The sequence below is a fragment of the Rosa rugosa genome, chromosome 2 (assembly GCF_958449725.1).
Source record: "Rosa rugosa chromosome 2, drRosRugo1.1, whole genome shotgun sequence".
In the NCBI taxonomy this organism is placed as follows: domain Eukaryota; kingdom Viridiplantae; phylum Streptophyta; class Magnoliopsida; order Rosales; family Rosaceae; genus Rosa; species Rosa rugosa.
The window spans coordinates 11260592-11329750 of NC_084821.1; the positions used below are offsets into that span (position 1 = coordinate 11260592).

The 69159-nt window shown below is 37.8% G+C and overlaps 7 protein-coding genes, 1 long non-coding RNA gene and 18 other non-coding genes across 26 annotated transcripts in view; 4 read left to right on the forward strand and 22 right to left on the reverse strand.

The window, feature by feature from the left end:
• The window catches only part of LOC133730336 (BAHD acyltransferase At5g47980-like), a 1323-nt gene extending 251 nt beyond the window's left edge, over positions 1-1072 (reverse strand). Inside the window, exon 1 of the mRNA XM_062157950.1 lies at positions 1-1072. This exon is cut by the window's left edge and continues 251 nt beyond it. Within this exon, the coding sequence (XP_062013934.1) occupies positions 1-1072 (1072 nt within the window).
• Positions 1073-6343: 5271 nt separating this feature from the next.
• Positions 6344-7444, reverse strand: LOC133730337 (uncharacterized mitochondrial protein AtMg00810-like). Its single transcript, XM_062157951.1, has one exon. It carries the CDS (start codon positions 7442-7444, stop codon positions 6344-6346), a length of 1101 nt encoding a protein of 366 aa, XP_062013935.1.
• A 5933-nt stretch (positions 7445-13377) lies between these two features.
• LOC133730338 (uncharacterized) lies at positions 13378-17155 on the forward strand. The gene is made up of 8 exons (XM_062157952.1): positions 13378-14139; positions 14218-14313; positions 14595-15526; positions 15626-15716; positions 15868-15951; positions 16311-16580; positions 16671-16921; positions 17020-17155. Exons 1-8 carry the CDS (start codon positions 13378-13380, stop codon positions 17153-17155), a joined length of 2622 nt encoding a protein of 873 aa, XP_062013936.1.
• Positions 17156-18477: 1322 nt separating this feature from the next.
• LOC133730339 (uncharacterized) lies at positions 18478-21185 on the reverse strand. Its single transcript, XM_062157953.1, has 5 exons — positions 20987-21185; positions 19221-20290; positions 19065-19118; positions 18607-18994; positions 18478-18508 (listed from the first exon to the last, which is right to left on the reverse strand). Exons 1-5 carry the CDS (start codon positions 21025-21027, stop codon positions 18478-18480), a joined length of 1584 nt encoding a protein of 527 aa, XP_062013937.1. The 5' UTR covers positions 21028-21185.
• A 1292-nt stretch (positions 21186-22477) lies between these two features.
• LOC133731498 (internal alternative NAD(P)H-ubiquinone oxidoreductase A1, mitochondrial-like) lies at positions 22478-31095 on the forward strand. Its single transcript, XM_062158869.1, has 8 exons — positions 22478-23042; positions 23687-23900; positions 23995-24155; positions 29301-29366; positions 29618-29781; positions 29950-30064; positions 30373-30552; positions 30646-31095. Exons 1-8 carry the CDS (start codon positions 22599-22601, stop codon positions 30796-30798), a joined length of 1497 nt encoding a protein of 498 aa, XP_062014853.1. The 5' UTR covers positions 22478-22598; the 3' UTR covers positions 30799-31095.
• On the reverse strand, positions 24280-24351 carry TRNAQ-UUG (transfer RNA glutamine (anticodon UUG)). The gene has a single exon. It is a non-coding gene; the product is annotated as a tRNA-Gln (tRNA).
• Positions 24860-24931, reverse strand: TRNAQ-UUG (transfer RNA glutamine (anticodon UUG)). The gene has a single exon. It is a non-coding gene; the product is annotated as a tRNA-Gln (tRNA).
• On the reverse strand, positions 25447-25518 carry TRNAQ-UUG (transfer RNA glutamine (anticodon UUG)). Its single transcript has one exon. It is a non-coding gene; the product is annotated as a tRNA-Gln (tRNA).
• On the reverse strand, positions 26027-26098 carry TRNAQ-UUG (transfer RNA glutamine (anticodon UUG)). The gene has a single exon. It is a non-coding gene; the product is annotated as a tRNA-Gln (tRNA).
• Positions 26614-26685, reverse strand: TRNAQ-UUG (transfer RNA glutamine (anticodon UUG)). The gene has a single exon. It is a non-coding gene; the product is annotated as a tRNA-Gln (tRNA).
• Positions 27194-27265, reverse strand: TRNAQ-UUG (transfer RNA glutamine (anticodon UUG)). The gene has a single exon. It is a non-coding gene; the product is annotated as a tRNA-Gln (tRNA).
• Positions 27781-27852, reverse strand: TRNAQ-UUG (transfer RNA glutamine (anticodon UUG)). Its single transcript has one exon. It is a non-coding gene; the product is annotated as a tRNA-Gln (tRNA).
• TRNAQ-UUG (transfer RNA glutamine (anticodon UUG)) lies at positions 28332-28403 on the reverse strand. Its single transcript has one exon. It is a non-coding gene; the product is annotated as a tRNA-Gln (tRNA).
• Positions 29074-29145, reverse strand: TRNAQ-UUG (transfer RNA glutamine (anticodon UUG)). Its single transcript has one exon. It is a non-coding gene; the product is annotated as a tRNA-Gln (tRNA).
• Positions 31096-31852: 757 nt separating the features above from the next.
• Positions 31853-31924, reverse strand: TRNAQ-UUG (transfer RNA glutamine (anticodon UUG)). Its single transcript has one exon. It is a non-coding gene; the product is annotated as a tRNA-Gln (tRNA).
• Positions 31925-32645: 721 nt separating this feature from the next.
• TRNAQ-UUG (transfer RNA glutamine (anticodon UUG)) lies at positions 32646-32717 on the reverse strand. Its single transcript has one exon. It is a non-coding gene; the product is annotated as a tRNA-Gln (tRNA).
• A 566-nt stretch (positions 32718-33283) lies between these two features.
• On the forward strand, positions 33284-39936 carry LOC133731499 (uncharacterized). Its single transcript, XR_009856688.1, has 2 exons — positions 33284-33460; positions 37659-39936. It is a non-coding gene; the product is annotated as an uncharacterized LOC133731499 (long non-coding RNA).
• TRNAQ-CUG (transfer RNA glutamine (anticodon CUG)) lies at positions 33970-34041 on the reverse strand. Its single transcript has one exon. It is a non-coding gene; the product is annotated as a tRNA-Gln (tRNA).
• Positions 34490-34561, reverse strand: TRNAQ-CUG (transfer RNA glutamine (anticodon CUG)). The gene has a single exon. It is a non-coding gene; the product is annotated as a tRNA-Gln (tRNA).
• On the reverse strand, positions 34974-35045 carry TRNAQ-CUG (transfer RNA glutamine (anticodon CUG)). Its single transcript has one exon. It is a non-coding gene; the product is annotated as a tRNA-Gln (tRNA).
• Positions 35241-35312, reverse strand: TRNAQ-CUG (transfer RNA glutamine (anticodon CUG)). The gene has a single exon. It is a non-coding gene; the product is annotated as a tRNA-Gln (tRNA).
• On the reverse strand, positions 35986-36057 carry TRNAQ-UUG (transfer RNA glutamine (anticodon UUG)). Its single transcript has one exon. It is a non-coding gene; the product is annotated as a tRNA-Gln (tRNA).
• Positions 36754-36825, reverse strand: TRNAQ-UUG (transfer RNA glutamine (anticodon UUG)). Its single transcript has one exon. It is a non-coding gene; the product is annotated as a tRNA-Gln (tRNA).
• Positions 38473-38544, reverse strand: TRNAQ-UUG (transfer RNA glutamine (anticodon UUG)). The gene has a single exon. It is a non-coding gene; the product is annotated as a tRNA-Gln (tRNA).
• A 719-nt stretch (positions 39937-40655) lies between the features above and the next one.
• Positions 40656-42396, reverse strand: LOC133731764 (selT-like protein). The gene is made up of 5 exons (XM_062159170.1): positions 42072-42396; positions 41928-41998; positions 41117-41432; positions 40876-41010; positions 40656-40781 (listed from the first exon to the last, which is right to left on the reverse strand). Exons 1-4 carry the CDS (start codon positions 42345-42347, stop codon positions 40897-40899), a joined length of 777 nt encoding a protein of 258 aa, XP_062015154.1. The 5' UTR covers positions 42348-42396; the 3' UTR covers positions 40656-40781; positions 40876-40896.
• A 900-nt stretch (positions 42397-43296) lies between these two features.
• On the forward strand, positions 43297-48166 carry LOC133732337 (U-box domain-containing protein 44-like). Its single transcript, XM_062159867.1, has 5 exons — positions 43297-43839; positions 43920-44705; positions 44977-45283; positions 45514-45978; positions 46821-48166. The coding sequence occupies exons 1-5, from the start codon at positions 43402-43404 to the stop codon at positions 47918-47920; spliced, it is 3096 nt and encodes a 1031-aa protein (XP_062015851.1). The 5' UTR covers positions 43297-43401; the 3' UTR covers positions 47921-48166.
• Positions 48167-69159: the final 20993 nt, after the last annotated feature.

A 69159-nucleotide genomic window follows, 5' to 3' on the forward strand; every position in this document is an offset into this window, starting at 1 on the left:
TACCCATTAAATCTTCATGCTCTTTGAAATGTTGGCAGATATCATCTCCGCTAACTTCATTATCATAATTCACTTTAAATTTCTCAATGCCTTCCCGTAGTATAGCAACCAAGCTTTGAAGAGTTGCCTCACTTTCTTGTGTCTTTGTTGGGACATATCCTAAAAGATTTCCCATTAAAGTGGGATGCCCCAATACTTTCCGCATGTTTGCTGCTAGAAACAGCATTGATGGCCTTGTAACACCCAAGTTTGATCTTGATACGTCCATTGCACATTTCCAAATAAGCGCTGACACTACTTCAACACGAGTTGGATTTGGAACGATGGCAGTAGCGGCTTTAAACTTGAGACGTAGAATATTTGAGGCATCAAAAACAAATCTTCTTTTTACACAATCTTCATAAACATATTCCCCAGAAGTTTGGAATGACTTGATGGATAAATCTTGTGGTGAGTAAACAGATGCTGAAACACCAAATTCTGCAGTTGGAAGAGCTACTACATCAGTGCCAAGGCCCATTGCAGCCCAGCTACGGATAAATGTTTCGAGTGTGAAGCCGTCTGCGATCTTATGTGAAATGCAAACCCCAATTGCAATTCCGCCACATTTGAAGAAGTTGGCTTGGACTAGTAGGAGATAGCCTGTGCTTTCAAATGTTGATTCTATGCCATTTGGAAGTAATTGATTTAGCATCCCAGCATGGGGCTTTTCCAAAACCTTTGATATGGGACAGTTGACATGGGTTTGGATAAAAGCCACACCATGGTCATTGCAACAGATCGAAAGAATATTGTTGTGGCTAAATATTCTTCCTGCGAACGGATAGAAGCGGTTGAGGGTTTCAGATAATGAAGTTTTCAGAAGCTTGGATCTTTCGGTAATCAAAGAGTAGTGGTGGTCAACCTTATTGCCCTTATGATTAGTAGTACTATTGTTGGGATAGAAGAGAAGCAGGGGGACATACAAGTCTGGCAAAAACTGATCAAAAACAGAGAGGTTGGAAGTTGTAAGGTGGTGAGGAGTAGGAGAAGATGATGTAACTATTTCCTTATCGATCACTTCAACCCTCATTTTTGAACACATGTTGCTCCACACATATGAGTTTCATAATGAAAAATTCATCTATATAAAGGCATATGATGGTGCAAGAAGTCAATTTTTTTTTTAATTAAAAATAGGACTAATTTCAGTTTACCCCCCTGAGGTTAGGGGTCGTCATCATATTAGTCCCTCTAGTTTCAATTTAATCATGTTAGTCCATGTACTCTCAAATTTCATCATCCGTGTCCAATTTCTACTATTCTGTCCAATTTGAACCGTTAAGTCTGACTTTTGAGGGCTAAAATGGTCATTTCAAGACAAAAAAAAAAAACTAAAAAAAAAAAGATTTTTTTTTGCATTTTTTTTTTTTTTGCATTTTTTTTATTTTCTTGTTTTTTTTTCTTTTTCTTCGCTTATTATTTTTATAATTTTGTCTTCAACCTATACACCACAAGTTATAATAGGTTTATAAAAAAAAAAAAAAAACTCTAGGTAGTTAAAAAGCCGCTCGCTGGTCTACGATATTTGTGATATATCTCCGATAAAGCGAAGAATTTTAGGATATATCTGTAAAATATAATAGGTTTATAAAGTGAAGAATTTTAAGATATCCTCAATAAAGTGAAGAAATATCTATAAAATATGATTAAAAAAATAAATACAGATATTTCTTCACTTTATTGGGGATATATCCTAAAATTCTTCGCTTTATCGGAGATGTTCCACAAATATCGTAGACCAGCGAGCGAAGAATTTTAGGATATATCCCCAATAAAGTGAAGAAATATCTGTATTTATTTTTTTAATCATATTTTACAAATATTTTTTCACTTTATTGGGGATATATCCTATTATTCTTCACTTTATAAACCTATTATATTTTATAGATATATTTTACAAATATATCCTAAAATTTTTCACTTTATCAGATATATATCACAAATATCGTAGACCAGCGAGCGACTTTTTAACCACCTAGAGTATTTTTTTTATTTTTTTTTATAAACCTATTATAACTTGTGGTGTATAGGTTGAAGAAAAAATTTATAAAAATAAAAAATAAAAAAATAAAAAAGAAACACCTAGAGTATTTTTTGTTTTTGTTTTTATAAACCTATTATAACTTGTGGTATATCTCCGATAAAGCGAAGAATTTTAGGATATATCCCCAATAAAGTGAAGAAATATCTGTATTTATTTTTTTAATCATATTTTACAGATATTTCTTCACTTTGTTGGGGATATATCCTATTATTCTTCACTTTATAAACCTATTATATTTTATAAATATATTTTACAGATATATCCTAAAATTTTTCGCTTTATCGGAGATATATCACAAATATCGTAGACCAGCGAGCGGCTTTTTAACCACCTAGAATATTTTTTGTTTTGTTTTTATAAACCTATTATAACTTGTGGTGTATAGGTTGAAGACAAAATTATAAAATAATAATAATAATAATAATAAGCGAAGAAAAAGAAAAAAAAAACAAGAAAATAAAAAAAATGCAAAAAAAAAAAAAAACAGAAAAAAAAAGAAAAAAAGAAAAAAAAATCTTTTTTTTTATAGTTTTTTTTTTGTCTTGAAATGACCATTTTAGCCCTCAAAAGTCAGACTTAACGATCCAAATTGGACGGAATAGTAGAAATTGGACACGGATGATGAAATTTGAGAGTACATTGACTAACATGATTAAATTGAAACTAGAGGGACTAACATGATGACGACCCCTAACCTCAGGGGGGTAAACTGAATTTAGTAAAAAAAAAATCAGTTTTTGTCAAAATTTTTAGATTTTAATGTGTTCGGTAAATAAATAAAAAGTAGCTTTAATTGAAAATTATATGATACTGACAATAGATTTTAGAAGTAACCCAAATGTTACTTTTAGAAGCTGATTTTGATCAAAACACGCTCTGAAATTGATTTATGTACTGACAACATTTTTAAAAGCATATATTGTTTACCAAATAGGAAACTGTTTTAATTCATAGCTGATTATTCTCACAACACAATAGCAGCAGTTTTTTTTTTAAAGTCACAGCAATCCCAAACTAGTCTTAGGTTGATACCCAATAGTGTGTATTAAAATTAGACAGAAACAACAACTTGATATACCCTAAGTAATAGTTTTGAAAGCGCAAATTGCCGAATGACTCTAATTTGGGTATTGTTTATGACTTTTTCTCTTCTTTTAGCTCCTCATTTTTACTTAATTATATTTAGTTACTGAATGCAGGGATATGTACCACGTTAGTTTTCTAGTCTTCTGATTTTATCGTTTGGATTCGGTGCAGTTAGCTTAAGAAGAATCAAGTTTATATACATATTTTTTTTTTTAGTAGAAGTTGATTGGTATTCAAGAATCAACAGCCAATTGGCCATAACTTACAAAACTTACATAAGCATTCCGGCAAGAAAATCCAGTAAAACTTATCCAAGCTAAACAAACTAAATAAAATCACTGGGAAGCTCACATTTAAGCAAGCTTGTCCAAGCACAAGAAAGCTTCGCCTCCTACGGAAAGAATAATTCAACTAACCCTCACTTGCCAGGCACGCAATTGTGGTACAAGCAAGAAACTAGAAACATCATAGGAGACTCAGCTCATAGAAACTTAATCACACTCAAACAGGCTTAAGACCCCAATCAAAGCAATTAAACAATAGCTAGCATCTCCGGCCCAACAACCACCCCAGAATTCGGCCCTTTCGATGCGTCAACCCACCTCGGTCTGTTTCCACCGCGCGGCTCGACATCGCTACAGCCAGCGCAGCTTGCACCTCCGCCTCCAATCTGCCATCACATGTACCCCCTCCATGACGGAAAAAGCCACAAGTCGAACATAGCCCATGACATTTTTCAAACTGGAGTTCCACTAACACCGAGACCGTCGGAGAGAATTCAAAAGTCCGTGCGCCCAAATCCTCTGCCGAATGTCCTGTACCAGATCCTTTAAATCGAATCCTTCCGCTGCACCGTCCCCTGATCAACCAGAACGAAAGAACCCAACGCCAACGCTCGTCCAATTAGGGTTAAGGCCTTCTCGTTGAGCATAGTAATGCGTAACCCTTTCACCGCCACCCAAACCTCCAAGAGATGCAATGGAGCCGCCTCTATAGCTGAAACATCGTCATAATCTGCCAGCAGCAACATAGAGTTATTGTAGAACCATGGACCGCCGGAGAGAATCCGATTCTTCACCTCCCTATCCTTGAATTGGAAGACGAAGATATCCTCCTCCTCCTGCCGGATCAGAACTCTCTCCTTTAACCCCCAAATGTTGGAGATCGCCGCCGAGAACGATGGGATCACCACTGTCTTCTTGGATGAAAGCCGACCACAAAGGTAGAAAAATGAATCATGGATTGCATCCTCTCCTCCAACAAGGCTCACAATGGCCTCCTCAGAAAGTGCAGGAAAAGCCATCGTGTTCTCCTCTGCCATCACATCGCAACTCGATCAATGGTACGGCTAGGGCTGAGAAACCCTAGCAGAGCAAAGCCGACTCTTTTTTTATAGACTTACTCAATCATATTGCATTACTGAAGAGCCAAATTAGCACTCCATTAGGTACTAATAATTCATCTAAAGGGGTCTTTATTGAGACTTCATAATAAGTTACAAAGAAAAAAAAAAACACATGATGAAAGAGAAATCAAGTCATTCTTCATTGACTAAAAACTTAAATACACAGGATGAATTCCAGAATCGTGATCAGTTGAGTCCGCTGGAGAAGAAAATCTACGAATACTTCTAATGATTCGACCAATAGAATGGACTCTACGGCTTATTGTAGGAGAGAGGCGCTCCGTCGTCATAATTGAAAATGCTTATGCACATTCGCCGAACAGCTCTGCAACAATGCCTACCCTTATCATTATGTTTCACGAAATCTTCAAAATCCTTGTTAACACATAAACAGTCACTTGGTATGGACCTGCTTTTATACTAATTGTTTCTTGAAACTTGGGTAGAATCTTTAAAAGCCAATCGGATTTTGAAGGTGAGGTATCCGAGTAAATCCATGCGATATGATCTTGTACAATTTTAGTCCATCTTTTTCAATGTATATTATGCCTTGTACAGAATTAAATTACAATTATGAATTAAAATTTGATATCTTTCTTTCTATAGAGCTCCAATCAGATACTTTTTCATTTCCATTCCATGATTAGCAGAAAGATCAGGATCCTAACCTTTTGAGTTATTCTTCATTTTGTCGATCAAAATTCAAATCTTAACCCTTTTAATCTTATTTTATAAATAATTCCAACCGTTTTTGCTTTTTATTAAAAAAATATGTGCAAGTTCTAGCACCAACCGCAGAGAAAAACTTCTAGTTAGAAACTAGCTAGCTAGTTTGCAATTTCAGATTGAACATGTTTTGCATTCCAAATGATCATAAGACTCGATCGCATGATCAGTTTGAACTCGATCATGCATGTGTTATGTTATTCATTTGCTCTTAATTTCACGAGATTACATGTTAAAAAGACATTCTCTAATCTCTACTATGGCTATGTCCCGTTACATGAACTGTGTTGTATGTTTAATTATCAAAATGGTTGTATTCTAGAGCAAAATTTGTTAGCATATTGCATTTTGTATTATGCTTCAAAGATTATTCAACTAATTAATTTACTTTTCTTTAGACAAGATATTGGAGTGAGTTAATTTTAATTTCTTTAAGTGATATCAAATGGATAGTGTCAAAGTTAAGAAGAAAAAAAGAGAGTAAGAAGAGTAACTTGCTGCATAAACTATTAGATGGTGACTAATTTCACGAGATTACAAAGACATTCGCAATGGCTATGTCCCGTTACATGAATCGTGTGTTGTATGTTTATCAAAATGGTTGTTATTCTAGAGCAAAATTTGTTAGCATTTTGTATTATGCTTCAAAGATTATTTAACTAATTTACTTTTCTATAGACAAGATATTGGAGTGATATCAAAGGGATAGTGTTGAAGTCAAGAAGAAAAATAAGAGTAAGAAGAGTAACCCGCTGCATAAACTATTAGCTGGTGAGGAATGTATGGGTTATGACCTATAGTGAAAAAAAATGCTCTCTTCTAATTTTATTTATTTATTTTAGATATGAAACATTTTTAATACAGAAAGGCTTCTATGTGTAGAAATTGTATTTCATTGATTTGAACAATTACATTCCGTATAATATATAGGAGTATGTATTGTCAGTTTTACATGAAGCAATAATGCTGAATTAACATATTAATAACAATATCAAAACTGATGGAAGAAATCAAAACTGATGCAGAACGTTATAGCCAAATTATTGGCTATTCAATGGAGAAGATTGATTGTCTTTAACAGCCCCCCTCAAACTTGGTCCTTCTGGATGGACAAGTTTGCAAGAGAAAAGAAGATGGCGAGACTTGTGAAACGGCTTTGTGAGTAAGTCAGCTGGCAGGTCTTTAGAAGGAATGAAGCAAACTCGGTGACTGCCTTGAGCTCCCTTTTCACGAACATAGTGGTAATCAAGCTCAATATGCTTGGTGCGGGCATGGAACACAGGATTGGAAGCCATATAGGTGGTGCTTAGATTATCACAATGTAACAAAATTGGAAATTGAATCCGGGCACCAAGTTCATACAATAAATAACCCAACCATGTTGTTTCTGCACTAGCATGGGCAAGAGACCTATACTCGGACTCAGCACTAGAGCGAGCGATTGTGGGTTGCTTTTTAGAACACCAAGAGATGAGGTTGGAACCAAGATACACAAGATATCCAGATGTGGAGCGACGAGAATCAGGACAACCAGCCCAGTCAACATCAGAGTAAGCCGAAAGAAGAACCGGTTGACGTTGGGGAGTAAACAACAAACCATGACTAAGAGAGCCTTTGATGTAATGGAGAATGCGTTTGACAGCAATAAGATGAGGTTCACGTGGTTGACTCATAAACTGGGATACCAAGTTAACTGCAAAGGCTATATCTGGGCGAGTGATGGTGAGGTACTGTAAGGAACCAACAAGCTCACGGTATACCGTATGATTTGCTAGCACAACCCCATTGGTAGAAGTAAGAACAAACTTGGCAGACATGGGTGTACTCACAGGCTTGCTGAACAAGAGATCATGTTTGGAGAGAAGATCATGAGCATATTTAATATGGTTAAAGTGCAGGCCATGAGAGTGAGTAGTAACCTGCAACCCCAGAAAATAATGAAGAGGACCGAGATCCTTGATGTCAAAACCGCGCCCAAGAACATCAATAAAACTTTGGAGGAGACGATCATTGCTGCCCGTAACAACAATATCATCAACGTAGAGCAGAAAATAAATTGTGTGCAGCCCATGACTATAAATAAACAAAGAAGAGTCAGCAATACTCTGAATGAACCCAACAGATAAAAGAAATGTACTCATGCGATGAAACCAGGCACGGGGTGCCTATTTCAAGCCGTAAAGGGCTTTGTTGAGTTTGTAGACATGAGTGGGCCGGGACGGATCAACAAAACCAGGTGGTTGAACCATATATACTTCCTCCTTTAGAATGCCATGAAGAAAGGCATTCTTGACATCCAATTGACGAAGGGACCAACCCCGAGACACAGCAAGAGTAATCACAGTACGAATAGTAGCAGGTTTAATTACGGGACTAAAAGTTTCATCATAATCAATACCTTGCTGTTGATGGAAGCCTTTGGCAAAGAGTCGAACCTTGTAACGTTCAACCGAGCCATCTGACTTCCGCTTCACCCGAAACACCCATTTACAACCTACTGTATTGTGTGTGGGGGAGGAAGGCACCAGAGTCCATGTGTTGTTATTCAACAGGGCATTGATTTCCTCTGTCATGGCTGCACGCCATTCCGGTTTCTGAGAAGCTTGAGAGTAGCAAGTGGGTTCAACTGTATCAACCAAGGTTAGGAGAGCTCGAGGAATGGGATAGCGGACAGTACCATCAGTGCGTTCCCGGGGTTGAACAGTGCCATCTCGAAGGCGGGTAACCATGGGGTGGGATGGAGGAGCGGCAGCCGGTGGAGGAGGTGCGACCAACGGTGGACTGGCAGCGCAGTCCGGAGGAGCGACTAGCTGCTGAGAAGATTGAATGTGGGATAGAGCAGCATCGTGGGACGCGGCGATCTGAGGAGGGGGTGAGGCCAAAGGAGGCGATCTGAGGGGGGAAGGCGCGGTGGCAGGCGCGGCTGGAACAGAGGGCTGAGACGCGGTCGTTGGTGGAGGAACAGAGCGACAGCGTGTGTATTGAAGCAGAGGAGTGACGCAGGTTGGAGTCGGCGACGGTGGTTGTGAGACGTCGGAATGGCCAGCGGTGGGTGGCAAGTGTAGGTGGCAAACCAGTGATGGTGGAGATGGTGGTACCTGGGACGAAGAGATCGAAGTTTGGGGTTGTGCGATCATTGTTGAAGGAGGGAGGGATGACGCGACTGATGTGGACGATGCATCTGATGTGGAGAGAGTGGGCCCTGTTGGGCCTGGGTCAGATGGGGATGACAATGGGCTCGACAGTTGGGCCTGCGGAGGGAGTGGACTGGTTAATGAGACAAAATCCAGTGGATCAGAATGGGAATGTACTTGTAACGCTTTGAAAGGAATAAATGATTTTCGTAAATAAAACATGACGGGAGACATATACAAGACCAGTGGTGGGATTAAGACACTGATAGCCCTTATGATTAGGACTATAACCAAGAAAGAGACACTCGACACTTCGACTAGAGATTTTGTTGGAGACATAGGGACCTAAATGAGGAAAACAAGAGCAACCAAAAACACGAAGGGAAGAATACGGGGGAGGAGTACCATATAGCCGATGATGAGGTGTATTCCAAGCAAGAACAGGGGTGGGAAGAAGATTAATGAGATAGACAGAGGTCAAGGCAGCTTCAACCCATAAGTTTTGAGGAACACCAGAAGTGAGAAGAAGTGTGCGGGTCATGGTGCCAATGTGGCGATGTTTGCGTTCAGCGAGGCCATTTTGTTGTGGTGTATGGGGACACGAAAACCGTTGTTGGATACCCAATGATTGACAAAAATGAGAAAAAGCATGATTTACATATTCAGTGCCATTGTCACTTTGAAGGAATTTTATGGAACCATTAAAGAGATTACGAATCAAGGCAACCAAATTTTGAAAGTGTGTAAGAACCTCATTTTTGCGGCGCATTGGATAAATCCAAGTATAACGTGAGAATTCATCGGTGAAAAGAACATAGTATTTAAAACTACTAACAGACAAAATGGGAGACATCCAAACATCACTATGAATAATATGAAAAAGAGTGGTAGCGGATACATTATTGGAAGGGAAAGGCAACTGATGTGATTTGCTAAGGGCACGTACAATCACGACAAAAATTACAAAAAGTAGATTGAGTGCCAAGAGTGGACTTTAACAAAGCTAAAACTGGAGATGAGGGGTGGCCCAGACGATTATGCCAGAGAGAGGAATGAATGGTGGCGAGAGCATGAGGTGTGGTGGGGACGGAGGACAAAAGAAGCGGATAAAGGCCATCTTTACAGGAAACAATAGACAGCCAGTTCGTAAGCAGCAGATTTGATAGAAGTTAGGAGCAAAAAGAAAGTAGACAAGATTATCTTGAGTGAAACGTGCGACAGACAATAGATTTTTATGAATGTAGAAATTGATACCATGTAGAAATTGTATTTCATTGATTTGAACAATTTCTACATGGCAACTGATACCATGTAGAAATTGTATTTCATTGATTTGAACAATTACATTTCGTACAATATATAGGAGTATGTATTGTCAGTTTTACATGAAGCAATAATGCTGAATTAACTATATTAATAACAATATCAAAACTGATGGAAGAAATCAAAACTGATGCAAAACGTTATAGCCAAATTATTGGCTATTCAATGGAGAAGATTGATTGTTTTTAGGATTAATTTCAGTTTAGTACCCTGTGGTTTGGGGGTAACATCATGTCAGTCCCTGCTCTTTCAGTTTGATCAGCAACACCCCTGTGCTTTCAATTTCAATCAGCCGTGCCCAAATTTTACTGTTCCGTCCAAATTTTACTTTGTCAATCCAGTCAAAGTTAACGTTCAAATTGGACGGAACAGTAAAATTTGGGCACGGCTGATTGAAATTGAAAGCACAGGGGTGTTGCTGATCAAATTGAAAGAGCATGGACTGACATGATGTTACCCCCAAACCACAGGGTACTAAACTGAAATTTATCCTTGTTTTTAACACTATAAGCTTTCTAAGATGTTTATGGTTTTTATCTGTACCACAATTGCGTGTTGGTAAGTGAGATTAGTTGTTGATTTGTTCTTAGCAGGCGAGGTTATTCTTGTTTGACTAGGCTTAATTTTAAAGTGAGCATCCCTTAGACTTAAATGTGTAGCATTTGCTTATGTAGGGTCTGCGAAATTTCTTTGATCTAGTCGCTCTCAACCAAGGTTTCTCGTTGAAAACTTTTTTCGACAAAATCTACCAAGCCTACCGTGGTTGACGTTATGGCAAGTCTGATTGGTGCCTTTCAATTCTCATATTCCGCGCGAGTGGATCTTGTAGCGGCTGGGGAGGCTGCCGGCGTTCCAAGACAATCATTCATACATGGTAGGTCATCTGTTAACTTTGAAATCCAAATTCCCTGGCTTCAAGGGTACCATTCCGACTATTTGGAGGGTGCAATTTGCCTCTCTCTCTATATTAGTGACATGGGGGATCCACTAGGTTGTAGCAAGGCTTAGGGCTGCTGGTTTGGGGTAGCATTTTGGGATTTCGATCCCTTCAAACTTCATGATGGTGCTGGAGGCCCTTTGGCTATTGTTACAACTCCAACTGTGGAAGAAAAAGTGGTTGAGTTGGTGTAGGATTCATCGGTGGTCATGCCCAGGTTGTTGGCTGGCACAAAACGTCATGCTGAGGATGATATCTATAGGTCTGGTAAGCGCTATCTCGCTTTACCAGCACCTGCATTGCAGGTATAGGAGGAATCGACTCTAGCTTTGAAGTAGAAGAATGGATAACTCCTTATGTTTCCACAGAAGGAGAATCCTAGGCGTCCGAAAAGAAGCAAAAACAAGACCAAAGTGGCTCGTGAGCTCGAGAAAGATATGAAGGTTAAGTGAGCTAAGATATGGAAGAGTGTCCCAAAGCTGTTGTGGAACCAATTGTGGATGCATGTAGAGGAACCAACTGAAGTTGAAGATGAGCCCAATGATTTAGAGGAGCTGCAAATGCAACCAATATGGAGGAGGTGAGTACTCCGGAAGAAGATGTGGAGGGTGAGCTATCATCCTCTACTCCATCTATTATTCAAAAATCGTAAGGTCACAAAATGACTAGTATCTCTGTTGAACCATTTAGTCTGCTATAGAGTATGTCTTTTTGTTCGAATGAAGATGTGTGGACTTTCAGAAAAGGCAAGTGTACTAGGGTATCCTTTGTACTGAATTTATTGGGGCTGAGACCAGTTACCCATTTTTAACCTAATATTTGCCCAATCACTCCACCTTTAACTGTTTGTGCCCACTTACCCAATTCTACTGTGTCATGACTCATCTAGGCTCCGGATGAAATTGTTATTACGGTAGTGCCACTACACTAAAACCGCACGACTCGTCAGTTACCCATCTCTATCAAGCGTCAATCTGGGTCAAATCTCTTCCTCCCTCCGTAACCGATTCGTTTTCTCTCTCTGCCTCACTCCCTCTTTCACTATCTCTCCCTCTCTCTCTCTCTCTCCCTCCGTAACCGATTCTGACCGTTCTACGGCGACGACGCTTCAAGGTCCGGCAATTTTTTTCCCTTCTTCGGCTTCGAAGATATCTAAACAGGTAAAAACACAATTTCCGACTCCGTTTTCCAGTTTTTACATGTTTTCTGAAGAACCTATTACAAAATCTTACGTTTAAAGTAATTTGAAGTTTCATTTTGGTTACATTTCTGTGAAATTTCTCGAACGACTTTGCAAGTTCCAGAATCGGTGAAAATATAGGGTGTCTGGTATCGTCACTGAGAAAATCTGATACGAATGTTGCTTGTCGATTCATTTAGAGAAAATGAGGTGTTATTGAACGCCTATTCTGGGGTCATAACCATAAAAGTTGTAACATTAGTGCCCCCCAGTAGACTTTGTATTGGGGGCGAACGATGACTGCTTTATTTATTGACGGACTGAAACTGATATTCCACAGTAAATGTAGTGTTAAACTGCAGTAGTCGATAAAGGAAACAAAATTGTGTGGTTTGTGTCAGTCTACTGGGGGGCAGTAGAGATATTATTGACCATCATAATGTTGGTTTTTAGACATTAACTGTTGCTTTGAGTGTGAATAAATTCTATAAACAGCGAAATATAGGAACCGGTGTAATGTTTGATGGAAAGTGTGAGGTTTGTGTCAGTCTAGTGGGGGGCAGTAGACAGATATTGGGGTGCAGTATGTGAATACTTGAATCTGTTGCAATTTCTGGTGGTTTAGTGGGGGCAGTAGACTCATTACTTCCCCCCCAATTCTGTCTTCCTCAGAAGACAGTCATCATCTCTTGTTGATTCTAAAACAAATATTGTGTTTCTTTGTGATGATGTGCAATACACTGTGAATACTTGAATCTGTTGCAATTTCTGGTGGTTTAGTGGGGGGCAGTAGACACATTACTTCCCTCCAATAATGTCTTCCTCAGAAGACAGTCATCATCTCTTGTTGATTATAGAATGATCATTGTGTTTTGTTTTTCTTTGTGATGATGTGCAATACACTGTGAATCTTTCAATCTGGTGAAATTTCTGATGGTGTAGTGGGGGGCAGTAAACACATTACTACTCCCCAATAATGTCTGCATACGGGGTCAGAACCCTTTTCTTTACTATTTTAGAATGATCATGTTGGTTTTGTTTTGGTGTAGAATGGGTAGACCAAGATTCACCATAATGAGTGACTCAGAAGAAGATGACAGGAGTTCAGAGAGTTCAGATAACTGCACTGATACAACGTTTAACCAAACCCTGCAAAAAAAATTTGACGACATCAGAAAGAGGAAGCGACAACAGGCAGAACATCATTCTGATCAAGAATCTGCTGAAGAAGAAGTGAATGAAGATTCAGGACGACAATCAGAAGAAGAATCCGAATCAGAAGGTGAACAGACAACGAAGAGGTTCGTAATCAAAACAAGACAACAACCAAAAAGGAAACCTGTTCAAGAGGAAGAGGATTCAGAAGAAGAAAAAACAAAGAGGAAGAAGGCCAAGAAGAAAAAGAAAGCTGAAATCAAGAAGGAAGAGCAGAAAAGTGAGACCCAAAAAGCAAAGATTGAATGGAAGCAACAGAAGTGCACGCTCAGTGCATTCTGGAGAATGGTCAATGCACACAAGGATAGAATACCAGACAAGACAAAGGAGATTTTGAAGGGTACAGACTTTGGAGAAATGATGGAACCGTTCTGGCAGGACAAGATAACCGAGATCCAGCTACACAAGCATGAAGCGGACCTGGAGATACTCATGAGGCACTTCGACCGCACAGACAACAAGTGGAAGTTTGGGGATGTTGTTATGGAAATAACGGAGGAGGATATCACGACTTTATTTCACCTCCCGGCCGAAGGAGAAGTGTTCAATGTGAACAGGAGGGTGGTGAGGGAAGAGATGGAAGACTCTCCAATTTTTGGCAGCCCTTTAAAGACGCATGCTGTCCTCAGAACAAAGGTGGAATCGTATTTGGTAACTGAGTTGACAAAGCCGGCAAAAGAGAAAGATGCCAGGAAGATAGCCGTGCTAATGATCACATATCTATTCAGCACATTCTTTTTCACCCGAACCGGTGCTCAGATCACATGGGATATGGTCGCCGTATGTGAACGGATTGAGAAGATAAACATGTACAACTGGCCAAGATTAATTCTGAACTTCTTGATGGAAGGGCTACAAAAGTATAGGAGGAACAGTCCATCTGTTTTGAATGGATGCCTTCTTCTCATATATTACTGGTTCCTTGAGAAGACCAGGGCAAAGACCTGGATACTTGGAAAGCAGAATGAAACTCCACGATTCATCCGATGGTCGATAAAGGAAATATTTAGCCTGGAACAGCTGTACAGGAACGAGAACTTAGCCGTGGTAAGCAAATTACAAAAACATTACATCTATGTTCTTTCCAATGTTTACTACACATTACTGACTTGTTAAATGTAACAGGATCTGATAAAAGCTGGACCGTGGCAAGGGAAAATTGGACTGGAAGACCTCGAGATGGGTGATGAGGTGCAGGACACACCAAGCTTTGACAACTGGGTGAGTGGCTCAACTGAGCTTGTCTGTTGCCAGAAATTGGGTTGCAATAGATACATTATTGGGACCCAGTAATTTGTTGACACATGTTCAATTATACCTTAAACTAAGCCTATGACCTGAATAACTGATGTTTGTTTGTTAATGTTTAAAAATTGGCTTGTTTAAAATGAAATATGAGCTTCTATGGTAGTCTACTGGGGGGCAATAATATTATTACTGGCCCCCAGTAAACACATTATGGGGGACCAATAACTTACAGGTTTTGGTTCAAATTTTGGCAGGTGCCCCAGGCAAGCCAAACGGAAGAGGAACAAAATGAAAGGCTGACGGGGAATATCAAGGAACTAATCAGGGAGATGGAAGCAGCAATTGGTGAGTCAAAGCCCACCAAAGAAATGGAGGCAAAGCTAGGAAGGCTTGCCAAAGCAAACGAGGAACTGAATGCACAGAACAAAGATCTATGGGTCAAACTAAAGGTTGCCGATGAGAGGATTAAAGAGCTGGAAATTGAAAAGAGGGCAAAAAATAACCTCATCAGGGCGTTGTACATCCGGCTTGAAAAGGAGAAAGGAGAGGTCCCCCCACCACAAAAACAACTTGAGATAGTTCCTTTCATGCCGAAAGTGGTCCCCCAAGATGAAGTTGAGGATGAAAATCCAAACTTTGGACAAAGCGTAGGAGAGGAGACCCATTATGCAGCCAGTGTGGGAAAGTCGACGGACACGGTGACGTCAGCGTTTCCTATTGCAGAGGAAATACCTGGACAACAAGATGAAAGCCGTTTACAACCGGGGCAACAAGTACATGGGAATGAAGAGGAAGATGAACAGCTCGATAACATCATAAGGATTATTGCTGAGAAGGAAGCGATGGGAGTAATGGGAAAGGAAAAACCGAGGGAAGGGACCCCAGCCAAACAGGAACCACAGAAGAAAACTCCGGAGATACATTCTATAGTGAAGAACGTGAAGACATACCGGAGGGCTGCCAAGAAGGCTAGAGAGGAGGAGTGGGAGTACGACACTCCGGAAGAAGCAAAAATTACGAAGAGAGCTGCACCTAAGAAAGCAGGAATCATGCAGCAAGCCCAGAGAAAAATGTTGAACAATATCAAGATAAAGGGTGTTAAATGCGATAAGCCAACATGGAGGACACTGGACCCGGCAGTGGCAAGGCACTATAGAGACTTCTTCAACGTTGCTGTGAAAGACACGTAAGTACACAGCCTGGTTTAAAATGGGTACAACAATTCAATTTCTGTTTATCATATTGATAAAATCCGCATTGGAATCAAATGGTTTTGTTTGAATAGGACCGAGTACTGGACCAGCATTGATCTTCTACGCCGGATCACCAAGCACGACCTAAGAGTAATCATCCAAGAGGGGGACATCGAAACTGATGTAAGTCTTTCAATGAAAGGCTCCATTTAATGATTTACTGCCCCCCAGGACAATGATTACTGCCCCCCAGTAAAATACGTATTTCACTCAATTTTCCTTACTATTGTTCACCTTTAATGTTCTGATGAAAGATCCAATGACCCAATTGCAGGTGATCAGCGTTTATATGGAGTTGTTGAAGTCTGATGCAGAAAAGCTAAATGCGCAAGTGGGATTCCTCACAGTCGACGCAGGGGTAAGTAGCCTAAACCAAACACATTGAATTCTGTGTTTTTTGGAAAGCAACATTGTGTATTAGTCTAAATTATGGCATACAATTTGTGTTTATTGGGGGGAAGTAATCATTCTACTGGGGGGCAGTAGAGTGATCATTCCCCAATTTTTGGCACTGAATATATATCATTTTGTGTTTTGAAGATGTTCTGTTTATTTCTTTCGTATTGGATGTAAATCAAGTGGTATATGTCGGTCTATTGGGGGCCAGTAGGCACATTTTTGCCCCCCAGTAATGTGTTTTATTGTAGTCAGGAAAGGATTATTACCCAAAATTTTTTAGTTTGACCTTGAATTAACTTGGTTACGTTCTGTATGCAGTACTATGCTATAAAGTATGAACAGACCAAAGAACAAGATGAGGACACTAGACCTTTTGAGTGTGGTGTCGAGACAATGATTTATGAACCCCTGTGGTCAGTCTTCCGTTTCAAAAAGGTGCTAGTACCAATTCACCACACAACAAGCATGCACTACACATTGCTGGTAATTGACAATGAAACAAGGAGGTTCACACATATGAATTCATTGAGGCCACCAATCAATGAATTCACCAATGAGGAGAAGTACCAACTGAATGCAGCAAGAGTGGTATGTAGTAATTCCACAAATGCAGATTTATGTTTTCCATACTGTTATCATGCTTTTGTTGAACTAAAATTCCATGTCTGCAAAAAACAGGTAAAGCACATACAGAAATTCATACATGTTGTGAACTTGACTAAGATGAGAATACGGGGCGAAAGCCAAGATCCAAATATCACTCGAGAAAAATGCAAAGGCGAAGATGATAAGGAAAACCTGATTATTGTTGAAGAAGCAATGACCGAGGAGGAAAAACAAACCAGAAACTGGATCTTACAGAATAACGTTGTGGAGACAGACTATGAACTCTTTGAAGACTTTGACTGCCCGCAACAGAACACATCATCGTAAGTAAATTAAAGCAACCTATTTGTCATAATAGTTGTGTAAGATTTGTCGTTGCTGCCTACATTCATAAACATAAATTATTTTTACTTTTTTACAGTGGTGATTGCGGGCCCTTTATGCTCCATTACATGGAGAGCATAGTAAATGGCATAGAACCAACCAAGGAAGGCGGGGACAACATGAGGAAGAGATTGCTTGAGAGGTTCATGCACCTACTATTGGGCAGAAAGTGAGGAGCGAGATAAGATATAACATATTTAGAAATGTAGATTTTGTATCCGAAGAGTAGGGATTGTAAAGTTCTCGTACTAGCCTTATCTTGAAACTATGGTGAAATGAACTGCATTATTGGGCTGACTTCAATTAGAAGCATGCACATTACACAAAATGATCCAAAGTAGACATGTTACTACCTCCCAGTAATTTGTTGTTTGTAGGTCAGAATACTATTGGACCCCACTAATATCCCCAGTAGATGTATTGAAGTCACTCAGTTGACTTTTAAATTTGTTGGCAACATTTGAACAGGGTTTCAAATAAGTAGATGTCATTTAAAAGATGACATTACTGGGGGGCAGGAATTTGTTTATTGCCCCCCCCCCCCCCCAGAAACCTACTGTAAGCACTAAAAACAGCTAAACCTGTTGGAAAATTGACTTAAACTATCTAAAAGCAACTGCAAAGAAGCCAAACGTATAATTCTGTATTCCGAAAAGAATAATGCTTGTTTGAGCCTGAATATACAAGGAGTCCTTGAATTGATGTGTTTACTGGGGGGCACTAATATGTTTACTGGCCCCCAGAAACCACCTGTAAGCATTAAACCTGTTGGAAAATTTAAATTCAGCTGTGTAAAAAATCTTTTAATCATCCCAACTGTAAGAATCTGACATATTAAAAGAAAAATGATTATTAGTGCCTGAATATACACAATTACTGGCCCCCAATAAACCAATTACTGCCCCCCAGTAGACAAATTCAAAACGTAACGACTCTTTACAGAAACATATACTACTACTGAACGAGAGGTTCAGTGCAGCTCAACTTGTTATGAGTGCCCATTTTGCCACAACGACCACAACGAATCAGCTTCTTTTCAGCCTCTCCAACCGACTTGAACCGCTTCACCCTAGGCCTCCCGGGGGGCCTCTTCGAAAGGGGAGGTAATATACATTCAGAAGCAGATTCTGAAGAAGACATATCAACATTGGTTATCGGACAGATAGGAAAACTGTAGCTCTTCTTGAACATATCAACCTGAAAGTACTTATCAATATAATCATATACATTTACAGAAGCAGCCTGTAATGCAGCAAGGCCGTGAGGACAAGGAAAACAATTAATCTGCCATTTCACACATGAACATGAATGATCGGAGATGTTGACTACATATGAAAAGTCAGATCGAACCTCATAAACTCCAGGGCTAGAATAATGGACACTGAAATGACGAGATTTCTCCATTTGCTCCTTCAATCTTTCCTCCATTTTGGGAGTTAGTTCTGTGGTCCAACGTTCTGCCTCTTCCCTCCTCTTACCGGCCATCTCCATTTGTTTAATTCTTGTCTGGTCCAGCATACAATAGACTGGCATCAAACGCTCAATTGCAATCCAAGAGTTAAATGATTCAGCAATCCCATTAGCCATAATTCCATATCGGCAACTAGTATAAAATGCACGGCACCAATTTTCCACAGGCAATTCAGCAAGAAAAGGGTCAATAATATCGGCACCACCAACTGCTCTAAGCAACCGCAAATTGAAACGGTATTCCTTCTCAGTAGAGGAATATGCAACCTTAAAAAACTTCTGCTTAACATCTTCAATCAATTTTGAATTACCTTTACCCCTATATTTACCGGCAAGGTTCGCCACCAAGTGCTTGTAACAAAACAGATGAGGATTACCAGCAAATACCTTATCGAAAGCACTCAACAATCCAACACCCCGATCACTAATAAATGTGATAACTCTTCCTTGAGGTTCAAGCAGACTCTTCAAATGCTTGAAAAAGAATGTCCAGTTTGCATCTGTCTCAGAATCACAAAAACATATGGCTAGGGGGTAGAAACCTGCATAAACCAGATCACTGGAAAATCAGTCTACTGGGGGCCAATAATGTTGATATTGAACGGCAGGAACCTATCACAGCGTCGCACAGCAATGTAAAAATGATATCTATCACAATGAAAGAAACTAGAACAAGAAATATTAAGCACACAGATGAAACTATAACAAAAGCCAATATTACTGGGGGCCAATAATAAATGTAGGGGGGGCAATAAACAATACAGTTACCTTGATTCCCATTCCTTCCAGTTGCAGACAGAATCTGCCCCTTGTAAATGCTCTTACCAAACGTTCCATCAACATACAACACAGGCAAACAGAATTGAAACCCTTCTACACAACCTCCATAAGCTACGAAAAGCCTCTGAAAACGATTCGTCGATGGTTCAACTTCCAACACAAAAGAAGAGCCGGGATTACTCTGCAAAACAGCTTCCTTATACCAAGATAACTTGCTAAACGTGTCTGCATCGGAACCATAAATCGCTTCCTTAGCCCGATGCTTTGCTTTCAAGGCAACCTTGTAGGAAATATCAAACCCATAAGTTGATTTGAACTTGCTCATAATTTCCCTTGGCGTCAATGAAAGATTATAGCTAACATCAGCAGCAATGCAAGTCTTGACAACCTTGGATCCCAAAAGCTTGTGCTTTTGAGTCCTAACTACACCCTTGCAAGTGTGAATATTATTCAACTCTGTTATGTAAAGGCAACCATTGGCAGATGATGAAAAAGCACGAAGATGCCAATCACATCCTTCGGTTCCAACATTTGCACAGACTGCATGAATACGGTCCAAATCATTTCTCAGCAAAACAAACTCGAAACCAACTGCAATTGCATACTTCCTGAGCTTCTCACGGAGCTCAGCGGCACCATGAAACTTATCCCCGACATGATGAATATAAGAACTCCACTCATCAGACAAATACGTCTTGTGAACTTCAGTCCTGAATGCATCACCCAAATAATCATCTTCATCAATCACTTCCGACCCACTATCCACAGAACAAGTTCTCCTACAACCTCCCCCAATCTTTAAAACTGAAATATCGACACACTCTAACCTATGTATTCTAGCAGAGCAAAACAGCATCTGGAAATCACGATCGTTACGAAGAAAACAAACTTCACAACCTGGAACTGAATACTGAAGCTCAATAATATCACTTGGCAAAAACTGGAATGTACGGAAAATGTCTTCATACAACTCAGAGTAGCTCATGCATTGATTCAAAGGAATCATATAACCTTTGCCAGAGTAAAGGCACCTAGCAACCAGAGGATCAACCATAGACCTGCGAAGAAAACACAACCGAACGAATCTATTATTAAACCTACATCACATGTTACTGCCCCCCATTAAATTGAGATGTGCCCCCCAATGATTTAATCAAAACTACCACAACGAAATAGCAGAAGTACCAAATTACTTTTAAAATAATGAAAAGGATACCTAGACAACAATTACAGCGATTTAATATCACATCAAAACATTACTGCCCCCCAATACACATACTACTGGTCCCCAATAATGTAGTCAAAACAGCAAAAACAATTTCGAAAATGTAATAAATTGAAATGAATTCAAATAAAAGATCAGCAGGCAACAATTATAGATACTAAAATATCATTGAACACACATTACTGCCCCCCAGTAAAAATATTACTGCCTCCCAAAAATTTAATCAGAGCTACCAGATCACCTCGGAAACAGCTCAAACCCTCATCCAATCATGAATTCACCAATAAAAACACGAAATTAATACAGAAAATCAAAACTAACACAATGCACTCAAAAACACCTGGAAATTCATAACAAAACTGCAACAACAATTCAAAACCAAAACAAACATAACACGAATCTCTGATTCAAAAAATTCAGTTCGAAAATAACACAACAATTCGTACACAAGAAGATCTGTTAGTTAAACAGATTAAATCGAGCTAAAACTCAAACAGATTAGATAGAGCTAAAGAAAAAAAAAACAAACCGCAGTGGAGGAACACACAGAGCATCTCGACCTCGCTCCATTTGAAAATAGCAGCAGATATTCTCTCTCTAGGCTTCGCAAATCCTCTACCACCAGCTCTAAATACAAATCGCCGGAGAGCTTCCCACACTGAAATCGCCGGAGAGCTACGCACGCCGGAACCAGGGAGCTTCTCTCTCCAGAATTTGAAATCGCACGGCTCCTCTCTCTCTCTCTCTCCCTCTCTAAAATGATACAGCTGCACTATCAAAAACCAGGGAGCTTCTCTCTCTACAATCCCGGCCGATTCTCTCTCTCTCTCTAAACTCGGAGAGCTTCGCTCCCTAAATCACGTTTCTGTTACAATTTGAAAGCGTTTCAGTTATAGAGGGGCAAAAGGGTCAGCAAATTTGGATAAAACAGGCACGTGAGGAAAAGATTGGGTAATTGGGGTTTAAAAATGAAAACTGTTGATTAAGTGGGGAATCTCTTAGACTGTTTGGGTAAATGGGGTTAAATGACCCAAAAACTGGGTAAATGATCATTTTCCCTAATTTATTCTAGAATAGGTTTTTTAGTTGTACTCTAAAAATCGGCTCTTTCTAACGACCCTTAGGGATGTGTTGATTTTGTACTGCTTGCTCGAATTTTAATACAGATTGACCTTTTCGATAAAAAAAGAAGAAGAAGAAGACCCCTCTCCTACATGATAAGTTTGTAATTTGTTTGACATGAAATGACTATTAACTGTAATTTTTTTTTTTTTGAAATAAAGGTTCATTAATTACATTAGATGACTACCCAAAAAACTAGAGTCTAACATACACTTAAAAGATAGAAAAATTTCTATCTAAGCAATGTAAACTCATTACAAGTCAATTTGAGCCCGCTTTGTAAAACGAACTCATAAACAAAGAACAACTCCATGTCTTCTGAGGAAAAAATTATCTTCTAGCCCTCCATCAGCGAGACACGCAATTATGGTACGAAAGGAAAGCTACTTCCCAGCAGACAAATAGGACTCAAATCCTTATCCATAAGCCGCTTTCTCTAGTCCAACTCAAGATAATTACCAACTCCAGTCCCTCTCCCTAAAGAGAATGAAAGCCTAAAGTTTCTCAAATTTGAGATATGCACCAAGGGTACTTGCGAACCCTAATGTCTTTTGGTTGTGCTTTATGATTTTAGAAAAAAAAAAAGATTAAATTATTTAGATAATGACTCATTTATCAGCTCCATATGAGTGAAATAGTTATGTATAACTTAACCGATCCTTTCAAATGAGTTGACAGTGTGAGTGTGTACTAAACCGTAAAAGTTTGTTACCGTTCTCCAAAGTCCAAAGTCAACAAACCCACACCGCAAGAAACGAGAACCCAATCCAAAACCCCATCCGAAACGTTTTGATCACGAAACCGCCTGAAAGCTCCTCCACTCGTGCCCACCCTCCGACCCGCCACGTGGTCACTTGCCCACTGACGGTGTTGACTTTGTCCCTCAAATTCAGCGAAACCAGAGAAGAAAACGACAGCCCAAATTGTTGGAACCTTCTTCCCCCAAATTCCAATTATAAAATGCTCTCTGCTCCTCACTCTCTGCTACTTACCCCAGAACGACGCCGTTTCAGATTCCGATGTCTTGGTTCAGAAGCCTCATCCACGTCTCGGCGGCCAGAGCCTACTCATCATCCTCGTCGTCTTCAGCCAAATCCAGAATCACTGAACCTTTCTCTTACTCTCTCCTCTCATGCTTCACCACCGAGGCCCGACCGCCGGCGTTGTACTCCGGCTTGGGGGCGACGAAGCCCGGCGAGAAGCCGAGGGTGGTGGTGCTGGGGACGGGGTGGGCCGGGTGTCGGCTCATGAAGGGGTTGGACACGAAGCTCTACGACGTCGTTTGCGTCTCGCCGAGGAATCACATGGTGTTCACGCCGCTGCTGGCGTCCACGTGTGTGGGCACTCTGGAGTTTAGGTCGGTGGCGGAGCCAATTGGGAGGATCCAACCCGCCATTTCGAGGGAGCCAGGGTCTTATTTCTTTCTCTCCAATTGTATTGGGCTTGATACGGATAAGCATTTGGTACGTTTTTGTTGGTTTCTGGATTTTTTTTTTTTTTTTTTTTTTTTTTTAATCCAGAAAAATGTGCTTGTGATTGTGAGAATATGAATTGGGATGTTTGAGATTAATTACTTTGCGGAAGCTTTTTGGATGGTGTATGACATGTGTTGATTGCTATTGAATTGAAGTTTGTCCTTTTTCATATGGAAAATGTGGGATTATAGGCATTCTATGTGTGTGGAATTGGAAACGTGATTCATAGTTATTGTTAGTAAACAAATGCTACGCCAGTGATGCATAGTTCAGTTACAGAATTATCCTTTTTATGGTTGGTGAAGTTCGAAACTGTTGGATGAAGTAATGTATTGTTCAGTTACAGAATTAGCCAATTTATGGTTGGTAAAGGTTGAAAGTTTTGGAAGAAGAATGACATGTGTGTTGTTATTGCATTGAAGTTTGTCATTTTCTTGATAGAAAAATGTGAGCTAGTTAGTCTTATGCATCATTGAATTGCAACTGCTCGAAATTGAAAGTGTGATTCTTTATCTAAGAGTAACATTGTGTTTGTGGACAAGTGCTAGCGTTGTTGTGGTGGATGTAAATGTTTGAGATTTGAGAGCACAATATCTTAATTGCAAGAAACTTTGGTCTTTTGGGAATTGAAGGTGCAATGTGAGACTGTAACTGATGGAGCTGATAACTTGGAGCCATGGAAATTTGAAATTGCCTACGACAAGCTGGTAATTGCATTGGGTGCACAGCCCACAACTTTCGGAATACGTGGTGTAGAAGAACATGCCATTTTTCTTCGCGAAGTCTACCATGCCCAGGAAATCCGTAGGAAGCTGCTCCTAAACTTGATGCTATCGGAAGTTCCCGGTATGTTAATGCAAGTACATTCATATTACTGCATGACAACATTGATATTTGCAGTCATTCTGTATTTCATCTTGGTTTTGTGTCTTGGAGGCAGGTGTTTCAGAGGAAGAGAAAAGCAGACTCCTACATTGTGTTGTTGTAGGAGGTGGTCCCACCGGAGTTGAGTTCAGTGGTGAACTAAGTGACTTTATTCAGAAAGATGTTCATCAGAGATATGCCCATGTGAAAGATTACATTCATGTTACCTTGATTGAGGTTTGTCCATCGTCACTTATCCTATGAGATATCATACAACCATGTTGAATATGCTTGCAAGTCCTAGCCTTTTACAAAACATATGCCAAAAAAAAATAATAATAATAATAATAAAAAAATGTAGAGGTCCTACCGGGAGTCGAACCCAGGTCACTGGATTCAAAGTCCAGAGTGCTAACCACTACACCATAGAACCTTGTTGTTAGCTAGCCTTTTTCAAAAAATCATTAGATATAAATGCAGTCCATGCAAAATAATTTTCTGTGCACAATTTATTGTAGGGAACTAAAGTCCAGGAGTTCTAACTTGTTTGAAAGTTACATATGCATTGGAATGATTTGATAGCAAAACCAAATAGTTCTGTTGATACTTTTACGTTTTTAATGCTAATTCCACATTTTGAAGTTGAATGATGAAATTGGACCTTCTTATTTGTTTGTGTTGTTTTATACCAATATTGTTATTTTATATTTGATTTCATTTTGGGACTATCATTACTTGAATGAATGAGAGACGTGCTTTAATTTTGGTAGAAGACCGAGTTATCCTGTGTGAACCAATTTTGTGATCTTCAGTAGTGTTAGGAATTCAAAATTTGTGTAACAAATGATGTGGCACTGTTAAGTGTTGTTACATATGTTGAATATTCTTGCAAGTCCTACCCTTTTACAAAAATATGAAAAAAAAGAAAAAAGAAAAGAGAGAGGTCCTACCGGGAGTCGAACCCAGGTCACTGGATTCAAAGTCCAGAGTGCTAACCACTACACCATAGAACCTTGTTGTTAGCTACCCTTTTAAAAATGTCATTAGATATAAATGCAGTCACATGCAAATTAATTTGCTGTGCCAGTTTATTGTAGAGGAACTAAGTCCAGGATTTCCAACTTGTTTGAAAGTTATATTTGATTGGATTGATTTGGTAGAAAAGCCAAGTAGTTATGTTAATACTTTTAAGTTTTGCAAGCTAATTCCATGTTTTGAAGTTGAATGATGAAATCGAACCTCCTTATTTGTTTGTGTTGTTTTATACCAATGTTGTTATTTTATATTTGATTTTATTTTCAGACAATCATTACTTGAATGAATCAGAGACATACTTTAATTTTGGTAGATGTTATCACCGAGTAATCCTGTGTAAAACTGTAAACCAATTTTTTGATCTTCAGTACTGTTAGGAATTCCAAGTCTGTGTAGCAAATGATGTGGCACTGTTAAAGTGTTACATATGTTGAATATTCTTGCAAGTCTGATCCTTTTACAAAACATACGAAAAAATAAAAAAATGAAGGAGAGGTCCTACCGGGAGTCGAACCCAGGTCACTGGATTCAAAGTCCAGAGTGCTAACCACTACACCATAGAACCTTGTTGTTAGCTAGCCTTTTTCAAAAAATCATTAGATATAAATGCAGTCCATGCAAAATAATTTGCTGTGCACAATTTATTGTAGGGAACTAAAGTCCAGGAGTTCTAACTTGTTTGAATGTTACATATGCATTGGAATGATTTGATAGCAAAACCAAATAGTTCTGTTGATACTTTTACGTTTTTAATGCTAATTCCACATTTTGAAGTTGAATGATGAAATTGGACCTTCTTATTTGTTTGTGTTGTTTTATACCAATATTGTTATTTTATATTTGATTTCATTTTGGGACTATCATTACTTGAACGAATGAGAGACATGCTTTAATTTTGGTAGAAGACCGAGTTATCCTGTGTGAACCAATTTTGTGATCTTCAGTAGTGTTAGGAATTCAAAATTTGTGTAACAAATGATGTGGCACTGTTAAGTGTTGTTACATATGTTGAATATTCTTGCAAGTCCTACCCTTTTACAAAAATATGAAAAAAAAGAAAAAAGAAAAGAGAGAGGTCCTACCGGGAGTCGAACCCAGGTCACTGGATTCAAAGTCCAGAGTGCTAACCACTACACCATAGAACCTTGTTGTTAGCTACCCTTTTAAAAATGTCATTAGATATAAATGCAGTCACATGCAAATTAATTTGCTGTGCCAGTTTATTGTAGAGGAACTAAGTCCAGGATTTCCAACTTGTTTGAAAGTTATATTTGATTGGATTGATTTGGTAGAAAAGCCAAGTAGTTATGTTAATACTTTTAAGTTTTGCAAGCTAATTCCATGTTTTGAAGTTGAATGATGAAATCGAACCTCCTTATTTGTTTGTGTTGTTTTATACCAATGTTGTTATTTTATATTTGATTTTATTTTCAGACAATCATTACTTGAATGAATCAGAGACATACTTTAATTTTGGTAGATGTTATCACCGAGTAATCCTGTGTAAAACTGTAAACCAATTTTTTGATCTTCAGTACTGTTAGGAATTCCAAGTCTGTGTAGCAAATGATGTGGCACTGTTAAAGTGTTACATATGTTGAATATTCTTGCAAGTCTGATCCTTTTACAAAACATACGAAAAAATAAAAAAATGAAGGAGAGGTCCTACCGGGAGTCGAACCCAGGTCACTGGATTCAAAGTCCAGAGTGCTAACCACTACACCATAGAACCTTGTTGTTAGCTAGCCTTTTTCAAAAAATCATTAGATATAAATGCAGTCCATGCAAAATAATTTGCTGTGCACAATTTATTGTAGGGAACTAAAGTCCAGGAGTTCTAACTTGTTTGAAAGTTACATATGCATTGGAATGATTTGATAGCAAAACCAAATAGTTCTGTTGATACTTTTACGTTTTTAATGCTAATTCCACATTTTGAAGTTGAGTGATGAAATTGGACCTTCTTATTTGTTTGTGTTGTTTTATACCAATATTGTTATTTTATATTTGATTTCATTTTGGGACTATCATTACTTGAATGAATGAGAGACATGCTTTAATTTCTGTAGAAGACCGAGTTATCCTGTGTGAACCAATTTTGTGATCTTCAGTAGTGTTAGGAATTCAAAATTTGTGTAACAAATGATGTGGCACTGTTAAGTGTTGTTACATATGTTGAATATTCTTGCAAGTCCTACCCTTTTACAAAAATATGAAAAAAAAGAAAAAAGAAAAGAGAGAGGTCCTACCGGGAGTCGAACCCAGGTCACTGGATTCAAAGTCCAGAGTGCTAACCACTACACCATAGAACCTTGTTGTTAGCTACCCTTTTAAAAATGTCATTAGATATAAATGCAGTCACATGCAAATTAATTTGCTGTGCCAGTTTATTGTAGAGGAACTAAGTCCAGGATTTCCAACTTGTTTGAAAGTTATATTTGATTGGATTGATTTGGTAGAAAAGCCAAGTAGTTATGTTAATACTTTTAAGTTTTGCAAGCTAATTCCATGTTTTGAAGTTGAATGATGAAATCGAACCTTCTTATTTGTTTGTGTTGTTTTATACCAATGTTGTTATTTTATATTTGATTTTATTTTCAGACAATCATTACTTGAATGAATCAGAGACATACTTTAATTTTGGTAGATGTTATCACCGAGTAATCCTGTGTAAAACTGTAAACCAATTTTTTGATCTTCAGTACTGTTAGGAATTCCAAGTCTGTGTAGCAAATGATGTGGCACTGTTAAAGTGTTACATATGTTGAATATTATTGCAAGTCTGAGCCTTTTACAAAACATACGAAAAAATAAAAAAATGAAGGAGAGGTCCTACCGGGAGTCGAACCCAGGTCACTGGATTCAAAGTCCAGAGTGCTAACCATTACACCATAGAACCGCTAGCCTTTTTCAAAATATCTTTAGATATAAATTCAATCACATGCAAATTAATTTGCTGTGCCAGTTTATTATAGAGGAACTAAGTCCAGGATTTCTAACCTGTTTGAAAGTTATATATGCATTGGACTGATTTGATAGCAAAGCCAAGTCGTTGTGTTAATACGTTGAAGTTGTTAAAGCTAATTTCATGTTTTGAAGTTGAATGATAAAATTGAACCTTCTTTTTTGTTTGTTTTGTTTTATACCAATGTTGTTATTTTATATTTGATTTTATTTTCAGACAATCATTACTTGAATGAATCAGGGATATACTTTAATTTTGGTAGATGTTGTCACCGAGTAATCCTGTGTAAACCAATTTTGTGATCTTCAGTACTGTTAGGAATTCCAAATTTGTGTAGCAAATGATGTGGGTTGAATATTCTTGCAAGTCCGAGCCTTTTACAAAACATACGAAAAAATAAAAAAATGAAGGAGAGGTCCTACCGGGAGTCGAACCCAGGTCACTGGATTCAAAGTCCAGAGTGCTAACCACTACACCATAGAACCTTGTTGTTAGCTAGCCTTTTTCAAACCATTAGATATAAATGCAGTCCTGCAAAAAGTTCTGCTGTGTAGTTCGTTGTAGTGGAAATCAGTCCAGGATTTTGAAATTTTTTTGAAGTTTATATGCATACGCATTGGAATGCCGCAAATGTAAAGGTAGATAATGCTGTTAATATTTTCTAGTTTTGAATGCTAATCCAACATTTAGAAGTTAAATGACAAAAATTGAAGCTTGTTATTATGTTTGTGACTTTGTGTTGCTTTGTGCCGATGTTGTTGTTTATCTATGGCAGATTAGGACAATCGTTACTTTAATGAATCAGAGAACACTGTCACTGAGTTACCCTGGGTAAACCAATTGTGTTTCTTTTTTCATTCTGTACTGTCAGGAATTCAAAACTTGTGTACCAAATGATGTGGTCTGAGTAGTTTGTTTAGTATTCTTGAAAAGTACTAGCCTTTTACACAGCTTTTGGAAAAGAAAAAAAAAAGATTTAGGAATTAAAGGTCATACCAGGTTATCCCGTGTGAACCAATTCTGTGATCTTCAGTACTGTTATGAATTCAAAATCTGTGTAGCAAATGATGCGGTACTGTTAAAGTGTTGGATATGTTGAATATATTCGCAAGTCCTAGCCTTTTACAAAACCTATAATAAAAAAATATGAAGGAGAGGTCCTACCGGGAGTCGAACCCAGGTCGCTGGATTCAAAGTCCAGAGTGCTAACCACTACACCATAGAACCATGTTCTTATCTAGATTAAAATTAATATTGGATACAAAATAGAGTTGATGCAAACGTTATAACTGTTAATAGTTTAGTTTAGTGGGAAGTTAGGTTACCATTTCAGTCTTGCCAAAAATGTTGGAAATAATCAATTATTTTTCTCGTCTTCACAGGCTAGCGAGATATTGTCTTCATTTGATGATCGCCTGCGGCGCTATGCTACAAAACAGTTGACAAAGGTAAGAGATATATCCTGGTAGCTTGTTGCAATTATCGATTTGATAGCGGTGCCTACTCTAATTGTGGAATCTGGTCTCATTTAGATTTATAGAGATGGATTTGACAATTCATTTAGACAAGAAAACTTATACCTCAGAACGCTTTTTCTTGAGTAAAGGAGAGATCAATAAATGCTAATAATAGATATGAGTGTTGGTTAATAAACCCATTAAATGAAGATGGGAATTATTCACTCAATAATTTATCTCAGTCAGGAGTTCGTCTTGTCCGTGGAATTGTGAAGGATGTCAAAGATAAGACGATAGTTCTCAATGATGGCACAGAGGTCCCTTATGGGCTATTGGTGTGGTCTACTGGTGTTGGTCCATCATCTTTTGTAAACTCTGTGCAACTTCCAAAAGCTCCCGGTGGAAGGTAATTTACATTCATTTCCTGTTAAGTGAATGTTGTTTTTCTCTTGGCTTTTGGCTCTTGATTCCCATACTTGCTCCCAATTTCACTACCCAAATAGTTAAGTTTTCTTCAAATATGGTATACATATGCCATATTAAGGTGATTTTAATACACTTTCTCTGACTACAGGATTGGTGTTGATGAATGGCTACGTGTTCCGTCCGTGCAGGATGTGTTTTCAATTGGTGATTGCAGTGGTTTTCTTGAAAGTACTGGAAAACCAGTCCTTCCGGCTTTGGCCCAGGTTAGGAATGAGTTCAGGAGTAAATTGTGCTAATCTAGTATATTAATTTGTTTTGGTCTGTAAGAGCATATCTGAATTCTTGCATCTATTCATGATTTATGAATTTTGTGAAAGTCCATAATTTGGATATCCATGGTCCATAATATTGACTACTAGATAATTTATGGTAGTAAGTACTAGCCAAACCGGCAGCCAATTTAGCAGGTTTCTTTCCCTTAAGAGGTGATTTGAGAAGTTAATTGCTTGTGTGTTTAGTGTTTCTGTTTTGCTACTGAACCTTTAAGCATGTCTATATTAAATATGTGAAGGTTGCAGAGAGAGAAGGAAAATATCTAGCAAATTTACTGAACAAAATTGGTGAAGCTGGTGGAGGGCATGCCAACAGTGCAAAAGAATATGTATACAAGGAACCTTTTGTTTACAAGCATTTAGGTAGCATGGCAACTGTTGGGAGATACAAAGCTCTTGTGGATCTGAGACAAAGCAAGGTCAATTGCTAGTCACTTCTTCCAACTCTTCCCTCTTGAGCTTTAGAAATTTAATGACTGATCTGTGTACCATAAATATCTATGTCTTTGCAGGAAGCAAAAGGTTTATCTTTGGCTGGGTTTGTTAGTTGGTTTATTTGGCGCTCAGCATATTTAACAAGAGTTATAAGCTGGAGGAACAGATTTTATGTGGCGATTAACTGGCTTACGACTTTGGTGTTTGGACGTGATATAAGCAGAATTTAGATTTTCTAAAGAAAGAAACCTACATTCTTATAGTTATATATACACTTTTATTTTTCCCTTTTTTGGTCTGGGTAAAAGAATAAAGTGCTTGATTGCTGGCCCTAAGAATGCAATTAAACCTGCATTCATGTATAGGGTCAAATGTTTATGAATTCTTCGATACTGAGCTAGTATGCTGCAAAGTTTTTTCTTCCTTGTAATGAAAAATGTGAATTAACTAGTTTATGCATTGTAAGTGAATATGATTTTTATCTAGAAGTTGATTTATGTTAGTAAACAAGTTATTTGGTATTGATATATCATAAGATTAACCTATTCTGGTGGAAATTATCTGGATCTGAAATTTACTAGGCCTTAAGTGCAAGAAATTTCATTTGTTTCGGAAATGTTATGTTTCCTCTGAGAGTGTAGTTAATGGAGCTGATAGTTCTGAAGTATAGAAGTTTGAGTTCATACTCGTTTTGAGCTCAGCACAACTTTTGGAATTGATGGGCTAGAAGAGCATGTTATGTTATTCTTCTTCTTCAAGTCCACTATGCTCAGGAAATCAGTCTGTAGCTGCTCCAAAACTTGGTGGCTTCAGGAATTTGCAGGTAAGCTATTACAGTTAGCTTTATATTACTTTAGTCATATGACTTGGGTTCCCACCGTATATTCTTAGAGTTTGCCTTTTTGGTTTGGGCAGGTGTTTGAACGGAAGAAAAAAGCACTCCTACACTGTATTATTGTAGGAGATGGTACCACCTGGCCATCGGGTCTGGCAGAGAACTTAGCAAGATTATTGGGAGAGAATTCGTCAAAGATTGCATTAGCTTGATTGAGGTTTGTCCATAGAGCTTATGCCATAAGATATCTACAATCATTTCAATTTCTAGCCCTAGGCCTTTACAATTCTTTTGAAACAAAACGACATAAGGAAAGGTCCTACCGGGAGTCGTATCCGGGTCGTTTGATTGAGGTTGTCCATTAGAGCTTTTGCCATAAGACACTTCAATCATTTCAATTTCTATTCCTAGGCCTCTACAAAAATTTTGAAATAAAATGAAATAAGAAAAGGTCCTACAGGAGGTCGAACCCAGGCCGCTGGATTCAAAGTCCAGAGTGCTAACCACTACACCATAGAACCATGTTGTTGTCTAGTTTTTCACAGACAACCATTAGATATATACATTCCTCATGCACAACCTTTACCTGTCAACCGTTTGTTAATTAAGAGTATGGATTCATCATCTCAAACTCAGCAAACTTGTTCGAGGCTTTTGCATCCTGTGTATACTATGCATAGGAATGCATTAAATAACATGCCAAATAATGTTGTATATACTTTCTAAGTTTTGAATCATCATTCAACATTAGAAGTTAAATGATGACATTGAAACTTCTAATTATGTTTGGCTTGCTTTATACAAATTTTGAATTAGTATTTAGTTTACCATTTCAGGCTTATGTCTGAAACTGTAGCCATCCTGTAGAAATTATTCGTTCCATTGTATTAATAGTATATTAAGTAATGCTGTTAATACTTTGAATTTTTGAATGCTAGTTCCACATTTGAAGATAATTCTTATGATATTCAACCTTCAAATTAGTTATGTGTTGCTTTCCATCTGGTGTTGTGATTTTATCTTTTGGCTTTTATGTCACATAGGTAGAATCATTACTTGAATATATCAGACATACTTACATTTTGGTAAATGCTTTTGCCTAGTTATCTCATGAGAACCGATCCTGTCTTTTTCATTGCTGTAAAAATTCAAATTTTATGTGCCAAATGTTACTGTTTCATTTGTTGAATATTCATGCAATGACGAGTCTCTTACAAAAGTATTGAACAAAATAGGAATGAGAGGTCCTACTTGGAGTTGAACCCAGGTCGCTGGATTCAAAGTCCAGAGTGCTAACCACTACACCATAGAACCATGTTGATGTGTAGACTATTACAGAAAGTTATTAGATTTGCCAAGACTTTCACCTGTCAACAGTTTAGGGTAGTGCAAAAATAGATTATAACTTCAGAACTTACCAGGCTGGGAAGATAATATGGTAACTGAGTATGCTCTTTTCTTCACAAACAAACCAGAGATTATCATCAGGTGATGATCTCCTGTGGCACTAAGCTACGTAACAGTTGACATAGCTAAGAGATGGCTTTGTATGAAGCTTGTTCTAGTTGTTGGTTTGTTGGTGTGCTATCTGTTCTCACACTATATCTGGTTGGGTCTGCTTTAGATTTGTAAATATGTGTCTTTAGTTATTACATTAGAAAAAGAGATCAAAAGGCCCATGTATCCATTGTAAATGGTAATGATGCTGTTGGAACCATAACAGAAAAAATTGTTTTCCTTGTTCTGCGCATGTGTTCAATTCTTTTATTCTTTAGTTTCTCTCAGTGAGGAGTTCTTATAGTCAGTGGATTAAGAAGACAGCTCTTAATAATGGCAGAGAGTCCCTTTATGGACAGTTGGTGTGGTCTACAGGTATTGGGTCAAACTCCGTGCTTTTGTTAAGTAATGATAGACCATGTTAGGGGACTTTACTACTCAATTTCTCTGCTTACAGGATGAGTGGCTATGTATCCCTTCTCGCAGGATGTGTTTTCTCTTAGTGATTGCAGTGGTTTTATTGAAAACACTTGGACAGCAGTTCTTCCAGCTTTGACCAGGTTAGGAATGTCTTGAAAAATAACTATATTCAATTGTTGCAGACTTGGAAAGCATATTATCTCGTCAATATCTTCACGATTTTGAATGTCAGAATGGTCCATCATATTGACAGCTAGATTAAATCATGGTAGTAAGTAGTAACTACATACTAGCCAAATAGAAACCAAAACAAATTTTATCGTAGACCCTCAAGTAGGATTTTACAGCCTTCTGGTAAAGAGTAATTCTAGTGATAATGATTGCTTCTGTTGGGGCATGTATTCCGTATGGAGGAAAAAGCATACTCCTACAATCTGTTGTTGTAGGAGGCAGCCCCACACATGTTGAGTTCGGCGGTTACCTAGTAACTTCTTCATAGATGTTCTTATAGGAAAGATAATTTCATGGTTCCTTAATTGAGGTTTGTCCATTGAAGATTATGCTATGATAATCATTTCAAGTATTCTTGCATGTTAAGCTTTATAAAAATGTTCTATGTTAAAAAGAAAAAAGAAAAAAAAAAGAACAAAGGTCCTACTGGGAGTCGAACCCAGGTTACTGGATTCAGAGTCCAGAGTGCTAACCCCTACACCATAGAACCTTGTTTGTGTCTAGCCTTTGACAAAAAGTCATTAGATATGATATATGCAGTCCCTTTAGCTGTCGACAGCTTAGTGTAGTGGGAAAACTTACCAAAAGTATTTGAAACGTGGGCTATTCCTTATTTCCAAATTTTTCTACTGCCACATTTTGAAGTTCAATGATGAAATTGGACCTTGTACTATGTTCTTGTTGCTTTGTTCCAATATTGTTATTGTGTCATTGATTTATAGGTCATATTAGTATAATCACTAGAATGAAGTGAGACACACTTTAGGTTTCTGTCACCGAGATATCTTCTGTGAACCATTTCTCTGTTTACTGTTGGACATTCAAACTTTGTTTACCAAATGATGGGACACTGTTTGATTGGTTGATTGTCGTTCCAAACCCTATCACTTTCCAAAAGTTTTGAGAAAAAGACAAAAAAAAAGGTTAATAAGAATGGAAGGTCCTATCGGGAGTCGAACCCAGGTCACTGGATTCAGAGTCCAGAGTGCTAACCACTACACCATAGAACCATTTTGTTTTGTAGTCTTTTACAGAAAACAATGAACATAACTGCAATCCTTTAGCTGTCAACATTTTATTGTGTTGGAAATCTAGATTTTTCATTCTAAATTTTTGCTATTACCACACTTCGAATGATGAATTTGAACCTTCTATTGTTTTCATGTTGCTTAACCTTCTATTATGTTCATGTTGCTTTGTACCAATTTTGTTATTGTGCCCTTGAGTGATGTCACGTTAACATGACTTCAGGTTTCTGTCACTGTTTCTGCCTTTTCACTGTAAAGACATTCAAAATTTTACCAGATGATGGGACGCTTGTTTCATTGGTTCTTGCAAGTCATATCTGTTTTCAAAAGTTTTTAGAAAGAGACAAAAAAAAAAAAAAAAAAAAAAAGGAAAAGAGAAAACCTTAAGAATGGAAGGTCCTACTGGGAGTTGAACCCAGGTTACTGGATTCAGAGTCCAGAGTGCTAACCACTACACCATAGAACCACGTTGTTGTCTATTCTTCTACAGAAAACCATTGTGCATAACTGCTAATCCATGCAGAAACTTTAGCTGTCAGCATTATATCGACTTTACCACATGATGGGACACTGTTACATTGGTTGAGTGTTCTTGCAAGTCCTATCTGTTTCCAAAAGTTTTGAGAAATAGAAGAAAAAAGACGAAAGTATTCAGGATGGAAGGTCCTACTGGGAGTTGAACCCAGGTTTCTGGATTCAGAGTCCAGAGTGCTAACCACTACACCATAGAACCACTTTGTTGTCTATTCTTACAGAAAACCATTGTGCATAAATGCTAATCCATGCAGAAACTTTAGCTGTCAACATTTTGTTGTATTGGAAATCTGGATTAACCATTTGAAATTTAGCAAACTTAGCTAGCCATAGACACTAATGGCAAGCTAAATAATGTTGTTAATACTTTTTAAGTTTGAAGGGTTATTCCACATTTGAAGTTTAATGATGACACTGAAACTTCTATTTATGTTTGGCTGGCTTTGTACTTTTGTGGAACTAGTATTTAGAGCACCTTTTCAGGCCTAACAAAAGTCGTTTGAAAGTTGAAACTTTAGCTATCCTGTAGAAACTATACATTAAACAATGTTGTTAATACTTTCTGATTCTTGAATGCTAGTTCCACTTTTGAAGTTAGATTCTCAAATTCAACCTTCCGATTATTTTTGTGTTGCCTTGTACCAGGTGTTGTAGTTTTATGTTTGATATATATGTCACATTGGTACAATTATTACTTGAATAAATCAGAACCATATTTTACATTTTGGTAGAAGTATCCCTTGTGAAAAGATCTTGTCTTTTTCAGTGATTTTAGTTGATTTCGTGTATCAATGATGTGCTAGTGTTTCATATGCTAAATATTCATGCAAGCACTAGTATTTCACAAAAGTTTCGAGGAAAAAAAAAAAAAAAGGTCCTACCGGGAGTTGAACCCAGGTCGCTGGATTCAAAGTCCAGAGTGCTAACCACTACACCATAGAACCTTCTTGTTGTGTATACGGAAAGTTATTAGATATAAATGCAGTCCATGCAAAGACCCTTCATCTGTCAACAGTTTATGGTAGTGGGAAAATATATTATAACTTAAAAATTATGATATGTTTGGAAGATAATATGGTAACCGAGTATGCTCTTTTGTTCACAAACATAATAGATATTACCATCATGCCATGGCCATATGCTACAAGACAGTTGACAAAGCTAAGAGATGGTTTGGTATGAAGCTTGTTGTATAATGATTTTATTGTGTGCTGCATGTCCTCATGCTGGAATATCTGGTCTGGTCTGCTTCAGATGTTTAAAGATGTGTCCTTAGTTATTACTTTAGAAAAGAGAAATTTAAGCGAAGGACCCATGCATCTAAAATTCTAGGATTGGTGTATGGATACAATTATTGTGTTAATGATTGCTTTTATTTAGGTCTTGTGTTTCATATGAGACTCCTATACTGTGTTGGTGTAGGAAGCAATCCCACAGGACTTAAGAGTATAGGTGTAACCTAAGTGATGTTTGAGATGTTCGTCATGTTCCCATATGAAAGATTATATCCATGTTACCTTGATGGAGGGTAGTGGAGGGTTGTCCACTAAAGCTTATGCTATGAGATACAACCATGTTGAATATTCTTGCATGCCCTATGCTTATAAAAAATGTTCTTCCAAAAAGAAATAAGGAATAGAAGGTCCTACTGGGAGTCGAACCCAGGTTGCTGGATTCAAAGTCCAGAGTGCTAACCACTACACCATAGAACCTTGTTTTGTCTCTCTAGCCTTTTGAAAAGGTTGTTGTAATATAATAGATGTCGTCCTTGCAAAACTTTAGCTGTCTAACATTTTGTTGTAGTGGAAAATTAGAAAACCATTGCAAATGTTGCAAATTGTTTGAAACTTTAAACTGTCCCTTAGGAACTAAGTTTTTATTGCACTAATAGCACACAATGTTGTTATTAGTACCGAAGCTTTGAATGGTAATTCCATATCAGTATTATGTTTGTGTTGCTTTGAACCAATGTTATTTTATGTTTTATTTTTGTTACATTTAGTATAATCACCACTTTGAATGAAGTGAAACATACTCTAGATTTGTCACTGAGTTATCCTGTGTGAACCATTTATGTTTTTTTATGGTCAGGCATTCAAAATTCGTTTACCAAATCACAAGTAACTGTTTCATAGGTTGAATGTCCTTGTAAATCATCGCGCTCTGCAAAATTTTTGATGTGAGAGAGAGAGAGAGAGAGTGTGTTTCATATGCTGAATGTCCTTGTAAATCATCGCCCCCTGCAAAAATTTTGGAGGGGGAGAGAGGGAGGGAGGGAGAGACCAACAGTTTTTATGTTAACTGATTAATGTTCTTGTCTTCTAAGGCAAACAGATTATCATCTTGGTTTGATTATAGTCTGAAATTTAGCTGGTAAAATTTATTGATTTGATAGTACACTGCCTACTCTAGTGCTGGAATATCTGGTCTGCTTTAGATGCATAAAGAGTGAATTTCATGGGACCATGGGTAGGCAGAACAATTTTTTTTTTTAGTTGCTAATAATGAATGTGTATTTGTTTCATGTATTTTGGTTTTATGGTAGGTATTTCAGAGGAAGAGTATTGGTGTAGAAGGTTGTCCCAACTGGAGTCGAGTTCAGTGGTGAAGTTAGTGGCGTCATTCAGATTGATGTTTGTCGGAGATATTACCAAGTGAAAGATTTCATTCATGGTACCATGATGGAGGTTTGTCAATTAAAGCTTTATTCTATGAGACACCATAAAACCTTGTCAAATATTCTTGTGAGTCCTAGCCTTTTACAAAAATTCTATGAAAAAGAAATTAAGGAATGAAAGGTCCTACCGGGAGTCGAACTCAGGTCGCTGGATTCAAAGTCCAGAGTGCTTATCACTATACCATAGAACCATGTTGTTGTCAAATCTTTAACAAAATTGCAAAATTTATAGCTATGAACGGTTCATTGTATTTGAAAACTGGACAACCGTCTCAGACTAACCAAAACTGTTTGGAAAGCTATCCCATATTATACTCACACCAAGCCAAGTAATGTCTTTAGTAGTTTACAACTTTTGAATGCTAATTCCAAATCTGCAAGTCGAAGGATGAAATTGAACCTTCTGTCTATCTCTGTAATGCTGTGAAAGAACCCCTACTTTAAGGTGTTCTTTGACTTTCTGTGTGGTTCTTTTAAGCCTTTCTGTGTACTCTTTTTACAAGTAGGGGCCCTTCGACTTCTTTAAAAAGACCCACCAATGTTGTCTGTGTACCAATATTGTCTTCTTTAGGCCTGTTAGACATTCAAAATTTGTGTGCCAAATGATGTGGTACTGTTTCATGTATTGATACTCTTTCAAGAGTTGCGAGTCTTATACAATTAAAAAAAAAAAAAAAATGAGAGGTCCTACCGGGAGTCGAACCCAGGTCGCTGGATTCAAAGTCCAGAGTGCTAACCACTACACCATAGAACCATGTTGTTGTCTAGCCTCTTACAAGCTTCCTTAAATATTAACTGCCATCCAACAAATTTAGCTGTCAACAGTTCTTCATAAGTAGATTACAATTTTAGAATTACCAAACATGTTTGAAAGAAAGTCTGGTAATTGAGAAATGTTCTTTGTTTCACAAACAAAGAAGATATTGACATCATTTGGGAATCTCTGCGGTGCTACGCTACAAGACACTTGAAAAAGGTTAGAGGCAGTCCGGTATTTCTCTGGTTATATTTTTCTGCAAGTTCACTAGCTATTCTCTGTCCGTAGAGTCTGCTTAGCTTTTAATGTGTAAAATTGTCTTATTTTGAGTTTAAAGTTCAAGCAAAGAACCTGCTTGTACTTTCTGTGTGGGTCTTTTTACAGGTAGAGGCAAAGGAATATGTTGCCCTATTAAAGAATATAGGGATGTTCAGTAGTGTGGTAATATCTCATTATATCTGCGGATATGTTTATTATTCATGCAATGGTGTCTGTCTGCCTGGAGTTTGTCTCGTCTCTGGGATTGTAAGGTGTCAAAGATAAGAACATAATTCCTAATGAAGGCAGGTTCTTATTGGATTTTGGTACTTTATACGGTCTATTGGTGTTGGTCAATGGTGTTTTGTGAACTCCCTGCGACTTCCAAAAGCTCCTTATTGAAGGTAATTCTTTAATTTATTCGTAATCCAATGACGGTGTCGTTGTGAGAATTTCTTACATCTTAAAATGCCATAGCAGTTTTCAAGAATTGTATGCCGTCATTAGAACTTTTATCTGCTTTCCCCTCCTCCTCTAAATCATAGTTTTCAATTGTTCCATTGGTGGTGCCTCCTTTGCATCATATCTTTCTTCTATCCCATGAGCAATGGTTCAGGATTCCCATCGCTCTCTAGTCCCTACTAGTTTGTTAAGTATGCTCCAAAAATGATGTGTTAGTGTGATTTCAACAAAGAGATTCTCTGGTTTCACTGTTACAGGATAGTTAATGGCGGGTGGCTACACATTCCTTCCCTGCATGACATGTTTTCAATTGATGACTGAAGTGGTGTTCTTGAAAGTACTGGAAAATGAGGGCAATCCAGCTTATGCTATTCTAGTACAGGGAATTGTTGTAGACATTTTATGATATGCATGTGTTATGAGTTCTGTGGAACTTCATTATCTACATGCTAGCGGAGTCGGTTCTTCTCCTCTAGTGAGAGGCAGCAGCTGCGTCAAATTTACTTGAGAAAAATGAAGATAATGTTCCACGCTTATTGGCTGTTACATTGGGTTATGGAAGCAAGTGAATATTAGCCAAACAGGCAACTTAAGTACAGTGTCATCTGGTCTGAAAGTGTAATAGTGATGCTGATTTGTTATTGAATCTTTACACTTCTGTTTTAAATATTTGGAGGTTGCAGAGAGAAGAAATTTATCTGGTGAGTTTATGAATCATAATTAGTGAATTCCACGTCCAAAAGAATTACATATAGCCAATCCTTTGTTGACAAACGATCTTCCAGCCAAAGCCAACGGTTCAATATTTGGACTGTCATACAAGAGAGATTACTTCTATTTAAAGAAAATGTTTCCGGTTTTGTTCCATGGTATTTGACTGCTACCGTTTGCAACAACCACCCACCACAATATTATTCACATTTGAACATCTAAAAATTGTCATGGATTCACCATTGTTTTAAATACGCATCCATCTAGAACCAGTGTGTGTGCAGGGTTGCCTGAAAATCCAGGGGCTCAAGACATGGTTAACCCACAGCATGAGTGTTGACAAAGATGTGTCCACGGCTCAAGACATGGTTAACCCACAGCATGAGTGTTGACAAAGATGTGTCCATTTATGTTACTTTTAACCAGTAATAGTGTATATATTTTATATCAATAGAGGTGTTTCCATATATGTTATGTTTTAATATGTACACTTTTGCAAATGAATATATCGTTGGTTTGATCTTTTCATTATATATTTGAAAAATATACTTTTGACAAAAGCTGAATGTTAAGAAAATACATCGGAACACTTTTCCCGGGGACTTTGCCTACTCTGAGGAACCGCACTACCTGGTTGTGCTACTATATGGGACATGCATAAATGCAGACATGCAGTGTTATATTGAACAATCGGAGTTCATTTTGATTATAACAGATATTCAAAATCCAAGACATCTCAAATCCAACCAATGCTTGTATCATATAGCAATGGAGAATCAGGTATTGCACACAAAAGGTCCAACCTGCAAAACATGTATTGATGTTACTTCGTACAATATTGATGATTAACTAGTCACTACTCACTCCGAACTCGAACCAACTATGAAAGTCGCATACATTCAGACGTTTAAAAGCTGACTAGGTCCATAATGCCCCATCACCAGTGATTCCTGAATTGACCAACTTCCTGCCAATGGCATCTCTTAGTTCAATCTCTCCTGGAAATCTTCCCTCCTGGAGCTTAGAGAAAATCTGCAATAAAAAGAGCACAAAAGCTAAATAAAAAGGAACAACTAGCAACAAAATTCTAGCTCAAAGCACTATGACCAAATGTGAAAAGAAGGTTCGGTTCACCCACCAATTCATCGTTGAGGGAAACTTCAAAAGCGCCAGTGCCTTGAAGGAAGGACTGCAATGCATTACCAAGAAGCCAAGTAGATGCCATGGTTCCAAACCTATTCGCACGCAGAGAGTAAAACCAAGGAGGGGGTACCATCCCCACCATAGGGAAAAGTTGCTCACCCCCCATGACAATCCCAAATATTCCAAATTGAACAACAGGAACTAATTTGCTAAGCAGATGCTTTGGTAAAGCTGGGGGATAGTTTGAAAGAACAACTTCAATCCCAGGATAAGCAGCCTCTAGCATCTTGGTCATTGTTACTGCAGTCCCCCTACCAAAAGCATATTCTTATGTAAGTAAACATAGCTCAATTCCATGGCTAAATCTAACATGTTTACCAACCCTATTGGTAGCTAAACAGATCCATTTAGGTCGAAAGATAAATCGCGGTCTAGAAACACAACCAAATAAATTTCAAATCTATTCAATTCAATATTCTATAAGGAAAAACACTTGTAAGAGCTATATTTAAGTTTGATCATCTATCATCTCCCATTGTACAGAAACCTACAGACTACACACTGCCGATAAAGCAATAAGCAAATTACCCCATAAAAGATAAGTAAGTACACACACGAAGCCAGGAATAGCAGAAACACATTTCGGGTTTGATATAAATATCAAAGACCCAATACAGAAAAGAAATATGAAAGGCACACTAGTAAGAGCAAAGATTTCAACTTGATCACACTACTCATCTAGCATTGGAAACACACAACAACATGAAGGTGAAAACCTAATAACAGAAAAGAAATTAGAGAATTACTTGTAAGAGCAAGAGGTGCAGAAACTAATCTTGACTGTGTTGCCGACCCCCACTGCTCCAGCGATTGGTTTCTGAAATTGATCAAAGTCAAAGGAAAGAGGACAAAAAAATCGAAACTTGCAGAAGCGAAAGAGCTTGGAATACCTGTGAGGGGAAGTCTAGGGTGTCTTTAGGGAGTGGAGGTGGTTTGTTTTGGAGGTGGTGGTGGTGGTGGTGGTGGGGTGCCTTGTGAGGAGGAGGCGGTGGTGGTCGGAGAGTGAAGATGTTAAGGACATCGAAGCAGAAGAGGAAGAGTGGTAACCCTAGAAAAACGATCTGGGCGCGATCCATGGCCTTTGCTTCAGAGACAGAGAGAGAGAGAGTTGGAGACGAAGAAGTGTCTCTTTCTTGACTAATGAGGATACAAATTCTTTGGACCATTTGGGCTCATCCTATGGGCCGTAACCGGATCTCTTTTTGTTTCTCGCCCAAATTAGCAGGGAAATATTCTTAACAAAAGTTTTTTAAGAGTCACTCTTACACTTGTAGGAGTTCTATCATTTGGTTCCTTTTGTAAAAAGAAACAATGGGCAACAACCTCTATAGTTTAGAAGTAATTTCTTTTGAGAATGGGGTAAGATTTGAATAACAAGAGATAGGTTTTAAAAACCAGCTAACAATTGGTCTACGACGAGTAGAACATTCTCTTTGACTAGACAACCAAAAAATTCCATATTGACATTGTAAGACATGAGCAAAATGTATCTCCTGAAATATTCAAAGAAAATGACATTTTTGACATGTGAAATATTTAAAAAGTATGACGTTTTTGACATGTGAGTACCAAAGGGCCAAAACTATCATGCATGAAATTGACAACGTTCTGCAACATTTTGATATTTGATGCAATTGTTTTGTGACTGCATTTTAAACAATAGCGTAGTTTTTTGTTCTATATATCTTGGTACTAGTTCAACAAGTGTAGGATAGCTTGAAGCCTATTCTTTGATCTTAATTTACCCTATTGTGATAAGATTGGTCGATTAGCTTAACATGAAACCCCTATATTTAGCAATCAAGTTTCAATTCCCACATGTTTGTAGTCAGCAAGTGTAAGTGACCTTCGTATTCGTGCACTTGCCGGGGGGGGGGGGGGGGGGGGGAGGGGGATACTCTCAATTTAAATATTGACTAACTGACTGTGTTACTAACTCAGTAACATAGCGAACTCATCCAGATATTAACAACAACAACAAAAAAATTGGAAAGAAAATTCTGACCAATATCTTGAATAATAAATTAAAAAGAGTACGATGGCCAGAAACGTAACTAAAAACCGTTACTGTAGCCGTCTATCGAGACTGTGCTGAAAGTCAACACTCGATCATTTGACCTTTCGCTCCATTTTTCAGTTTCCACAAGGGTGGTGTCAAGTGTTGGAAGAAAGAAAAAACGCGGGCAAAGCAAAATTATCCATGCCCGAACCCTCACCGGAATGACGTCACCCTCCGCCTCCTCCACTTTGCTGGACTCCATCCACGCCTCCCTCGCCGACCTCTGCGCCCCTCACTACGACCACTCCTCCTTCGACCCCCCTCGCCGCTTCTCCGCCTTCGCCCACCGCCTCCAGCTCGCCCTCACCCACCTCACCCGCTCCACCTCCTCACCCGACGCCGCCTTCCCGCCTTCCGTCCTCACCGCCCTCAAGGGCATCGCCGCCGACCTCAGCGCCGCCGTCAAAACGATGTCGTCTTACTCCAAAGGCAAAATCTTCGTCCTCATCCACTGCCTCTCCCTCTGCAAATCCCTCAACGAAAACACCGTCGCCGTCTCCGGCTGGCTCGCCCTCCTCGACTCCGCCGTCGAGGACCTCCCCGATCTCCGCAAAAAAATCGCCGATCTCTCCAGGGACATGAAACAAGCTCAATTCAAAGTAAGTGAAGTAATCCAAGCTCTGTTAATCAATTCCTCACACTGTTGTTCGAAATTGAACCTCTCAGTATTGAAATTTAGGTCACAGAGAACGAAGAGAGAGTTCACCACACGCTGCGGAAGGAAGGAGAAGCGACGCAGACGAAGACCAGCAAAGCCGTTGAGAGCGCGATTATCATGGATTTGGCTCGAGCTCTCGGAATTGAGCCGGAGAATCACGCCGAGCTGTCCAAGCAAATCAAGGTCCTGAGAAACGACATCGCCGGCTCGAATTCGGCGTCGGAACGCCGGATTTTGGTGTCGTTGGAGAGGATCCTGGAGAATTGGGCCGTGCAGCCCAATTTCGCGACGGGCCTGGAGTTCGAAGACGACGCTCAAATCTCTCCGTTCAAGAATTTTCTGTGTCCGTTGACGAAGGAGGTGATGAGAGACCCGGTGGTACTCCAATCGTCGCAGACGTACGAACGGTCGGCCATTAAGTACTGGTTTGAGCGGTGTTTTGACGACGGCCGAGAACCGACTTGTCCGGTCACCGGTCAGGTGCTTCAGTCATTGGAGCTGAAACCAAATATTGGACTAGCCGGAGCAATTGAGGAGTGGGTGAATAGGAATGTTGAGATTCTGGTCAAAATTGGGGTTCAAAAGCTTAGCGAAGAGCCTTTAATGGTGGATGGTATAGAGGGAGTGTTGGATAATGTTTATAACATCTCAGAAGAGTATCCCCTTTGTAGATTTAGAGTTAGGAATGCTGGCATTGTTGTGCTTATTGTTAAAATGTTGAGGAACAGTTCGAAGAGTATTGGGACTCATTTGAGAAGCAAAGCTCTTGTGGCTTTGGTTAGCATGGCCAAAGATGAAGAAAGCAAGGTAAGTTTTTCACTTTATCTAGATTTTCCCTCCTAATAATTATCGTTATTCAGTTGACTAATAAGGTGGAGGTATCAAAGAATGAAACTTTAGAGTGATTTTGCCTTTGATTGCTTCTCTTGTGAAATTATAGTACTTGTAAATCGCTTCAAAGTAGATAATGTATAGCTTTGTGTGTTTGATGTTTGGGTCTAGTACGCTCTTCTGGCATGAGTTGTGCTATGTTTCCTACTGTTACTAGTTTGTGATAAAACTTTCTGAATATTTGTAGGAAATCATGCTTCAAGAAGGTATCACTAGATTGGCCATACATAGTCTTATAGGGAGTTCAGAGAAAGAGAGAGAGTGTGCTGTGAAATTGTTACTTGAGTTCTCTAGTGATGAAGCTTGTTGCATTAAAATTGCATCAGAGAAAGGTGCTTTGGTTCTTCTCTCAAGCATGGCAGGAAACCTGGAGCATCCTGGTTTATCCAATCTAGCTGAGGAGGTATTAAAGCAGATGGAGAAAGTGGAGGGTATTGTTCAGCATTTGGCCGCAGCAGGGAGATTCAATCCCTTGCTTACTCGACTTTGTGAAGGTGTGCCTTCTACTATTTTTTGCTGTCTCCAGCTCAAAATCATCAATTATAATCGACTTTATAAGAAAGATCAATTTTGCATCTTTCTTGGACAAAGTAATGGAACGATAGAAAACAGGAGACTTGGGGAGATTCACATTTTGTTTTTCTTTCTCAATAGATAGCTCTTAGCAGTGTATGGTATTTTATATTCAGCCCTTATACTGGAATCTGTGTATTTCTGGAAACAGGTTCTGAAAATGTCAAAATTGAGATGGCATCTATAGTGGGAAGTATGACCTTGACGAATAGCAGCAAGGAACAAATAGCTAGGCAATGTGCCAAAATACTAGTTGAGATGCTTTCTAATCCGGAAGGAAGAGCAGCGAGCTTGAAAGCGTTGTATAACTTGTCAGGTCTAGATGACAATGCAACCATCCTTGTTGATTCTGCTGTACTTCCCGCTTTAACAGGTATCCTTTTCATCAACCAGGATACTTCGTTGGAACTGAAAGAGTTGGCTGCATCAACCATGGCAAATATAGTATCAAATCCAGGGCACTGGGAATTGGCTTCAGCTGACAAAGAAGGGAACTCTATGCAGTCAGAATCATTTATATATAATCTTTTGGGGGTTTTACCTCTTGCATCCCTTCCCTGTCAAATATCTATTCTCCATATCCTGTATGGAATTGCCTCATCTCCGCAAGCATCAGGTAATTCTTCCTTTACTTTGCAAATTAAAGCACTATGTGAGATTCGTTTATTATTCATGGAACCATGGGTTTCCCTCTGTGTATATCTTATTGTATCAATTTCTGATTAGTACCACATAGACCTTGAACTTGCCTGCATTTATTTTGTGGTTCACTGCTTAGTAAGTTGGTGCATTTTATTCCTTGGATTGTTTGTTCTAAAAATCAAAACAGGAAAAGATAGTTGCTATAGTTCAAATGGAATCCTGTTGTAGTGATTAGGGTTGTATCTTGTTCCTGAAGAAAGTCTTTTGTGTTTAGCATCTTTCTGGAGAAGTGGCTGGAGATTATCTCCCCAGTCCCCACATAGGAGGCCAGAATACTTTTTATCTTTTGGTTTAAGAACACTTTCAAAAGCTACCTATATGTTTGTGCTGCAACAATAGCAGGGCAAGGGCTTAAATGAAGAATCTAATTTTTAACACCACCATGACAGTAGTTACCTTTGTTTCTTCTTATCTACATTGTAGGCCACAAGATCTTAAATGCTATTCTAAAAACATTATATTTATATTTGTTATATTTGCTCTTACTCTCGAATCTTGAAATAAATATACTGCTGACACACACACACACACACACACACACACACACACACACATATATATATATATATATCAAATTGCAAAACTAGGAGGTCAAAGAAAATAAAGGCATTGTAGCTGAAATTTGCTGCAGAAAAAGGTTTTTATTTTATTTTTTTATGGTCATGAAATTAGCTCTGTTTTTCTGCATAAGAGCAGTTCTCATAAAATACTCATTTTCTAACAGGGTCACCCATGCTTTGTTGTTTCCATTTACAGAGTCAGTAGCTTGTCATATAAAATCTGGGGAAGGGATTAAAACCATTTTACCATTTCTTGAGCAACCTGAAGTGGAACTCAGAATTCAAGCTTATAGGCTTACAAGACTACTCTCAGAGAGGTTTGGTCAAGATATTGCTGATGAGCTAAGGCCTTGTTACAAGCTTTCCCTGTTGAAAGACAAACTATTAGATGACCAATCGGCAGATAGTGAGAGATCTGATACTGCATGCATACTTGCAAACCTTCCACTCTCGGAAGACGAAGTGAAGACACTCCTAGAAGTTAATTTTGTTAGATGGATAGCTTCTACTCTAAAAAACCAGCACCAAACTTCGAGTGGGAGGAGTATTTCTCGACCTGCATCAAGCATGTTGGAAGGTCTTCTTGGTCTTTTACTTCACATTACAAAGAACCTCAATCCGCAAACTCTTAGTACAGTCAAAGAGCATAGCCTTATTACTATTTTTCATCATCACCTTAATTATCCTTCAAACCCAAGAGTAAAACAACTAGCCATCCTTGGGTTGAAAAACTTGTCTGGATATGGAAGATCAGTAGCCGCTATGCAGTCAGAACCACAACTTCCCCATGGATTATGTTCTCATTTGATGTTCATGTGCGGACGGTCTTCTCTAGAACCTTCCAAGTGTCCGATACACAACATTCCATGCGAAGAAGATAGTCAATTGTGTTTGCTAAAGAGCAATTGCATCAAGCCCCTTGTTGATCTACTCACGGATAACAACACTAGTGTTCAGATTGCTGCAGTGGAGGCACTATCCACTCTAGTAATAGAGACTTCTAGTTCTAGCAACTTCAAAAGAGCAGTTGACGAACTTGAGCAATTGGGTGTTATTGACGCTGTGATTACTCTTTTCACAGAAGTTCGACCTGGCGAGCTGCAAGAGAGAACAGTTTGGATCATTGAGAGGATACTGAGAGTCGAGAACCATAGGCATTCGCTCAACCAGGCTCTGGTGTGGGCATTGGTGGAAGCCTTTAAGCATGGCAATGCCAACACAAAGCGAAATGCTCAAGATGCTCTTACTAGTCTTAAGCAGTTATCGGGGGTTAGCGGAAATCGAAGATCTCTATAGTCCTAAAATTTTTATCGTAAATTTTCTCGAGTCACATTCAAACTGTATAGTTGCACTATTCTCACTCTACAGTAAATTGTAAGAAATGGAATGAGTGTTGCGAATTATGAACATTGAAAATTAGGGGAAAAGTCGAGGCCATTACATTGTTCAAAATTGTCGACTTCTCTTTTGGCCATTTTTGATGTACATGCAGCTCCCCCTTGATTAAATTAAAATAAAATTAGAATACAATTGAAAAGTAAAGTGAAACATTTTTGAGAACTTTAGCAACTGGGCTAGTCAGCCCAAAAAGGAAAAGAAAAAGACTAAAGGCTAAACCGCCGCTGTTGAAAATTCCAAAACATTACGCGTGAGTGATGATGAAAACTCAATAAAGACGATGTTACATCGCTGTTTAAGTTAAATCAAACCTAACTTCATGACCAGAAAAGTAAACTCAACAGCTTATTTCCTGTATATAAAATCTGATTTTGGTGCTCTGACTGCTCTCCTGCATTCCTGGTGTTGTATAGTATAAACAATATATGCCATCGCTATTCTTTTCGGTTTACCTGGATTTATAATAAGTTAAAAATTACTGATTAATTGACCCCTCACTTCATCAAACTTTCATCCTACTTCACAGTAGAACAGACCTCATCATCGTAGTCAATAAAATACGATAAGTGTATTATACGAGAAAATATACCATATATGTTGAAAAGTTTTGCATAGTATTTTTAAGGGACAATGATAAAAGAGGTTATTTTAAAGTGTTTTATTATAATTCAGGATACACAAATGTCCCCATGATGATTAAGGTCACTTCTTCACAACATACCATTAGAGTTACATTTAATTACAAAACTGCCATCGACAGCTCTCACTCTCTCCCTTAAGCCCATCTGAACCTCTCTCTCTCTATCTTTTTCTTCTTCTTGAAATAGAACGCCTCATTGCACTTGACGAACTCGAGGCCGATGAAGGCGTACTTGCCGGTGCCGTCCTCCATCTTAAGGACGAAGTAGCGCGACGAGTCGAGCATGGTCTCGACAGAGATCGTTGGAATTTGGATCCTCAAGTCTGATCTCGTGCTGGTCCTTGCACGACACTACCCGGAGCCGACTCGTCCAAATCTTGTCGGACTTGAGCCACTCGCCGCAATTGTACCCGTCGGATGTCGACCGCGGCGGGGTTTTTTACACGGCTACCTCGCGCACCAGCAGCAACTTCAGAATCCTCGTCGCCGCCGCGATCCATCTCCCTTGTCACTGTGAGTTCTGATTTTTCAGTTTTTCAATATTATTAATCAATTTTCACATGCTAGAATGTATCTATAATCTATGTGCTTCTGTTTGGTAGATTACTTGCTTTGTTGCCTGAGAATTTGGAGATTCTGTTTCCCATAATCGATTGAAGTAGTAGTATTGATCATATGCGAACAAATCTTCAATTTGCTTTGACGTTTATATATCTTCTGGACTACCAGTATTGTTAGTCTTGGCTACTGGCTCAAGGAGTATACGGGGTTAGAAATTGATTTTTGGTTTCATAATAGCAAACGCTGCTGCTATATTGCTTTTAAGATGTCATTATGTTTGATGCTAATGGTACCTCGGCTTCATTTTTGATAAGGAAACAATATTATGTTACTTCATTGGTTCAATCTTCCTAGTACTTTATGTGGGTCCTCATATTTTTTTTAATCTACTGAAGAAGATAAGTTTCTTTTTTATAAATGATTAGAGTTTATCATCCAAATATAAAAGGTGAAAAATTTAGTTTAAATTGGTGTCAACTTTTAATCATGATGTAAAGATTGGTCAGTTATGATTTTGTTTGCATGTAAGTAATGAAAGTTGTGATACAAAATACAGCACATCATGCATTCTTGTAACCTATTTACTGGGCTTGTCACTCATCCCCTTCCTCTTTGGTTTAACTAGTAAGGAGTACATTATCTGTTAAAAGACATTGGTTTAGAGTGAAAGGAGATGGTTTTACTAGTTTCATAATCCCACCACTTAGCCCTCCCTGAATAACTTTTTTGGTTGACCCCATTACTTTAACTAGTAGGAAGTGCATGATATCTTAAGGCAGTGCAGACATGAGCATTGCAAATCCAAAGGGTACTGGTTTGTGGTATAAAGATATGGCTGTACTAAAACTGTGAACTAAGTTTCTGCACTGCATTATATTTTTTTGGTTGATCTGCAATGAAACTGACTTAATCTGCTAATAATATTACAGTCATTGAATGCCCGGTCGCGAGCAATTCTTATGCACAAACTGGATCGCAGTGGTAGTGGATCAAGGTTTGTCTTTTCTAATTGTTGTATTTTTAATTGTTTTGGTTGGGCTTACATGTCATCACGGCTGTTGGTAGACTGTTGATATTGCGCCACATTGTCTCTAATAAAAATTATTTCATTCATGCAGTTGCCTCAGACCTATGAGACTAAATTCCCTGAGAGCCGGTAGGATTATGCACATTGGGAATGTGAATAAGGCAACTGGTTTGCCTGTTACTTCCAATTTCCAGATGATGGAGTATTTAATTGTCCTCGTGGCTTTGTGTAACAAGAAAGAATGTAATGTTGAGATGAGAAAGTTGCATGTACATCACTTGGAATTTTTCAGTCAATGCAATGTGAAATTACAGATACTGTTTATAGACTAATTTTTCAATGTATGTAACTGATCATGTAACTAATTATGTAACTGATCATGTCACTTACAATGTATGTGACTGACCATGTCACTGACAACACCATGTAACTGACGTTGTCAGTGACATGGCCTGTGACTTCACTGGCCAGATCACTAGTTGGCCTGTGACGTCGCTGTCAATTCCTAGCTAAGTTACTGGCCACATGTGACTGGCTATGTCATTGGTCAAGTTACTATTAGCCTCAAATCACCGACAAAGTCACTGACCATGTCACTAGCCAAGTTGCATGTCACTTTCCATTTCATTGTTATACACGTCACTGACCATGTCACTTACAATGTATGTAACTGAACATGTAACTGACCATGTAACTGATTATGTAACTGATCATGTCACTTACAATGTATGTGACTGACCATGTAACTGAACATGTAACTGACAATGTGTCTGAAATTTAGTTTTTTTTTTTTTTGTTGTGTTTATGGTTTGGTAATGGATTCTCTTGAAATATATCCGCATCTGTTTGCTTGTTTTCATCCCACAATCTATGAAAAGTAGGACATTTGGAAACCAGTAAGGGTAGTTTTGTTCAAATTGTGAGATTAAATATGCTGTAGTTGGTTTTCTTTTTTGTTTTGGTTCTTTTACATGCTGTGGGGGTGAAAATTTCGAGAATAAGATCCGGGAAGGAGCAAGGACGAGTATCTCATCAAGAGAAGAAATATCTAGCTAAGGAAGAAGTATCCCGCCGAGAGAGATTTGGTTATGGCGAAAACCTCGCAAGGAGGAATTCGGTTATGGCGGAATCCCTCAAGAAGGAATTAGCTTGAGGAGGGATTCGGTTACGGCGGAATCCCTCAAGGAGGAATTAGCTCAAGGAGAGATTTGGCTAGGGCGGATTCCCTCAAGGAAGGATTAGCTCAAGGAGAGATTAGGTTAGGGCGGATTCCCTCAAGGAAGAATTAGCTCAAGGAGAGATTAGGTTGCGGCAGATTCCCTCAAGGAAGGATTAGTTCAAGGAGAGATTCGGTTACGGTGGGATCTTTCAATGAGAAATGAGTTCAAGGAGAGATTCAATCAAGGGGAAACTTGTTCAAGGCATGGTCAATGACATGTAATGTGACATGGTCAGTTACTTAGTTAGTAACATGTGATTAACAGTGACTTGACTATCAACTTGTGACTTGGCTATCAACTTGTGACTTGGCTACTGACAGTTACTTGGTCAGTGACATGGTCAGTTACTTAGTTAGTGACATGTGATTAACAGTGACTTGGCTATTAACTTGTGACTTGGCTACTGACAGTTACTTGGTTAGTGACATTGTCAGTGACATGTAATGTGACATGGTCAGTTACTTAGTTAGTGACATGTGATTAACAGTAACTTGGCTATTAACTTGTGACTTGGCTACTGACAGTTACTCTGTTAGTGACATGGTCAGTGACATGATCAGTTACTCAGTTAGTGACATGTGATTAACAGTGACTTGGCTATTAACTTGTGACTTGCCTACTGACAGTTACTTAGTTAGTGACATGTGATTAATAGTGACTTGGCTATTAACTTGTGACTTGGCTACTGACAGTTACTTGGTTAGTGACATTGTCAGTGACATGTAATGTGACATGGTCAGTTACTTAGTTAGTGACATGTGATTAACAGTGACTTGACTATTAACTTGTGACTTGGCTACTGACAGTTACTTGGTCAGTGACATGGTCAATTACTTAGTTAGTGACATGTGATTAACAGTGACTTCATTCTAAATTCAGCTGGAACCTTGTTTAGTGATGCAAACATGTGGCACTTAGGAGTGTTGGTAATGGCTTCAGATATTTAAAATTCTTGGACTACCAATTATAAAATTTTTGGTGCTTAGTCCATTGAAGATTGGTTAATGCCATGTTCTTTCTTTCCGATATTTCAAGCAGCCAAGAATAGTACGTGCATCTGGTAACTTAGCATCTAGAGGCCATAACAGCCCTAAAGTCCCCAACTTTTGCTAGGACATGTTGACCTTGAAGATAATTGATGGGATACTGGTACTGATATGAGAGCGGAACAATACCAATTTTGCTGAACTTACTAGTTCAAGATCTTTTGGTACCGTAATCAAACATCTTCTAGCATTCCTTCTTGAAAAAGTTCAGTCACCTGAACATACTAGTTTCAAAACCTGAAAGCAGTCTCTTACAAGATAGATGCATGGCTTGCTTGAAGAATATTCTGAAACTCAACAAACTAGTCTGAAACAACTGCTTTGCAACCGTAACTTAACTTGCATAAACACTCACAGAAACTTACCTCTTCAATGACTAACCCTGTGGCTTCTGTCAGAGTAAATATAAGAAAATTTACTTCTTAGACTTTCAGAAGAACAAAAGAGGTTCCCGTGCCCATTCAATTCATTCAAATTTTGAATACTTGATCAGTACAAAGGTGAAGCGGAATTTTGAACTTAATTCTGTAGGGCGCACCAAACTACCCTACCAAATTATAGTTTGGCTTCGACAAACCTGAAACAGATAAACAAAAATATCATAAAGCCACAGAAAAGCTGGTGAACATTATTAAGATGGTGAACAGGCAACTCATCCAGAACTTTAGTTCAACCATATATCTCTCATTGTTTACTAAAGCCAAACATTATTAAGAAGATACCAGAGATTGAATCAGTAAATGGAGTCTTGAAACAAATTTGACCTTTTCCTTGGGACAATAAGAACAAACTGTTACTAAATACTTAGAAAGCACCAAAAACACATTTCAACTTCTCCTTTAAGAGATAAGAACTCATTTGTTACTAAATACTTAAGACTGGGGGCTTTCTTGAGACAGTAACAAAGTTGCAAGAAGATATCAAGCTTGATCATAATTCATATCTCCTTGGTCACTAAACCACTCCTTTAGATGTGATAGAATTGTGTTAGGTAAGGCAAAAGACATGATGAAAGTTAGATTTACTTCCAACTCAGCCTCTGCAAGGCAGTTGGTGATGAGGGACTCCAGTTTTACTGGTTTCCAGCCTCAGTAAATGAAACCTTGAATAACCATCTGACCCACGAACGAGGCAATTGCCCCAGCACATGAAAGATCAATAATAGAAACATGAGCAGGTATTAGAACAATTTTCGATTATATAATACACATTTTAAATCTCTTAGGAAACTGCAATATCTAGCTAGCTAAAACTACAGTTCAAGAACCAGAATCAAACATAATCTAATCACTTATATATAAAGTGTGGATATTAGTACTTGCAAAATTGAACACCGTCTTTACTCACATTTTTTTCCAAAATATAAGAGGGCTAGAGAGTCAAAATCAGGACCCCAACAAATTGAAAGATGCTTGACAGTAACTTATACAGCTCAACCTGAAACTGAGAGTCAAGACTTTATATACATCCAATAGACAACTATGTCATTATTTCCAGAAAACAAGCTCCACAAGAAGATAAACAGTAACCACAATACACAAAGTGCCCCAAAACTACCAGAAACAATATCTACTTCACTAGTAATTTTTGTTTGATGGAAGACTATACTTTGAGCACAGTAACAACCATTCATGTAATTCACCAAAATTGAAAATCAGCTGATCATGATCAATACACAAATCAAATTCAACTTTTCTCAGAAACCCAAAATAGAGAGCATGCTCAGAATCAAAATAGCTACCGCTGAGCTCTTACTTAGATCCCTCTTCAGTCAAAACACGAACAGAGAACAGAACCCTGCTCTATTTAACCCAGTCCGATACTTTCCGCTACCTAACACTCAATTGGCACGAATCAAACTCCATCGATCCCCAAAATGCCAGAGAGTTCCGTCCGGCTGAAGACAACGTAGCCATGAGCGAAGCGCCACTGCCTTGGTTTTGTAGGCAATAGAATCGGATCTGTAACGGCAAAAACATAAAATTGAATCATTTTTCGAGAGAATTTTTTTTTATTTAATTAATCCGTTAACTAATTACTGGAAAAATTGACTGACCATTTCGAGAGTGTAGCTCCGGTGGGGGGTAGGGAAGCGCTTATGAAGGTCGGAGAGGAAGATCCGAGCTTGAGTTCGGGTTTTCGGATCCTCGAGACGCTCCAACACTGATCTCAGAGCAGAGTAGGCGGCATCGCCGGATTGTTGGCACCGCTTCAAGAACTCGTCCACCGATTTCAACGACGCGTTGTTCTTCGCCATTCACACACACACTCTCTCTCTCTCTCGGTCTCTGTCTGTGTGGAGGAGAAGAAGAAAGAAGATAGAGGGAGATGGCTTTAAGGGCAGAATGGGAATCAGAAAACTTAAAAACTGACATTTTTTAACATCACCTCATTATTCAGAAGTACTAAATTAATATTACTAACAATTTATAATGGACCTTTTTATCAAGTGGGAAACTAGGTGACATTTTTATCATTTCACACTCTAATGTGACCTTTTTCATCATTACCCTTATTTTTAATTCATTTCTTTGGTTTTTAAAATTTTTGATTTATACTATTTTTTGTTCAATTGTGTATAAAGATGGGGAAAAAAGTGTAAGAGTTTGTGTACAATGGGGCATAATATTGTTTGATTTAAAAGTATGGAATTTTAAGTAGTTCTTTTGAAAACTACGAAATATAAAAGTATTTAGAAGAATACATAAGAAAAATAAAATATACTTTTTTAGATTTTTATAATTTGATATTTCAATAGCGATTTGCATTTGCATTTAATCTAATTACAGGATATTTCTCTCGAATAAAGTGTAAGCAAGCAGTCAAAAATTCCAAGAGTTATGTAGTACAAGGAACATGATGTTTTGTTGCCTGCACGTACACATGCATGCAGTTGAACCCTAATGCGTGAATCAATAAAGTTTTGACAGTGATTAAACGATGTTGGAAGACGATTGAGGTTTAGTACCTTGGTCGGTGATTCTGTTGGGTAGTTAGTGACATATTTTGGGACTTTTGATAAATTGATTAAGACTTATCAGACAACTTTACTATTTGCTTTATAATTTTACAAACATTTGTCCTTTCTTTTATTATTATTTTTTCCTAACACGAAACGCGTCTTAACGAATTTGACTCGGAACAATAAGATTTAAACATGAGATTTTGGGGTCTAAAACCAACCATGAGAATAGATGGACGGATACCTAATATGAAAGAAAAGTAATAAGTTCTCCATATATTATAGCAAAGAAAAGTAATATCAAAGAATAATTTTAATGGATGTTACTTAATTATTTCTAAGCTAGTTGACCATTGATGTAGGACGTAAGTTTAAGAAATTATTGTACGTTTCATTCTAACTTTTGAATTAATGAAACTTACACCAAGATTCAAACAAGAGATTTTGGGGCCCAAAACCAACTATGAGAATAGATGGACGGTACCTAATATGAAAGAAAAGTAACAAGTTCTTCATATAATATTATAGCAAAGAAAAGTAATATCAAAGAATAATTTTAATGGATAGTACGTACTTAATTGTTTCTAAACTAGTTGACCATTGATGTAAAGCGCAAGTTTAAGAAAGTAATTTTCTGGCTTTCGGATTAATGAAACCTACGCTTCTGCTCAAAAAGAGAAAAAATGAATTTTGTAGTTGCAAGAATGGAAGACCAAATCTAGAGCAAAGGGCACTTGAACAATTGCACTATAATTCATTCAGTTTAAAGATATGGTTTTCATTTTAATCATCCTGTTTCCTTTTTTTCTCTTTTTCAGAGCTATATATATGATAAAAATAAAATAAATGAGGAGGTATTTGTTTGAACCATAAATGCACGTCCGCACATAAAAGAGATTGTTAACCATCTGCAACAAAACTGGAGCCAAACAGTATTTGTTAATGAAGATGATAATTTGGAGGTCCGGCCAAGTTCCTTATAATCAAAACTGTTCACGTTTTGATCTAGAGGATCCAACACAATACTTTCATGTATTACAAGGAGGCCACATGTTTGCAAGTAAGTTTATACTACTAATCTAAACTGTAAGAGCACTAATAATGGTGTATTTAGTTTACTAATTTTCCTTTAAAATTTGGTTGCAGGCAAACTTCGAGATTTGTTGAAAATTATCTTTGCAAAAGAAATAAAAATAAGAAAATATATTCACAATAGAATATAGTGTCCAAAACTAGCTCCTCCACTCTTCTCAGATAGGGATCGAATAATTGCCACTATGAAATTGGAGTTTGAGATTGAAGCGGTTACTATGAGCTCATCAAATATCAAGTTCGTCACTATTTTTCGGAAGTATTTGTATGGACGCCATATATAACCTTTTCCTCACATCATGCATGCGTGAGTGTAACTGACCAAAATGATAATGTCACCCCAATGTACATATCTTATCATACATGTGACGCAGTCGGAAAGGTCACCTAGGTTTACAAGCAATAAACTTAAAATAAAGATTCTGGAGTCCACCAGAGATAAAAGAGAAAACTCTCAATTTTGATTGATAATATGATAAAAGATAGGTTCTGCAGCCGCTTAAGGCTGCTTATATATAAGAAAAAAACCCTAAGGCGACTAATAATGAAACCCTAAAGTCCATGGGTAAAAACGAAAACAATCCAAAATAAACTTGAAAACCAAAACTATAAAAAATAGAAAAACTGCGTTTTGAGGCCCTAAATGCCCCCGAAAGCCCACACGTCGTGGCATAACGACGAGTTTGGTTTCTGGCGCAATTCCCTTTCCGGAAAGCTATGGCACGCTCCAATCGGACTCCGAGCGACGTCGTGGCTACTAGCAGTAACTTTTCGTTTACCTCCTTTTGCACGATCAATCTGCTCTTCGAACTGGACTGTCATCCGTTCTGCATCAACATGTCATCACAATCTAGTCCAAAAACAAAAAGTAAAAACAATGTTCTACCATTTGGAGTTTCACAATCTAAGTGAAAAATGAATATATGAAGTAAACTCAAAGTAATGAATGAGCCAATATAGCAAGCAAAAACATTGACAACATTCTAAAAAAAAAAAAAAAACTTCATCAAATACACAAATAAACGTCAGAAATTCAAAGTAAATAATACTCGATCCACTACTTATAATTTATTTTTGTGTGTGGTGGTATTCACAAATACCTCGTTTTAAGCTTGAACGTATTTTAATTTTGTAATAACTCCTAATTTTCCTACCATACACGTCATACGCTTGCTCTATGTAAGAATCTCTCACCTTACAAATAAATTCTTATATAGGGCAAACGTATCACGTAACGGTGGGCCTGCCCAATCAAATAAAACCCTAATGCATGTACGTACAAGCTCAGAACCTCTGGTCAATTAAAGTTTAACTCTGCATACATTGTCATGAAATCTGTTAGGTGAGCTGCGCACATCGAATTAGTGTCTCTGAAGAGTGAAGATGCCCCAATAACGTTTCATTTAATTTCAGATTCTTCAATTGGGGCTATCTAGCTATATATAGAAGAAGATGATCGATGATCGATGATCGTACGTACAGGGACGGACGCACGTAGGGACAAGTGGGGGCAACTGCCCCCAGTGGCTTTTCATTTTTTTTGAACTGGCTTCATATTTTATTGAGAGCAATGCTCCCAGTGGCTACTCTTTCAACGATTCTGCAAAATGCATCTTGAAAAAATCTAGAAAAAGATAGAATCAATTCCAAAATTAAGAGGAAGTTTAGAGTTTAGACTTTATATTCCCTCATTCGATCGGATTAGTTGGTTCTGGGTTAATTTGAGTTTCTATGGAAAGTTTCCTTCCAAAAATAGAAAAAGAAAGAGAAACTAGAGAAATTCTAGGGGAATATAAATTTGTTGTTCGATTTGGAAGCTACTGTAAAAGTTTCTTAGATGGCCAGTTGAATTTTTTGATTGACAAAAATAAAGGGAGAAATGGTTTGCAGAGAGAGAGAGAGAGATGAGAGATAGACGAGAGTTTCTGGGTTGATGCCTTGACGGGTAGTACGTAGAGGCAGAAAGGATTAATCAGATTTGCAGATTTGCACATGGTGGTGTGGTGTTATCGAGAAGAAATAAGGGTAAAAGAGGAAGTCAGTATTTTAAGAAAATATCTCAAATTCTTGTTATTGGAAACCACTGCCATGAGCTTGCTATACATATACTCTTAGGTTATTAATAAAAATACTAATTATAAATATCAAAGGTTGAGATCATCTTATAAGTGTTGAGTCATTTGCACCGCACCGTCGGTACATAGAATAATTTCTATTTTTGTATTCATCAAAATTTGGTTGTGTGGTTGTTCATTTCCCCCCCCCATAGCCAAAAGTTTCTGCGTCCGCCACTGCGTACGTACTTGGTGTGGCCTTCCTCTGCAGTCACTCATGGCCGAAGATAGAAGATAGATGGATATTTGAATTGAATGAATGAATGAAAATGAATGGCATCTGTAAAGAGAAACTGGGGGAGAGAGGTCCCAATTATAATATGTATGTATGGACAGTCGGACACTAAATCTTACATAGAAAGGGATATGTGAGTACGTGACATGGCCCATGCACAACTACTATTACTACCTCTATACCTCTGATTAATCAACTTGCTTGTATGGAAGCATAGTTGTCGAGCAATTATTGAGAGATGGACCACACCATAATCAACTCTTTCTTCTTCTTTTTTTCCCGAGCTGGTTAGGACTTAGGAGTAGGCGAGAGAAACCCTAGGCGCCCCGGCCGCTCATCCTTAGAGCTAGTTTAGAGTTTCAGAGTTTGTTTCCTTTGGCCGTTTCATAATGAACTCTTGCGTCATAATGATCCATTCTGATCTTGATTAATTTCTCGTTCCTTTTTGGGTTGTGACACAATAGAGGCAGCATTCGGCTACACGGTTTTAAATTATAGTTGGAATCAGTGGCGTAGATAGAAATCTTATTAAGAAGGGTTAAGAACTTGATCGAAATAGTTTAATAACTTTCCGTACAAAAGAATTGAATTTTCGTAATAAACAATAAATGATAGTTTTATGGCTTTTTCATATGTTTGTGGCTTAGATTTATTAGAACTTAGATGATTTACTAAAAGTAAATAAAAAATAATGAAAAATCACAGAATTTGAAAAGAAAAATACTGAATTTGAAAAGAGGCAGAGAGGTCGACTAATATTTTACAAGTTATGTGAAACTAGAAACATCACATAATTGGAACTTAGAAGCTAAAGTTTGAGGAATCAAGTGACCCTCCTCGACCACCCGTAGCTACGCTATTGGTTGGAGTAATCTTTATAAGTGAAGGACCACAACATAATCAACATTTTTTTTTCCTCGAACTGGTTAGGATTTGGCGAGAGAAACCCTAAGCGTCTTTGCCACTCCTCCAAGCTAGTATAGGATTTCAGAGTTTCTTTGCTTTTGCCATTTTCTCGTCATGGGCATGGACGTGAAGAACTTTAGCGTCATAAAGTGGAGTGACTTCTATTAGAGTTTGGTAATTATCTGGAATAAGATTGGCTATCAAGCGGCTTATGGATAAGGAGTTGCTCCTATTTGTTTGCTGGGAAGTGGCTCTTCTGTTAGTACCACAATTGCGTGCTTGGCTAATGGAAGGCTAGTTTATGATTTTGCCCTAGGAGACACAGAGTAGTTCTTTGTACTATAAGCTCAGTGCTACAGCGAGCTCAAAACAAACTTGTAATGAGTTGGCATTTGCTTGATAGAGTTCGGGATTTATCTGTTTCCTATCAAGTACATGGTAGACTCTAGCCCTTTGCTAACGGCTATTGAATCTAATGCAATCAATACCCTTTCAAAAACAAAAAAATGACTATTGTTTGACGAGAATATCCTACCATAATTCCGAATCCTTTGCAACTTAGCTGACCATTACTAATTTACAGATGGGTTTAACTTGGGGATTAAATATAGCCTACGTTGATTATGGAGTTACTAATTCAGAATATCCTATCAAGTACTGGGTTCTATTTTATTTAAATATCAATATGATTAGGTTACATTTGATTTGACATACATGATGTATATAGAGTTAGATGCAGATAATCGATCTAAATTTTTGTCGAAGAAAATATATAAGCTCTTTTATTTAAGAGATAACCAGGCTTTGGTCATATTAAGCCATTAATTAGTGCTTAGCTGAAATTGTGGTATGAATAGAGAACAAGATTAGGGGAATGGAAACAAAACATTACGGGATCAATGAGTTAGTAGTAGTTGACGGAGCCAAGTTTGGAGAAAGAATGACTGGGCAATGGGTAACAGAGTTCTCAGATTTTGATTTTACATTGTGAATTTAATTATACAACAGCCTGTTTGACATATCATTGAAAGACAGAATTTAGCTTTTATTTGATCAAAGCATATGTATCTTCTGTTTCTACCTGTTGCATAATGGACATATATATATGTTTAGACCAATCTTTCTCGGATACATTAAACGAGATGAAACCAAAAAATGAAAAGGCAAGATGAAATGTTCTTGGTTTTTAAAACTCATATACTTGTATGTCTTTATAAATTTGTAGGTCATGATACTTGTTGGTGATGAAAAACTTCCGAATACGATTTTGACTCACCAATAAACATGGACTGAAGCGAGAATTGACCAAGAACAATCAGGAAGCCTCTTAGGATCGTTGACCTAAAGTTTGACCGTCGGCTCGAAGAGAAAATGGAGGGTACCTGCAAAAACCTCTGATGCCTAGGTATATTCTTAGGGCACGTTTACTTACTTGGAATAGGAGGGAATGATTACGGGGTAAAAATATTCCTACGTTTACTAACACATAAAGGAATCGGAATGATTTCGGATAAAAGTATTCATGTGTTTACTAACACATGAATGAATTGGAATGGATGTAGGTCTCACCTCCTTATAAGGAATCGATTCCTGAATACTCAGGAATTTGATTACGAAGGGGGGAGATGGGTTTAGGAATCAACTCCTCCAAAATCAATACTGATTCATTTCTTCTCTCATTCCAGTTGTCATCGATTCATGATTATTTTCCATTCCAAGTAAGTAAACGTGCCATTAGTTGAGTATCGTAGAATGAATCAAAAATGAGATGTCATATATGGTCATCTTTCCCCTATTTATAGGTGCATCATAGCTTGGGCTACAAGTAAATTTGCATGGCAAGTCACGACTAATACCGTACTTATTTTTGTATGGGTTAAATATTGCTTACTCCCTATACTTATAAGGTTTCATCGTTTCAGTCCCTGACCTTCGAATTTCACCTAAAAAGTCCTTGAACTCACTATGCCAATAACATCATCAGACGACAGACCATGACCGTCGTCTGATATGTAAAAAATCTGTCGTCTAGTAAGCTGATATCTGATTGACGTTCAGACGACGGGTAAAGCCCGACGTTAGAAATTCACTCAGATGACAGACACCTAAGAAAAATATGTCGTCTGAATGTGCTTAAATATGCACAAATTGTAAGTATATGTGGTTAGATATGAAATAGAACAACAGTCAAATGTTGTTGTTGTCAAACTCTAGCAACATACTTTACAAAAAATCTATTGTCTGTTTTAATGTGAGATGACAATAAAATGTCGTCTGAATGTGTAGAATTTTAAAGTTTCTTTGTTACACCTGTCGTGTGAAATGATTTTACACAACAATAATCTATTGTGTGAATAACACTATGACTACAAACTCTTATCTTAGTTTGTGGATTCTGGTTGTTTCAAACAACAGAATTTTGCTTGAATTCTGTTGTTGGATGTTCAGTTGTTTTCCTTTTTATGTTGTGTGATTTGGTTTACAACCACATAATTTGGCTTCAATGTGTTGTTCTTTTCTTAATAAAGCAACATACATTCTAAAACCTGGAAACCACAGTAATGTAGCATACATTCATCATAACCTGAAAATATAAACCAAAATATACTATTCATATAGAAAGTGGAAATAGCTTTGTACCATATATTCATCAAAAACCTGGAAACCACTAACAACATATCCATTGATAAACACTGCAAAAACTTTACTACCACTTCAAGCAGCCACCAAACTACATCAATTGTTCCAAATATTCAACAAAGTAAAATCGATCTAGCCTGAAGTAGCATCTTTAACGAATCCATGAAGTGAATGGTTTCTTCATCCAGATACACAACAGCCAACGTCTAATGACCACTGTTCACAATAGAAATAAGTCTAGCTCTCACTAGCAAAGGAGTCCGCGCGTTGCCGCGAGACTTGAAATTTGTTTTGAGTTGGGGCTGCTGGGTTCTTCTGTGCCTAAGGGAGAGCGAGATAGATAGGGTTTCTCAGATGTGGAAGAGAAAATTTTTCAAAGGGTTAAATTTGTCGGGGAGAGAGAAATAGCTTTAAAATTTGGCATATATCCCTTCATGTTGTGCCAAAAAAACAAACAGGTATGACAAAAAAATTTATCTCTTTTGACAAGATGACAGATAAATGTCGTCTGAACAAAAAAAAAAAAAACAGATACAACACGAACCAAAATCAAATTTATCTCCTTTGATTAGACAACAGATAACTGTTGTGTGAAGACAAACCTAATTCTCAAAGCTAACTTACCATGGTATGTTGCTATATTCAGACGACAGTTTTTACACTGTCTGTCGTTAAAATATATCAGACGATAGAAACCAACCTGTCTGTCGTCTGATGAGGTTATTGGCATAGTGACTCCTAATTTCCTCCCAATAGGTCCCTGCCGTCAAGCATCCTTCAAAAACTCTGTTATCTTCCCCTAAAAAGTCTATTATACCCTCAATTACTTTAAAAAATATATATATTTCTCTTCCTCTTTTTTTTATTATTAATTTTTTTTTTTCTTTTTACCTCTTCTTCTTCCGGCTCTCTCGCCTCCTTCTTTTCATCTCCTCATCAAGATGGTTCCAATCCACAGACCTTCAAGAGGTGAAATGAAAAAAAGAAATAAAAGAGAGGAAAAAAAAAATTAAAAAAAAAAAAGTAAGTGAGGGCATAATAGACATTTTCAACAACTTTAACAGAAAATTTTGACGACATGGACCAATTGGGAGGAAATTGAGAGTTCAAGGACTTTTGAGGTGAAATTCGAAGGTCAGGGACTGAAACGATGAAACCCTATAAGTATAGGGAGTAAACAATATTTAATCCTTTTTGTATTTATCACCACTTATAGCTATAATCATTTGTATACTTACTGCTGCAATGGTTGCTGCACTTACTGCTATAATGATTGTCGCACTTATAACTATAATCATTGTCGTTTTTATAGCTGCAATCATTGCGCACTAATGACCTGCAATTATTACCACACTTCATGGATGCAATCACTATCGCTTTTATAGTCGGAATTATTGTCGTATTCACGACTGGTTTATTTACCATAATTACAAGTCTAAAATATTTGACCACCCCACAATGCCCCCTTTTTTCCTTGTCGTGCATACTCAAATAAGGGCACGAGAAGGGAAAAACTATGACTTTTAACAACCTGTCATACTTGAGTTATTCATCATGAATTTGTTAGCAGAATGAGGTAATAAAATGTGTAATATTCACATCTCCCCACAAGAAATATATACATTCAACAATATATAAAACAAAATGCCTGCTCACTTAAGGGACAGTTTTTAAGGGACTGTGAGGGACAAATGCATCTAACGGCTGAAAATAAATGCACAGTTTTAAGTTGTTATAATTTCTGCTTTTACATTTAATAGATGTGATTGAGATGCATTTGTCCCTCACAGTCCCTTAAAACTGTCCCTTAGGTGAGCAAGTCTGGATAAATAAAGACACCCAGCGATATTAAGAGAGAATAATCTCAGGTGTTGTGGCCGGATTTGTAGTTGGCATTCATGTCGCCACAGTGACTGTGGAGGTCTCGCCGTTGGGGCTGAGGAAGTAGAGGGTGATGCATCCTCTCGGGACTGATCGTCATCGTTTGTGTTGGTATCGCGATTACTGGTAGTCATTGGTTAGAGGTAGTGTTGTGCAAGGGACTCTTTCTGGCGCCAAATATTTCTAAGGAATAAATGAGGTGGTCTATAGCCTCCGGTCTCTTGTCTATATGTGAAACGAACAAAGGTCAGAGGGAAGACCGGGTGTGCCGGCCTTCAACTCTCTAATGCCTAAGTCAGAGTCGATATAAGATGTTAACAATTAGAAAGCGATAGTAAACAGTTATCTCTTTATGATGTTGAGGGTATTTTATTTATAAGGAGTCTGAGAGTGTGGTTCCTCCTGTTTCTAGTGTGGGACGATTGGAGTTTCCGATACTGTAATGTAAGGTATCGGGATCATGTCTGGGGCAGTTTGTGGCGTTTCTTATGGCTTCATAAGCCTTGTTCTTCTGATTTTTTTGCTTGGAAAATATATGTACAAACAAAAATCATATAGGATAAACTAATCCCTATGACTATCCTACTTGAGGAACCAGCTCTTACGAATCAAACTCAATTGTCCTACTCGAGGAACTAGTCTCGAAGCTTAAAGGGAATTTTCCTACCTGAGAAACCAGCTCCTATGAATCAAAAGTAGCTGTCCTACTCAAGGAATCAACTTCTACGAATCAAACGCAACTATCCTACTTGAGGATCCAGTCTCAAAGCTTCAAGGGAACTGTTCTACTCAATTAAGGAACCAGCTTCTACGAATCAAACGCAGCTATCCTACTTGAGAAACCAATTATACAAAAATTAAAGGTGACTGCCCTGCACTCTTGCTCAAGGAACCCACCTCAACAAAATCATTCATGCGAGGAATGCAACAAAAATAATTTCAATAGTCTCTTGAATAGAAAAATCAACATGCGCAAAAAATAGCTAAACAATCACCAAACACTTTTATTTCCTCATCTGATTTTTGACGAGTCATACTGATCTTTCTATCAAGACAAAGTCAGGAATCATCACACCTTCTCCATTGCTCTAGATGAATTTCAGGTCTCCAACTATATTTGTCTTCTATCATCACATCTTCTCCAAACTCCAATAAATACGGCAATCATTACAGTAATAAGTGCAGCAATCATTGCAGCATTAAGTATGACAATGATTATAGACATAAATGGTGATAAATTTGAATGACAAATTTGAATTGAGTACACGATACAAATTTTAAAATCTCTGAATTGACAAATTTTAATGTATCTGACAAAGATTGGTCTAAACATCATCTTTGTAACATTGATTGATAGGACCTACCCCGAATTACATCTTGAAATCTGAGGTGGCCCTGTGGGGCCCATCTTAGGAATAACTCTACCGAAAATTCAGTAGAGTCACCCCTAAAAATGGACTACCCAAAACCTATAGAAAACACATTGCACTTCTAACAAACCAACTTTACTCTCCTGGAGCCACCATGCTCCCCAAATTCCAACAACTCCACAATATAACAGAAATCCGAAAAATAACATGTTCCAAATACACAAATAAAACCCTCAAACTTTATAGCAAATGTCCCACAGGTTATCAGAGCGGTCTAAGGAAAAAATAGAAAAACAATACACTAAGTAGGTTAGCAAGTAACCTACGAATGATAGGTGGCAGCGATGGTGATAAGCCTCAACTCCTAATGCTGAATAGATACACTGTAAACTGGGCATTTGAAACCAAAGGGCTCCGGGGAAAAGCATATAAAAAAATGTTAGCGTGAATGGATAAAAATAAGTAATTGTAAAAAAAAATTATTTTATACTTTCCCACATTTATTCCTTTATAAAGAGAGAGTTAGAGGTTTGACCCCCTCTAATTCCTAAGCTAGAAACCTTCAATTTTGTATTTGAGGGGTTATAAGCATGGTGATTTACACCCGTTGAGTGATTGCGCGGGCGGGTCGCTTAGTAGTCTAATTCCTCGATCTCTAGGCCTCTTGATGTGAATTAGGGACCCTTGAACTGGCTCTAATTTATGTCAAGTGAGTTCTTACGACCCTTGAACCGGAGTAGGAATACCATGAAAGGGAATTTCGGTCCTTGAGCCTTGAACCGTCTTGGATACGACTACCGCCAAAGTAGGAGATTTGCATCTACATTATATTAGCTTCCGACACATAGAATTTGGGTGAAGGAACCTCCCTAACACCCGGCATTCCCATTTATTTGGTTATGCTTTTATTAATTTCTTTGCATTTTTATTAATTGCTTTACATTTCATTACATTTTGTTAATCTAAAATGGTCTCTCCAAAATATTGAACTTCGACTCATTGTAAATAACCACCGCTAGGCTCTTAGTTTTGATTAGGCTTTGGTGAGAACCAAAACCGAGCATTGCTAAGGCTTGGTGCCTTAGATTAGCCTTTTTATTTATTTTACTTTCCTTTATTTGCTTGTGACTTTAGTTCCGACTATCCAAAGATTGTGGGTTAGCCACTAATCCCCGTGGTACGATAATTTTGGGCTTAATACTTCCCTATCTTGAAACGATTCGTACGCTTGCAAGAGTATATGCATCAAGTCAACGTCTTCATATATGTTAGAACAAATTTGTGAGTATGGATTATGAGAGAGTTTATGCCTCTAAGACACGTTGTAGCAACGCTTTCTTTAAGACATTATTTGCCCCACTATCAAATGTGTAAAGGGGATTAATCAAATATGTCTTTAGGATTCAATGAAGCCCAACACAATGCTGTTGTTGGTCTGCGTTTTGCACTCCCGAAAACTAACCTAACACTCAAAAGAAGGTTTACAAGATTGCTCAAGGTTACTAGAAACTAATTGTGCACTATTTTTTTTTTTTTGAATAAAAACTAATTATGCACTATTAGTTTCTAGTAGTTTTATGTGTAATAAAACATGAAAATGGTGAATATTGGAGGCTTAGATCTTCTTAGGATTCTCTGGGATTGTCTTGGATTATCCCATTCTATAGAGAATGAATCATTTATATAGAAGTATATGTACCCTTTCAAATGGTAAGGTACCTTTTCATTTGTCTCATTTGAATTTTAGTCATATCACTTCACTCTGATAAATCCAAAAGGTGTAAACATAAATGACACCTTTTCATTTATTTATCAAAGATAATATTTTGAAAATCTCTCCAACAATCATCCACCATTTTCAAAGTATAAAAATATAATGAAAATATGATTTTAAAAAACATTTTGAAAATTCTTGAGCATAATCTAAGGTGTCTTGTGGACTTGAACCTTAACTTAGTGAGAACACATCAAACTTAAGTCAGAATGGCGAAGTGGCCTTAGCTTTGAACTTGCGATTCTATGTGACTTAACGGAACACATTTCACACACTATCTTTCTACTCCCTTTAAAGTGTTTTTACAAGCCCACAAGTCGATTGATCTTGTGTCTATATCCTATTTCATGAGTGCTCTAGAGACTAGTCCAAGTCGCATAGAAGGTGGCACCACCTTCACACTCATATAGGTAAGCATGTAGTATCCCTGTAACTATTGTACTTTCCATCATGCTTATTAAGAGTTTTATAAACTCAACCTCCACCATACATTACAAGTACCAAGCACTACTTTACCTTTGGATGGATATTATACATATGTAGAAACATATATTCATTCATTTATTTTAGTACTTGTAATCACTACATATGATGTACTTTGCTCATTGAACTCAAGGCTTGATGTTTCAAGTGTTGAGTTGAGTTTCCATCATTGGTGATCAAAATAATGGACTTCCCCATCCCATTTGATGTATCACCCATCAAATCCTTGTAAATTTAAAAATTTACAAGTGCTTTGTTAATTGGTCAATCAAGTTTTATCATGACCTTAGAATTAACGGGAATAACGGCTTACACTGTCACTTATAATTTATATCACATAGCTATGTCTCAATGAACCAGTAATCATCATTGTCATTATTTACTTGGCAAATTTCCTTTGATAGTGAAGACTATCAATGAATTTCTTATCCATAAACTTAGGATCCATCTAAAATTTGGATTTGGATTTTCTATTGACATTTCAACTAGTATTATGTCAAATTCATCTTTATATTAGATATATATTCATTCTATAGACGCTTTCAAGCTTAATGCTTATTTTTATATTTCGATGAATATCATGCAATGAAACTTAATTCACAAAGGCTTTCAATAAGCTTGCATTTTCTGATATTCATAGATCAGATAGTTGACAAGCATAGTATATAACTAGTACAGTGACTAAAACTTTAATCTAATAATCATCTTCTCATTAGTTATTACATATATAAACACGTAAATTTTCAATTTGGGCAATGATATGGGGCCTCAATGAGGCCTAAGATTTGTGGCCTCAAATCTTAGGTGTCATGCCATGTAAGCAAATACAAATTTTTTTTTAATTCCACATAATATATCTTGCCACATCATACTATTGCAACACCAACTTTACTCTTTTATATTTCTTTTTAGATGTTAGGGGGTGAATAAATTACATTAATGAATTTAATTAGGTGATGAAAAAAATATCGGCTATTAATTATATACTAATTTAAGAGATATGTCTACAAATTATTTGACCAATATTTTTCTTCATTTAATTAAATTCATTTCCTATAATTTTTCCTTCCAAATAGCATTAATATATTGAATTAGGTGTCAAGAAATAGGTATTAAATTTTCTTTCCAAATAATGATTAATTTCATAAAAAAAAAAAGCATTAATAAATTGAATTTGGAAAATACG

Bases quoted from the DNA above. Each gene is read 5' to 3' on its own strand.
- LOC133730337 (XM_062157951.1), bottom strand. From the start codon at position 7,444: ATGAGTACATTTCTTTTATCTGTTGGGTTCATTCAGAGTATTGCTGAC.
- LOC133730338 (XM_062157952.1), top strand. From the start codon at position 13,378: ATGGTCAATGCACACAAGGATAGAATACCAGACAAGACAAAGGAGATT. The intron at 15,717-15,867 runs GTAAGTCTTTCA...ACCCAATTGCAG, and splicing joins AGGGGGACATCGAAACTGAT to GTGATCAGCGTTTATATGGA. The intron at 16,581-16,670 runs GTATGTAGTAAT...TGCAAAAAACAG, and splicing joins AACTGAATGCAGCAAGAGTG to GTAAAGCACATACAGAAATT.
- LOC133730339 (XM_062157953.1), bottom strand. From the start codon at position 21,027: ATGGAGCGAGGTCGAGATGCTCTGTGTGTTCCTCCACTGCG. The intron at 19,119-19,220 runs GTAACTGTATTG...TTCTTGTTCTAG, and splicing joins TGGAAGGAATGGGAATCAAG to TTTCTTTCATTGTGATAGAT. The intron at 18,509-18,606 runs GTGCCGTGCATT...GTTTGATGCCAG, and splicing joins GAATTGCCTGTGGAAAATTG to TCTATTGTATGCTGGACCAG.
- LOC133731498 (XM_062158869.1), top strand. From the start codon at position 22,599: ATGTCTTGGTTCAGAAGCCTCATCCACGTCTCGGCGGCCAGAGCCTAC. The intron at 24,156-29,300 runs GTTTGTCCATCG...TCGTCTTCACAG, and splicing joins TTCATGTTACCTTGATTGAG to GCTAGCGAGATATTGTCTTC. The intron at 29,782-29,949 runs GTAATTTACATT...CTCTGACTACAG, and splicing joins CCAAAAGCTCCCGGTGGAAG to GATTGGTGTTGATGAATGGC.
- LOC133731764 (XM_062159170.1), bottom strand. From the start codon at position 42,347: ATGGTCCAAAGAATTTGTATCCTCATTAGTCAAGAAAGAGACACTTCT. The intron at 41,999-42,071 runs GTATTCCAAGCT...GATCAATTTCAG, and splicing joins CCCTAGACTTCCCCTCACAG to AAACCAATCGCTGGAGCAGT. The intron at 41,011-41,116 runs GTGGGTGAACCG...TTTTTATTGCAG, and splicing joins TTTCCCTCAACGATGAATTG to ATTTTCTCTAAGCTCCAGGA.
- LOC133732337 (XM_062159867.1), top strand. From the start codon at position 43,402: ATGACGTCACCCTCCGCCTCCTCCACTTTGCTGGACTCCATCCACGCC. The intron at 44,706-44,976 runs GTAAGTTTTTCA...GAATATTTGTAG, and splicing joins CCAAAGATGAAGAAAGCAAG to GAAATCATGCTTCAAGAAGG. The intron at 45,979-46,820 runs GTAATTCTTCCT...TTCCATTTACAG, and splicing joins CTCATCTCCGCAAGCATCAG to AGTCAGTAGCTTGTCATATA.